Here is a 71,488-nt window from a genome sequence, read left to right on the forward strand (position 1 = left end):
GTCCATTCATAGTCAGCTAAAGGGTTTGTAGGGGAGCCAAAACATATTTCACCAACATGCCAAAGCAAGAAATATATTTGTGGATTCCTCAGAAACAAACAGAAAGACAACCATGCCACAGACACAAAGAAATATTAACCTTTGAATATGCTTGGCGTAGCTCTGTAACAGTATTCATACATCCTGTACAATGATCCATGTGTTATAGATGTCCAGTCACAGTACAGGAGGTTTAGTTTAATCCCCATGTGTATTAAAAACAACAATGTACGCGACAACAGTTTAATGCACCCAAGAACAATACCTTTATACATGTAATCTCTGCATATGGAAATCTAACGTCTCTACGTTTGAACCTGGAGTTTGGCTGAGCACAGCGCCTCCCCGTGCTCATTGCTGGCTCTACATGTGTACACGTTGGCGTCCTCTGGGCCGACTTTGGCGAAGACCAGAGTACAGCGGCCATCTTCCTCGTACTCTATCTGCACCGTGGGGGACTCCATCACGGGCTCGTCACCACGCAGCCACACAACCTCTGGGTCAGGGTAGCCTGCCAAGAGAGATGGAGGGGCGAGGGCAAGTTTAATAAAGCAGAGACGAACACGTCCTGACCAGTACAATGACACGATTGGAAAACATGTACATGGCAATATTTCTAATAATGGAAAATATGCAAGGAGTGTTCATTTTTTAAGTCAAGTCTCAAGTCACTGCGCCACAACATCACAAAGAGGAACTCGGGTCCTGCTCGAGCTCTTGAATGAAGTCGCGGGTACCTGTGAGGTGACACGAGAGACGGGCCCCGGATCCCCGACTCGCCGTCTGGTCCTCGAGGCTCCGGGTGAAGAGGGGAGGCCCCTGCATCTTGCGCTCCAGAGACAGCAGGGCATGCTCTGCCTCGGGGCTCAGGGGCGAGTCTGGGACAGAGTAAAGGGGGAGGAAGCAGGCTAGGAGATGAAAAGGATAGGGAAGGAAGCCTGTACGGCAAAGCAACAAAAAAAAGGTCCGGATAAGAAGATGAGAGAAGAAAGTGAGTGTCAGACCTTCTCCGGGGCTGGTCGGAGATCCAGGGGAAGAGTTGTCGCCTTTCGACAGCACAGCCATCCTCTTCAGAGCCAACAAGGCCTTTCCTGCTTTCTAGGAGACACAACAACAACGAAAAAGATGTCAAGCACAAAAGTCCTCAAATATAAAAGTCCCTGTGCTGAGGCGTTACCTTCCACTTCTGCCTGGCTAGAAACCTCTTCATCTTCTCCTTGGACAGACTCCTGGTGGTGGCCAGACCTCCAGACTCAAACGCCATCCAAGGGTGGTCCAGTGCCTCCTCGCTGGACATCCTCCGCCTGGGGAACACACGGAGGTGTTAAGAGTCGCGAGTGGACACAGCGTCTGGAGCCATGTTAGCGCCTATGACATCACCTGGTGTCTTTGCTGAGCAGGGAGCTGATGAAGTCTTTGGCCTCGTCCGTGATCTCATCGAAGCTCTCCTCGTCGAACTCCCACTGGGCGGCTGTGACCAGGGCGAGGGTCTCGGCGTCGGTGTTACCCTGGAATGGAGACTCGCCACTCAGTCTGAGGACCAGAGAGTGAGAGACGGAGGTGGGATTACATGAACCGCTTCAACCACGAAGTGGCATTAGCAATCTGAAACAGTCAACAGGCGGTGGATCCATCCTGAGTACTACCACCAGCACAGTCCGAGCAGACCATTATGTTCTATTAAAACAGGGACACTTGGACATCAAAATCCAGAAACCATGCCCCAAATTCTCAGGCCTCTTTGAGGGCAATTTCTTGAGGGAGCTCTTTTCTTTTTGAGTTTTTGGAATGTATTTATCGCCACAAGCAGAGTGCCATGTAGTCTTGTTACATTTGAGAGAAGGCAGACGTCTCTACGGGCAATACCTCCAAAATTAGGCAACTCACACCAAAATAAACCAGACTGATAAGCAAAGAAGGAAAAATATTTATTTTAGATTTTGTGGTTAACAGTCCTTATAAATCTCCTAAAATGGCTATCGGAGTTGATTGATTATTTATATATATACATACGCACACACACGATGTGTATATATATGAATGTAAATAACGCACACAAAAATAGATATTTAAATGAATAGTTTTAAATTTTGGGAGATACATTTAGTAGTTTTGTTGCCAAGACTTAGATGAGAACCAATCAGGCTAGTTTAGCTTTGCACAAAGAATCAGGGGCTAACAGCTAGTCTGTCCAATCCAGAAACATCTAAATCCACCTTGAGTCAGCACCGGAAGCACGTTTCCCAAAAATGTCAAACTAGAAGAGCGACGGTGTGACTCACAGTATGTAGCAGACGACTCCGATGCTCCACATGTCAGTGGTAAAAACCACAGGCTCATAGTTGATCACTTCAGGCGCCACGAACTCTGGAGTCCCGTGCATCACCTTGAGAGGCGTGTTGGCGTCTGTGAAAACAGAAAAATCACCGACATAACTCCCGGGAACACTCGCGAGAACGACAAGCAGGGATCAAAAGAGAGTTTCGCTGCGCGTACCGAGCCTGCTGGCTAGTCCAAAGTCAATGATCTTAATGGAGGTGCCGGTGGTGTCGACACACACGATGTTTTCCGGTTTGATGTCCAGGTGGACGATGTTCTGCTGATGCACGTAGGCGATCCCCTCCAGGATCTGATGCATGTAGCGCACGCTGGCCGACTCCGTGTGCTCGAAGCTGTCGTCCACGATGCGCTCGAACAGTTCCCCGCCGGCGATGCTGCAGGCGGACGAGGCCGCGGTCACATGTGTTGGCGTGCAAACCAGAAAAGAGAAGTTGCAGGACACACATGACGTCCACGACGATACTCACAACTCCATGACCATGACCATCTCGGGCCTGTGGTCGTACGCCGCGAGACACTGAACCAGCTTGGGGTGGTGGAGGAAGTTCATCAGCTCGATCTCCTTACGAGCGGCCTCCCTCTCCTTGGCCCGGCGACCTTTGTAGAACTTCCCCGCGTAGACGCGTCCCGTCTCTTTGTGGGTGAGCTTGAACACCAGGCCGAACTTTCCCCTAACGAAGAGACACGTTTGATTTTGTTCATAGCCTTCAGACTTTAAAGGGTACCTGTAGTGCAAAACAACAACGTGCTACATCCATTCGGCGCATCAAATAAATCATATTTACCCCGCCGCTATTGTCAACAAGTCACGCATAGCCCGAGGATTTACATTTCTTTGTTAACATTCCGAGTCCGTGAACGCTTCAGGGCGCAGCCATTTTGCTAGTTATTTACTCATGTCAAAGGTCACTATGACGTTGAGTCGTTGAAAGGAATTCAGCCAATCCGGAGCCACTTCTACACGCGTTGCTTCTTGGGATAGATCGGTGGCCTCAAGAATTACACAATCTATATCAGGGGTGCTCAATACGTCGATCGCGGCGTAGTATTGGTAGATCGCATGACATAAAAAAAATTTGGCCCGCCCCCCTGTCACTTTCTCTATAGCGCCACATTACAGCAGCAGCACGTCATTTCTGTCTCTACGTGTTGCGTTGACAGTCCTCTGCCCGCCGTCTCGTGCGCCGCGGAGCTCCCGACACCGGTTTGCGCGCATCGGGACGGACGGAGCAAAGAAAAGTCACTAGCACCCCGAACATGTCGGCCGAACATTGCATCAATGAAAGACATCTCCAGCGCTGGCTTATGCGCGATGTAGCTATCAAGCTCACGCTTTTGTGTGAAGCAGATGAGGTCTAATGACACTATATCATCGGACATAAGTTTGTGCTCTTTACAACAAATGCACTCTGTCTGTTTTTGTGGCACACATTTCCACAACTGCACGAAACGTCCGCCGACTTGCGTGCACGGTCCGCACGGTGAAGCATCTGGACCGGCGGTCCTTCGGCATCAACTTCATCAGAATCATCACTATCATCGCTGTCACAATTCACTAAATGGGGATAGTCTGCTTTTAAAGGTTCAAACAAGTATCCAGTTGCTGAATCAGACAATCTTTCATCATCCATATTATCAATCTCTCAGCATTTGTTTGCGGCGCCGACGTTGTTTATATTGGTATCTGAACACATCCGCTGTGGCTGGCTGTCGATCTATCAACGATCTGACGTCACACCACCCGCGACATATTCAAGCTCCAGTGCAATGTCGCATGTCGGAGTTGAGGACTTTGAACAGCCTAAACTACGTATTGTTATTGAATACTGGACCGTCAGTGCATGAATAACCTTTAGAAACACATTATCTTTTGATCTGGCTACATATTCGTTTTCACTACAGGTACCCTTTAAGAAAGAAATGAGAAACAATCTGCGTTTCTAATCCTCCGCCTGTCAAGAGGTTAAACTGAAGTGCATTTCTCTGCCGTTATTGTGAATTGTTGACGGAGCAGAACTGTGTCTCTACTTGTTTTCGCCCCCTCCGTCTGTCACACATGGCAGGATGCCGTTCCAACATGTACGGATCAAAAGGACCACTTATTTTCCAAGGAGAAACAGGTCGGTTCCGGATACTCACATGCCCAGCCTCTCCTGCAAACTGTAGTGATCCGAAACCTTTTCCGACGAGTTAATAGTGACACGGGAATACGCTGGTGGGGCCTCTTCTTCTTTGGGCTTCTCTACACCTACAAAAAAAAAAAGAGGCACAACAGCTTTAATGTAAGGCTCATTATATTTGTGGCATCACTAACCCATGTCGCCTCACCTTTCTCCTCCATCCTGACCACTAGGGACACGGGTCCTGCCTCGCTGGCTCCCACTGCGTTGTAGGCCCGGACTCTGAAACAGTATTCCCGATGAGGCTGCAGCCCGGAGCTCACTCTGAACGAGGTGCTCTCGCACCGGGCCGTGAGCTCGCTCCAATCCACGGACTCAGCGCCTCCTTGGCCCTTCACCTCGACCACATAGCCCAGGACCGCGCTGCCGCCGTCGTAGCAGGGGCCCGACCAGGACAGCACGAGGCTGTTGGCGGACACGAGGGAGACCACGGGGCCGGAGGCCGGGGGCTGAGGCCGGTCTGGGTGGTGGATGAAGAACTCAAGTCACTGCAAACTCACTTCAGGTTCCAGATGCTGCCAAGAGTGTGTGTCTGTGTGTGTGTGTGTGTGTGTTGTTGTGTTACCTATGACAGAGAGGTTGAGCGTGTGTTCTGCTGAGCTCCTGCGGTCCTTCACTACCACAGCGTAGCGGCCCGTGTGATGGGGTTTAGCCTCCGCTATGACCAGCGTGCTGCTCCTATCAGTGCTCTCTGACCACAGCTCCGGACCGTCCACTATCTGCAGAAGGAGAGCGAACAAAGTTAATATTGAGAGAATTAAAGATAAAAAATGCATTAAATGCATTCTTTCCAAATTAGGCTTTAAATGACACCTCTTCTTTGTTTCTGATCCAACACGACACGACAGGTGGGCTGCCGGTGAAGAAACACGTCACTCGCGCAGTTTGTCCCGCCTTCACCTCGAGGTGCTGGGGAGGGTTTTCGAAATATAATGATGCGACTGCAAAAAAATAAAATAAAGACAAAAGTATTGAGGCCCTGAAACCCGAGTGGAAGGAAACAATCCAGTGTGCGAGCGTGAGATAAAGACGCAACACCATCTGTGGTGAGTGCTGTGTGTCACTTATTGGTGGAGCATGCAGCAGAACAAGTGTCTCAACTGTAAACACACGCAAAACATGAACGACCTCCACGAGTACAGACAGTCCTTCAAGGGCCAAATAATGTCAATTTAGTTCTCCTGTTGCTTTCCAGTTAAAAAAAAAGAAACACACACATTTGAACACTGCATTCTTGTAATATAACGTGACCGTACAGATTAGTATGGGCATTTCCATATGAGAGCTGGAGTCAATATCAAGCTATCAGTATTCAAATAGTTTGGCCTCAGGCTGGGGAATTTTACGCGAGACAATCTGATAGAGTTAGCCATAAATGGCTTTCCAGTTTATCTTCTTAAAAACACATTAGAAATTAGCGTCTCTCGAGCTTTAGACATTATATTATATTCATAAAACCACAAAAAGCAGTATTACGTATCCCGCGTACCCATAGTGGACATTCAGACCGTATTATATAATCGGCTCACGCTTTTATCGTTGCGGGCTACACCCTAAGGTAAAGTTCCCGGTGCACTGCAGCACAATAGCTTAGAGTCAGACATTATATCATGTACAAAGGCCACGAATAAAATAAAAAAAAGGTGCAACTCCTCCGGGGCAAACCGCAGCAGCACCTGAAGCGGCTCGAACACACAAAAACAGACTCTAATGAATAAGTAACTTCACCGTGGACAAAGCAGAAGACAGACAATACAGCGAGCGGTGAATGGTGAGAGAGAAAGAAAGAAAGGCGAGTGCTCGATGGACGAACAGGTGCATTTCTCACCTGACCCCGAGTTGGCTCTCTTCTTTGGGATGACTTCTGCAGGTGAAGCACAGGTGGGTTTAAGTGCGATGGAGGCGTGGCTCTGCTCCTCTATGCTATCAGTAAACACACTGATACAGCTGCACTGTGCACCTGACTGCTCCACGTCACTGACAACCAATCAATTATTTATGTAAAGACACAACATGGACGTCCCGAACAAGTCAACACTGTCACCAATTCTCCTGCTGGTTGTTTTCATCCTGTTTGCCTGATTAACGAGAGACGATCAGGTGTGAATGGCAGGATCTGGAATGACATCGGATCGTCTCTCGTTCCCTTCACCTGGTCCTCACGCCCTTCTCACCTGCAGCCTATTCCCTCATTAGTCCCTCACGTGCGCTTGTCCTCGGCCAGCTTGTCTTGGGTGTTACTGCCAAACTCTCCAGCGTCTCCCTAGTTTCTCTGCCAGCCTTGACCCTTGACCCTGGATTCCTGCCTGCCCCCTTTTTCTACTCGTCTCCCTCGCTGACTGATCTCCCGGTTGTGAAAACCCAGTAAAAGAACAATCTTTACATCTCATGGTCGTGTATTTCGGGTTTGGTACTTAAAACAATGATTTAAAGATATTTTCCCGGTGCATCGACTCGTGTCCCGAGAAGAAAGGAAGCTGCGCTGGATGGAAAATGTCACGAATGATCAAATCCTTTGAACCTCTCTGTGATTCAATTCAATTCAATTCAGTTTATTTGTATAGCCCAATTTCACAAATTACAAATTTGTCTCAGAGTGCTTTACAATCTGTCTGTACATCATCATCCTGCCCCAAAACCTCACATCGGACCAGGAAAAACTCCCAAATAACCCTTCAGGGGGAAAAAAAGGGAAGAAACCTGGAGGAATTATCTGATTACCTCTTGGAGTCGAGACTGGGCTCAGCTTATCGGAGCCTGACGGCAAAGAACAAACGGGTCCTTTGAACTTCTGCAGCCCCTTTTTGTCAGACAGCGGCGGCCCTCCATTACCCACAATGCTCTTGGAAGCAGAAGTTGAGACACAACTCTGCACGCCGCAGATGGTTTCAAAGTCTGGATCGGTTGTCGGTAAGAGGAAGAGGAGGAGAGACAAATCGGAAGTGAAACTTCTTCTGGGTCACGAACAGAATGGATATTGAGTTCAACTTTAAAATTAGCAGCAGACATTGACATCTAACTTGTGACCAGTGTGTCCCAGTCGGGTCCCAGTGGGTCCCAGTGGGTCCCAGTGTGTCCCAGTCTGGTCCCAGTCGGGTCCCAGTGTATCCCAGTGTCTCCCAGTAGGTCCCAGTGGGTCCCAGTGTGTCCCAGTGTATCCCAGTGTCTCCCAGTGTCTCCCAGTGGGTCCCAGTGGGTCCCAGTCGGGTCCCAGTGGGTCCCAGTGGGCCCCGGTGGGTCCCAGTCGGGTCCCAGTGGGTCCCAGTGTATCCCAGTGTCTCCCAGTGGGTCCCAGTCGGGTCCCAGTGGGTCCCAGTGTATCCCAGTGTCTCCCAGTGGGTCCCAGTGTGTCCCAGTCGGGTCCCGGTGGGTCCCAGTGGGCCCCGGTGGGTCCCAGTCGGTTCCCAGTGTATCCCAGTGTGTCCCAGTCTGGTCCCAGTCGGGTCCCAGTGGATCCCAGTGTGTCCCAGTCTGGTCCCAGTGTATCCCAGTGTCTCCCAGTGGGTCCCAGTCGGGTCCCAGTGGGTCTCAGTGTATCCCAGTGTCTCCCAGTGGGTCCCAGTCTGGTCCCAGTCGGGTCCCAGTGTATCCCAGTGTCTCCCAGTGGGTCCCAGTGGGTCCCAGTGGGCCCCGGTGGGTCCCAGTCGGGTCCCAGTGGGTCCCAGTGTATCCCAGTGTCTCCCAGTGTGTCCCAGTCGGGTCCCGGTGGGTCCCAGTGGGCCCCGGTGGGTCCCAGTCGGTTCCCAGTGTATCCCAGTGTGTCCCAGTCTGGTCCCAGTCGGGTCCCAGTGGGTCCCAGTGTGTCCCAGTCTGGTCCCAGTCGGGTCCCAGTGTATCCCAGTGTCTCCCAGTGGGTCCCAGTGGGTCCCTCACCTCTGACAAACACAGCGGCGCAGCAGGACGTCTTCCCCGCGCTGTTCTCTGCCAAACAGGTGTAGGCGCCAGCGTCTTCCGGTAAGCATTCCCTCACCACGAAGCTCGTCTCCCTGCCGTTGAAGGAAGGAGTCCCAAAATGGGCCACTTCACCTGCCCATAGGAGCAAAGAAGCAAACTAGAAACTCTCTCTCCCGCCGGTGCAATGGGCAAGAGAGAGGAGCCGCGGACCCTCTTGAACCCGGGCATTGGTCAAACCCACGCTGATGTTTTTAACAATGCAAAATATCCCAACGTCAAATAGCCAGGTTGAGTTCAGGAGAAATGTGTGGACGATTAGGAACAAAGGCAACGAGGAAGGTGCCATGACATAAGAGCATAGAGTAATAATATAAGCGCCATTGGGTTGGCGCCAGCACAAACGCAACACAGTCATGTGAAACATCACACAGAGCTGGTTTCAGTTTGCGGTGGGACTCACCATTATGCAACCACGATGCTTTGATGGGCTGACTCCCGGTGAGAACCCCCCGCAGCGTGATGTCATTTCCTTCGTCCACGGAGCAGTCTTGCAGTGGCTCTATGAAGGCGGGGGCTTCCACACGCGTGAGAGCCGAGTTGTTATCAGACCCTGGATGGGGAAGAGGCGAGAAGTCAGACGCACAAAATAAGGGCCGCACATTTACATGAATGGTTTACAGACGTGTCGTCACTGCATCTAACTGCATTTTTACAAGAGTTATCACTTAAGCTTTCCCCCTCGTTTATTTCGGTCCTGCGTGTAATACCAAGTTTGACCACAAACTGGTGTTTCTACATTAATTCACACACTAAACGCAGTAAATATTCGGCCTTGTTTTAGATGAGAAATAACACCTGCTAGAAGTGTTAAATGAAACGCTACGTAAGCGTGTTGCATCCTCTCATCTCCCCGAACCGTTCAAACCACTTCCTCTTTCTTGTCCTGTTCTTTGAAATTACATGAAGTCAGGTCATCGTTGCCCAGAAAAAAACTCTTGAATGAATCAAACAAAACATGCTTTTTTTAAATCTTGTTTTTAAATGCACTAGTGATATCGAAGCTGGTTCCGGGCTTAAATCCTGGGGGTGGATATTCCCAAGGACTGCAAGCCCCCTGATCCAAAGCTTAAATTAAGTGAGAAACAAGGCCTGGGGGCTGAGGGGCTGAGGGGTAATGAGAGGCAACTGCATTCCAGCCAGAGGTGTGAGGGGAGAGACACACCTGGAGCCGGTCTCCTTATCAGGGAGGTTCACAAAGCGCAATCAGGCGAGCTGATCTTGTGTGAGTCTCTTCTCCCCGAGATCTCCAGAGTGATGGCTATAGTCCGGGAGCAGATGGTTCGTGATGGGGCTTTTGACCGAGCTCAATGTGTTGTTTGTGTTTGTGTTTGAATGCCACTGCCATCCTGAACCTCCCATGCGACCCGGCTCCACTGACCTTCAATCATATCACCGGGACTAGTAATCACAGTCAGGCCTTTACTCCACGCTCCGCTCGGCAACAGCCAATCGACTTGTGACTCCTGCACCTCGAGCTAATCACTCTACATCCAGACTGTTTACTGTCCTGGCTCCTCAGTGGTGGAACGAGCTCCCCACTGACATCAGGACAGCAGAAAGTCTCAACATCTTCCACCTGAGACTGAAAACATACCTTTTCCGACTATATCTGGATTAAAACACAGATTTGCACTTCAGTGGCACTTAAATAGCTCTTATTATGGTACTTTTGTAGTTCGACTATGATGAGGAAATGTTACTTCCTGTATTCTTGTTGTTCTTAGTTTGTACTCTAGGTTGAATGCACTTATTGTAAGTTGCTTTGGATAAAAGCGTCTGCTAAATGACATGTAATGTAATGTAATATAACGCCTTGGACACAGTACTAGTTATGGTTTAACAGAAAGGATGTGTTTACCACCAACCTTTAGCCAGCGTTTACAATCCTCAAGAATTCACCATGAAGCCAGATGTTTGCTACTCTGAGCTACACACTGAGAGGGGGTTTTCACTGATACATGCATACCTCAACTTTTATTAGCAAGTCAATGAACGCTTACAGCCTGCAGGTTGCTGTAAAAACCATGTGCTGAGGCTGACTATAAAACCCCATCGCACCATGGCCAAGTAGACCATGTGTGTCTGGCCCTGATGTTTTGACTTGCAAGAACTAACTGTGCAAGATGATCATCTGATGGACAGATGTGTGTGTGTGTGTGTGTGTGTGTGTGTGTGTGTGTGTGTGTGTGTGTGTGTGTGTGTGTGTGTGTGTGTGTGTGTGTGTGTGTGATGTCTGCCAGGTCACCATTTGCACTGAAACAATTTCTCTTCAGCAGACATTAAATGACAAGATTGATGAAACCTGCCTGTGCATTCCTTAAATACTAACTCTCTCAGTTTCACAGCCAAAGCCAACAAAGAGTTTTATATTCGTAAAAACTGAGCAGGGTGAGAAAGAATGCCCTTAAGCTTTTAGAGCCCGAATGATGATGTTCAGTGTGATGTGAAAATATACGGTTCTCTTTACAGTCAACAATCAGATCAAACGTAAATGATATCAACTTTAAAAGCAACACACTTGGAGTGTGTGTGGTCTTGGACTTGTTTTTAAACCAGGAGAAAATGAACGTTTGTTTGTCGTTGTTTTCTGTACGCAGTGAAGTTAAATGTCACCGTAAAGCATCACCATGTTCAGGCATGCTCAAACGATGACGATAACAACACGATAGTGCCGAGCTCCTTCCAACATCAACACCCACGTTTAAGATCCCACGCAGCCCTTACCTTACCTGTGTCACAACATCTGTCTCTGGTGTCAACGCCTCCCGGCCCATTCCCCAGGGCGGGCGGTGCGGGCGATGCTCGGGGGGGCTTGATATGCATCCTGAAGGTTGACACGTAATGCTGTTTGCTGCCATCGCCGTTCATTTCTATGTGAGGACACACAGAAATGGCCTCTAAACGTGTAAAATAAATAACAAAATAATATCACGCAGTCATTTCCCGAGCCGGTTATCACACTTCCTTGCCTTGTGTGTGTGAAAGCAGCACTCCCCACAGACTCTACTCTCTCACCCTCAACCCGCCTCTGATCTCCTCTAACTCCACCTACAGCACACAGCTTTCTCTTTTTACGTCGGCCTTCTCAGGGCAGGGCCGCCCTCTCCTTATCTCTCCAAAGGTCAGTCTGATGCCAGATTTCACACACACACCTAAACACCCCCCCCCCCCACACAGCTCAGACCCCTCGTCTCTGTTAATGTGGCTAATAGACACACATAAACAAGGGAAGACAGAAAGAGGGAGGAAGGGGGATGGTGGGGGGAGGACTTATCTATCCGACCCAGCCAAAGGTCGCATTGTGTGTTGTTTGTCGGATGCGCTGCCGTTTATCGATTCCCTTGTTTGCACCTCTCACTTATCAATGTTGCGATTGAACTTTGTGGCGCCGGTGACGCAAAGGTTAGTTTCACAGCCCCGAGGGTTTAAAAGAGCACTCATTGCAAAACGACCGGCATCGTAAATCCTTCGACGTCTGAGCGCCGGGGCCTCAGGTGCAGGAGATTCCAGCGCGAAGCGGTTGTTTCCAGGGGAACATCGTCCCTTCCAGTGGCGGTGCGTCCATAGAGGGCGCTAGGGCGCCGCCCCTCTTACAATTTTGAGATGAAAAAAAAAAAGAAGAAGAAAAAAATATCATATATCCTGTCAAAAAACATTATATACCAAATCATTAAAATAATAAAAACACTGTGTTGACGCGCTAAATGTGTGTGGGAGACCGTAAGCCCCTGTCAACAACCACTTAAGTTAAATGTGACATAAATAATATATCGCCACTCATCTTCACTTAGAGAAGCCCCGCCCCATTTTCGGGGCGCCGGCCCAACGTGTGTGTGCGGCAGCGAGCAAACATTTCACGGTCGTTTCGGCAAGGACGGCTTCTCATTGACGGATGAAACGTGAATCTTGGGGCGCAAAAATGTGCGCCCTGGCCAATGACATCGTTTCTTATTTCACGTGACTGGACTATTCGGCAAATCAGAGACCGGGATCGTTCCCTCAGCCCAGAGAGCTCCACGGAGCTACAGAGCAGGTCGCTAACCGGAGCTGTTAGCTGGAGGCTCAGTGAGTAATGCGCTGTTTAGTTTCCCCCTGTCTGTCGTTCCAAAGTCCTGGGACTGAAACTCTCTGGACTACAACGGGGTGAGGGATCTAAAGAGCTTCAGACAAGTGTAAAGCACGAATCTTGCCGCAGTTATCTAGCTAACAGCATGGAGCTAACTCGAGCTAACAGCATGAAGCTAACCCTGTTTGCAGAGCAGCAGAAGGAGACCGAACTGGCATCGAAAACACAACGAAGAAGTTCTGAAAAACAGACACATTCCCTCCAGAATAATGGAAACAGGCTGGTTACAGACATGATTGACTTTAACCAGAGAGTTATTGAGAAGTTTGCCAACTTTAAAGAGAGGAGGCTACTTGTCTTTACACGTAGTGGGTCTACTCTGTCAAACACCCAATGTAACATGTGATCTCTTTCTGACTCTATTCTGCTCTGAACCTCTTTCATGTGAGGGTGAAACTCTTTTATTTTGCAAACCTCTGAAACCCAACCCAATGTTTCTTAACCCTCCTGTTACCTTTACATTTACTAACATATTTTACCCTCGGGGTCAATTTGACCCCAGCAATTAAAACCTCCAGAAGATTATTAGAATTAATATTGTTTCCCAAGTTTAAGTGTGAGGTACTTTCTGTTTGTTTGTTGACTACCTAAATAGCCCTTTAAATATATAAAAAAGTTGATATTTCTTATATGTTTGACAGTGAAAAACAGCCTGGGGTCAAATTGACCCTAAAGGTAACAGGAGGGTTAAAGCTGCTCTGAACCTCTCATGCCCAAAGTTACAGTGTGTTGACAGTTGTTATTGGACAGTGTTGAGCACGGTGTTTTCTTGAAATAAAACTTTGTTTTTTACAATATTCTACTCAAAACCTCTTTTCTTCTCATTGTTGAGTGCTATTTAAACTGCGTCGCTCAACTGCGCCCCCCCCCAAAACAATTTCACCAGCCGCCACTGGTCCCTTCACCAGATCCTCCACCACCAGCTGCCATGGTAACCAGGGATGTCTCGGGAGGAGACGAACACATGTTGTTTAGACCCAACGGATCGCCGCAGCCTCCGCTCTAGATGATGGGATGCAGTCATGAGGGAGACATAAGCCCGCCCCAGTGAGCACAACAGAGGCCCAGTGAGGTGATCATAACATCTCCTCCCGCTCCCATGCACCACCCCTCGAATTCCACATCAGTGATCACACAGAAAAGCTCTGTGAGCGGCTTGTTTTTAGTTTCCGTGAGGGAAGAATTCCCAAATCAAACATTTACCAAAAGGCTGCACACACAGAGACACCATTGTAAGGGCCTTTTGATGATGTGGATTTGTATTCGTTCCGTATTATAGTGTGAAATCCTTTGCTGTTCCAAAATAGCAGAAATGTGTGCGAACATGTTTCCTGTGAAAGTGTCCCAGAACGTCTCTGTTCCCAGAGAAGGGATGAGACCACTGGACTCAAACTCCAACTTCACTGTTAAAATGGAAAAGCATCCTATTATTTACACGAAAGATTACCAAGCTCATTTCAAACTGCAGAAGAGTTTATACTCTTTACTTTTCTCAGTTGCAGGACACGGATGTCCTTGTTTTTTTAACCACCCAGCCTGCAGGCTCCAGGCTGAAACGATACATGAAACAGGTACTAGGCTGTCCCCCCCCCCCCAAGCACCAAAGGACGAGCACACCGAGCGATATGTGGTACTGTGCTTTATTTCACTGCAGACTCCACCCCTCCCTTCTCGTGCCTCCATCCCTATGCCACCTCATATAGGGTAGGGACACTAATCAGCTGATGCCCTGCAGCTGAGGCCAACCTGTCAATATAAGAAAGTATATATCTATCTATCTAATAGTAAAGTCAACATAAGCCAATCACATCGGTATTTACACACACTTGCACGTCATAAAAAAACACATTTTAAAATTAAGTCAGACTCAAAGCGTCTCGTAAAATGTGACAGTTTGTGACAGCAAAAGACAATAGAGAAATAAAACACACCCAGAGAAAGTTGGCAGGCACCGTGGAGAACCAGAGCTGCTCGGCGAGAGCAAACGCAGCGATACTGCTGCGTCTCTCATGAATGAGATGGAGGCCCCGCGGCCACTTACTACACACAATAGAGCAGGAGGCGGGACATGGCCGACCCTCCCATTCACCCACCTCTTCCCTCTGCGTGCTGCAGCTCTGACCAGTTGATGGCGATGCGTGCAGGTAGTGTGAGTGTCGTGTCAGGGGGGGGGTGATACAACTCAAACGCCCCCCGAGATTCCAGAACTATCCACCGTGACTCGTCAAGCCAAACACGAGGGGGCTCGATGTAGACTGGAGGAAGGATTAGGTCCGTGGAAAGGAATTCCTTTTACAACTTCAAAAGGGAAACTGATGCACTGTGAGTGCACATGAAATGATTATGTTGACAAAACAAACAAAAGGCAATGACGTCATCATAACACGGAAGCATTTAGGAAGCTAGAGATAATTGGGCGGCCAATTATTTTATGAAAAAGTAATCAAACTGACACAAAAGAACGCGTCAAATAACGAATGGAGCGGATAATTGGGGAACCGCAGCGGCCTCAGGTGGGAAATGTCTTTGTTTGCTTTTTTTGCAAAAGGTCTGCCACAGGTTGAGTTCCTGTGACTATCCGGTTGGGTCAGGTTGGCTCCTCCAAGAGGACAGAGTCCAATGTGGTGAACCATTTAGTAAATAGAGCAGTCAACCGGTTAATCAAGAAACACTAATGCCCAATTAACACTAATGACTACAGCTCTTCAGGCCCACACCCAATGTGAAGCCACTGGCTCCACCTGGAGGGCCAGACTGTGTACATGCAGGCAGTGCATCGCTTCCTACATCCTCAACTCCTTCCCTCTGCGTGGACTCCTAGTGGCCTCCTAACACCGAGTCGTGTCCACTCTGTCAGTGCGACAATGTTCTTCTTGTCGGGGCCGGCTCAAAACAATGGAAGGGATACATTTATGCATCTATTATCTCCATTGTTTCTATATTACAAATGTAGTGGAGTGTAGGGAGCTTGTGCTCTTACACAACTGGGAGGTTCCCAGTTCATCCCAGTATCCTGATTGATGACCCGCCTGTCCACAGCGACTGGCATCTGCAACACAACACGTTAAAGACATGCAGCCGGGGTCGTCACACTTCACGACTGTATTTATGAAACTAAAGTTGTCCAATATTCTCTCTTTGCTCTGTCAACGCTTCGGCTTGAAGGCCATGTGTTAAGTGCCCTAAACGCGGCAGTAAGGGGACACGTGTGCTTCACAGGAGACGGATATATCTTGAACCCACACCATCGGTCTTCTCAGCGGCATCCCCTGGACTAATTTAATAAAACACTCATTAGTCCCGTGGTGACCTTTAGAGGAGATCTCCTGCACCCGGGAGACAGAGGGGCTTTAATCTCTGGCATAAAAGAGAAACACTGGACACCACCAACCATGCAGGCCCTTCACACAGCAGACTCGCGTAGCAGGGTCAGCACAGGTGTAATTGATACATTTTAGTATGTCATATATCAGTGGCGATTTTAGCATGACATTTCTGGTGGGGCAATTTTGTATGACGTCATGTCACCGTCACAAAAATAGGGGTAGCTGATTATTATAACAGTAGGCCTATATAGACCAGTCAGATATACTATGGGCTGCATTTTGAGTGCAGCAGGGAGCAGAAATCCTATTTCAAATGCATTTCACATGCTTAAGCGCTCAGCCCGACACAAAGATTTTGCCTATAATAATAATAATAATAATAATAATATTGCATTATATTTTTAACGCACTCTTCATTCCAAAGAATCTCAGAGTGCCAACATAGTACGCACTATAATACAGCATTAAAGTAAAATGATTGCAACAAAGTAAAAAGATTAGACACACACATAGCTTAAATAACTTTATTAAACAACACTTTGTGAGACTCCGCCCACTCCTCCTCTCTACCGCCATCTGCCTGATGGATCGTGGAGGTCTCCATCGTGGAATATGCCTACTATGAACTATTCATACACTCTGTCATATTCATTGAATGTATTTTAACTCTAAATCTGTCCTTCTGTACACATTACATCTATTGCACCTGTCCATCCTGGAAGGGATCCTCCTCTGTTGCTCTCCTGAAGGTTTCTTCCTTTTTTTCCCCCCTGAAGGGTTATTTGGGTGTTTTTCCTGATCCGATGCGAGGTTCTGGGGCAGGGATGTCTATGTGTACAGATTGTAAAGCACTCCGAGACAAATTAGTAATTTGTGAAATTGGGCTATACAAATAAACTGAATTGAATTGAATTTGTAAAAAAGACGATGTCCTTGAGCTCTTTTTTCTCAGTCACGGGGTACAGGTCTCGCGGTTTTCTCATTATTCCAGTCTAGTTGTCAGGCAGATTTCGTGAGGCACATCTGAAAGTGCCCCACCGCTCAATGTTAACTTTGGCCTGTGTGGCTCACGCTCATTGGTGTTTCCATGGTAACGGTGGGGCAGCGTGGGCCGGAGCCCCACCGGAAATAGAGGGACAGCGGAGAGCATTATTTAACAGAGCAAGCACACAGACAGAAAAACACACAGATCAAATGACTCCAAAACAAGACTATAATGCTTGTGAGTCAAGTTTATTCAAATACATATTCACGCTACTTTGCATTAAAAATACATATATATTTTGCCGCAAAGTACGAATGTATTGAGCTTTCTGCACAACAGCGTCATCTGGATCTAGTGGGGTAGTGCCCCACCTGCCCCTAATGTAGAAACGCCACTGTCATATATATATATATATATATATATATATATATATATATATATATAAGTTCCAGTGCTTCTTCCACTTCTGCACCGCTGGTTCATCTTCTCCTCACGACTTCACAAGTTGCAGAGCTGCGGCTTGAAGAGCTTGCTGACATTCTGTGCTGACTTCACGAGGCAACACACATCCACATGCAAGTCTCGGGTGTGAATGTTATGAAGCGTCCGAGGAGGCGTGAAAAATGTAACACTTGAGCCGACCAGTGACCCCTAAACGTCTCACGCAGCGGGACAAGAAGGCGTATGTGGCCACAGGGCCGAGAGGCCTGCAGGCCGTGGCCACGCCCACTGGTCCCACTGAAGAGCACGTGTGTCTGCACACGGCCTGGTTTTGGGACGAAATCGTGTGTTCTGTGTGTATTGTAGCAGTAAATGAGCCGAAGCAGCAGGGGGCGTTGTTCACCAAAACAATATTAACATTATCTACAGCTGAAATCGGATCTTTGAATGAAATGTTTGATTTCAGAGCTCAGTCTTTACATCTTGAGACATGTACTTACTTCCTTAAATGGCATCCCCTCTGTTAGCTTCTTTATATAGATATAGTTTTTATAGCGAATGAGCTCTGAGGTGTCTATAAACACCTATGAGGTGTCTTTAACGCTGTTGTGCAAAATGAGCTGTTGTTCTCTGCTCTGCTGGTTTCACACATTGACCGGGACCCTCCGGCCGACAGCCAGACAGCGTGTGGAGGGAGCCAAAAAACACAGGATGCAAAGTAAAACCACCAAACTCCTGATTATCTCCTCAAGAAAATCACTGATAAACACGTCCTGATTCACCGAGGCATCGGAATATTCAGATTGCGTCTTGTTTGCATGCGAGACGTTTGTGGTTCGATATGCCGATGGAAAAAACAGGCTCGCGCCGTAGTTTTCCATTCTTTAAAATACAACTGCAAACCCTTAAAAGCATGACACAGAATTGAAGTAACACCCGGTGTTATATACAGTTTGTAATAACCTCACCGGAATAATCTCCTGGCCTTCTGTTACATTAGTGAACAGGGCCTGACGGTCCATTTTCCATGAGCGAGTGCATTTGTGAGTCAATGTGTTCACCCCCCCCACCCCACCTTTGCAATGAGGCCCCTCCGCCCGCTCTGCTGGCGGTGAGGGCCCACATGGAAGCGATTATGCCGTGCTGAGAGTGAAATTACAGAGAGAAACTACTCAACTGGAGCCCTCCTATAACCACTCGCTCATTCACTGGGGCTCTACACATGAACGCCAGCTCGGAGAGCGCACTGGAGCCCAGACGCAGACGGGCACACACACACACACACACACACGCACACACACACACACACACGCACAGGAGCTCTGCTGCCACCTTGCCCGAGGCTGTGGGTTTCCACCGCGTGGCTCTGTTGGGACAAGGCCGCAGTGTGCCTCCCTCCCTCTCCTGGACGGGAGTGGGGCTGTAAATTCCTCAGAAAGTGCTGTTAAGAGCGCCTCCATTAAAACAGGGTAGGGGGGGTGAGAGGTGGGGGCGGCGCTCGCCAGAGTGGAGCCGACTTCATAAGTCATCGTCGAAAAAAGAAAGAAAGCCCGAGGCCTCGCTGGGGCCCCTCCGACAGGGGGGAGAGCCACGAGAGCCGCAGACCAGATTATGAGCTGCACACGGCGCCCTGCTCCGCACGCCTCGCTCACCTGTACAGGTGTTGAGAGGGCCGCGGCGTCACATCAAAGAGTCCTCGTGATGTTTCTGCAGGGGTCTGATTGACTCCGGCGGTTTAAAAGCTCTGCGCTCACGTGCACAGCTGTAGTATTGGGAGGCTTTGCTCCCTCTAGGCCGATTTGTTTTTTTAGAGAAATAATCATCTCCCACTTCCACCCACTGATGGTGTGGATCAGAAAAAATGATGAATTATGTTTTAAAACAAATGCAAGAGTTTCAAAACTAAAAGTCAACAAAGGTGCCTTTGTATCTGCTGATACGGTCGATGCATCAAAGTCAAACCGTGACATAATATGTCGTACCGGGCCGTCGACGTCTCACTCTGGGTGCGTTACAAGACGTGACACATTGAACAGAACGCTCTGGGGCATCAAAGCATTCATACTCTGAAAGCTGATCCGTCTCTGTAGCTCCGTGCCTGAGAACCACAGACATTGTTATCCCAAGCTCTCGTGTCGGGTAACATACCATGGTCATATTATTTCTAACAGGTAAAAGCTTGTCTAGTTTCGATGCCTCCTCGCCTCTCAGGCTTTGCCAAAAGAAAAAAAGAAGAAAAGTTCTGAAACAATGGGCATGACACCCGGAGCTTTAGAACCCTTCAGACACCTCATCCCTGTCATTTGCTATATACTCGCGCCCCCCGAAAAAAAGGTTTACGAGAGTGTCCTGGCTGTGTACGCGCTGCGGCGGCGTCTGCATGCACACTCGCCGTTCCCTCCTCTCCGCGCACGCTCCTCCCAATCAGGCCCGTTATTATCCCAGGCGTGCTGCAGGCTCCCAAAATATCTGTCACGCAGCTGTCGGCGCCTCTCTCCGCTCAGCAGCTGGAGAGGCTCCGGGGTTACTCCCTTTCGCCGGCTGGTCCCTGATACTGTGCACCCTGAAGGACGTGGGGCGGGGGAGTTTGTTTACTTGTCAAAGCAACAAGTGAGCGGGCCCGGGCAATAAAATCACAGACACATGGCTCGTATGCGCGAGGCCTGAAAATGAGCCACCGAGGAGGACGTGGAGTATGGGAAGCTCGGTGGGCTGAACTCCTTTTTCCACAAGTCCTACTGGATTTGCTCTTAGCTCCAAGACACACACACACACACACACACACACACATGTTGGCCTGATCGTTTCTGCAATGAGGTACGAAAGGTTGTGTTTAGTGATTTTAAGAGCAGCTGGACATCTGTTAAAGGCCCAACACCGCTCTCAAAGAAACCAAGAGGACAAGAGGCCAGAACCAATGAAATCCTTTCGATTTTAGTGTTTTATCATGACTTTTTCTTTTTCTGTGGAAAAGATACGACTCTGACTTCAACGAGAGATTATTATTTAATGAAGAAAAGTGATTCTAGTGGAGGGAGAAGCAGGACACGTCGCCCGCGGTGGCTGTGAGGAACCAGCGCTTATGGCCGAAGACCCCGAAACAAAGTCAGAAACCGAAATGCACATTTTATTCTGCGGCCTCCTGCCAACCTGCTGCGCTCCATCCCACGCACAGTGAGCAATGATAGGCGGAGAGAGAACATATTGCACTTCCTGTTGAGATTTCGAGGGAGAGCGAGACAGATAGATATAGTCCGTGCTCTGGAAAGTCTCAGCTGCTCTCCTATGGTTAGGATAATGTACGACTGCAACTAATCCAGTGCTAGCCTTCAGAGCAGGAGTGCTTGAGCTTGTGCCAAGATTTGATTAGAAACAGACTTACTTCATGTCTGGAGAGTTTGTTTTCTTTTTTTCCTCTTTTTCTCATTCCTGATTTCCTTTGTCCGTTTTGCAAGCCCCTTCATAGGCCGGCTGTAATTATGATACAGTAACAAAAAACAAGTAAAGTTCATGATATATGCACACACACTTAATCAGAAGCTCCACCGGGGCACAACGTGATCCCTCTCTCTCTCTCTCCGACGTGCCGAGGCCTTCTCCCCGTCGGAGCGACATCGTAATATCAACTCCAGGAGCATTCTTCCTGTCTTGCCCCAAATCCTCGGCTTGTCCCTTCTTGCCTTCGAGCGAGCAGAAAACGTCTGCATGCGAGATTTAAGATCTAAGATCAACAAGGGGGGGGGGGGGGCACTGAAAAGCTGGGCACCGACAATAAAGAGGAAAAGGATTTGCCCTGGACGGGCACGGTTAACGGCAGCGTGTTATTCATCTCTGCGTGTGTATAGAAGAGGCCACCAGGTAAAGACTGGGAAAAACACGTCAAGCTTTTCTGATTACTCTGCGAGAAGTTGTTTTTTTGGGGGGGTTGTTTTACATCCCTGGCAAAGAGTTGAATGGAGAGCATCTGACTCCATTTAGTTGGGTCTGCGTGCAACTTTTCAACTGAAATATTCACTAAATCACACACACGTCTCCTCGTTTCCTTCCCTTTTCTTCCTTTTGTTGTTTTCCCCCTGGCGAAAGACAAAAGCAACCAAATAAAACCAAATTTTCCATCACGCTCTCCAACCCCCCCCCCCCACCCACACACCACACACAAAACAACCCCCTTAAAAACCATCTCCCCCCCCCCCCTCTCTCTCTCTCTACCACCGGCACCCCACCCCACGCCGCTCGTCTTCATCCCCTCGCTCTTCACTCGTCTCTCTCTCTCTGCTTCGCTGCAAAGCCAAACAAGCCAGCCATTAAGTTGAGTTAAGCGCAGGAAGTGGGCCTTCGGGCCAGGCGGCACTGTTTACAAGGAGCCGGTCGGGTTTCAGCGGCGCTTTGAAGTGAGCGGCTCACAGGAGACTGTCTGTCACTAGGCGAAGGCCCGGCACCGCTCCACTGACTCACTCACATTCCCCCCAATCATCTGAGCAGAGAGAGAGAGGGGCGGAGGGGGTTTAAAAGGGAAGATTTATGTCTCACCCGCCCTCGGAGTATCAGTTTCCGCCTCCTACCTGTCTGTTATTACATTTCTTCATCCAACCCGGAAGGAAGATACAACACAGACAATCATCGACTCGTCCGACAGATGAGCTCCATTGACAGTGTGACTGTAGCTCAGAGAGATGCAGCCTGCCTCTGGCCCCAAAGCCTTCGCTTTGAGGGATCAACTTTCCCCAAGCACACCCATCTAACTTCATGACATCATCCGGCAAGACGGTTCAATTTCAGCCAGGGGGGGGGGGGGGGGCATGGCACCGCTGCACTAAGTGGTAAGTAGCACTTCTTCTTCTTCTTCTTCTTCTTCTCACAATTATGCAACCGCCCAGACGACTCCTGTTGATTTAGGCGACCCCCCCCCCTCCAACAACTAATAAAGGCTTCTTGTTTTGTTTGGCACCCGAAGGCGACGTCGCTGTACACGTGCAAGAAAAGCATTCTTTCACGGTCGCCACCAGCTTCTCAGTCACATCAACAGTCGGATGTGAAGTATCTCAGAATATGTCGGGCTATCACAGGAGAGGAGAGTCCAATAGTCTCGCTATGAAGCTCCTCGTGTCCCGTGGAGGGTCTTATGTAAGAAGCCAATTCCACTGAATGACAATGCTTTTGTTTTCCTGCCTGTCGGAGGCAGCAGATGTTCAGGTGTGACACCCTGTGACACCTTCACCCCCGTCCCCCCTTGAGAAAATACCATGGTTGAAAGTAACATGGCATTATTTAATCATTAAGGAGAACTCGACACAAGGAAGGGATGAACTAAAGAAAAACACAGTTCTTCCTCTTTGAACCAAGGGAATTAAAATCAAGCATTTTATGTATAGTTGATTATATCTTCACATTCTGCAGAGTCTCAGCACATGTTTTCTTTGGGTTAAAAAAAAAAGGACTTACAGCCCATGAGAAAAAAAACAAAGAAACTTCTTGGAGGTCGTCCAACGGACTGAAACGGTCTTTTAATTCATACAAAAACAACGTCATTCAAAAACAGCAATTAATCATCTAGAGCTACAGTATGTGTCATTCTCACAGCGCAAAAGTACAGTTATTTACACTGGCCGACAAGGAAAAAAGGGTTTACTTTCTATAAATACAAATATATAATTTCATGTTTTTACAAATACTATTTACAATGTCATTTAATTCCATTTGAAAAGGTTTGCAGAGAGAACACACCGCCGCTCATCCTCTGTGCTCCTCCGGCTGCTGGATTGTCACTCAACGTGAGATTATGTTGGCTTTAATGGGGGGGGGGGGGCATGCTTGTTATTTGTGCAGACGGTCCGGCTCAGTCCTTGTTTATCCAGCTTGCCCCTTTTGTCAAAGCCTGACCCTCCTTTTGGCAGGTATGCGTGTGCCGTGAGACCCTCTGTGGCCACCTTACCTATCACAAGACTAACAGGTCCACATTAATACACCCCCCCCCCCCCCCAGTCAACATTTGATCACATTCCCCCGTCTTCTACACTGTGGTCTCGCCTTGTTTGCCGTTCGTCAGCCTCGTGTAAAACTTGTGCCAAGAGTGGAGCGTCTTCCCGGACCAGATCCAGAACCCGGAGGTGATGCCCACGATCAGCGTCATGAGGTACTTGATCATGTAGACGGTGAAGTCGGGGGTCATGCGGGGCCCGGTCTGCGGGGGGCAGGGGATGGCCAGGCTCCTGCAGTTGCGGCTGACCCAGCTGCGCTCCCAGTGGGGGCGGAAGGCCTGCTCGTAGAAGACGCAGGCGATGACGATGGTGGCGGGGACGGTGTAGAGCACGCTGAACACGCCGATGCGCACCATCAGCCGCTCCAGCTTCTCCGTCTTGGAGCCGTCGTGCTTCATGATGGTGCGGATTCGGAACAGCGACACGAAGCCCGCCAGCAGGAAGGAGGTGCCGATGAAGAGGTAGATGAAGAGCGGGGCCAGCACGAAGGCGCGCAGGGGCACCAGGCTGCTCAGGCTGACGAAGCACACGCCGCTGAGCACGTCGCCCTCGATCTGCCCGATGGCCAGGATGCTGATGGTCTTGACGGCCGGCACCGCCCAGGCCGCCAGGTGGAAGTACTGGGAGTGCGCCTCGATGGCCTCGTGGCCCCACTTCATGCCCGCCGCCAGGAACCAGGTGAGGGACAGGATGACCCACCAGATGGAGCTGGCCATGCTGAAGAAGTAGAGCATCATGAAGAGGATGGTGCAGCCTTCCTTCTTGGTGCCTTGGACGATGGTTTTGTAGCGCTCGGGGCTGAAGCTGTCGTTGCACACCACTTTGTCTCCCAGGAAGTATCCGGCGATGTAGGCCACGGACACCATGGTGTAGCAGCCGGACAGGAAGATGATGGGTCGCTCGGGGTATCTGAAGCGCTGCATGTCCACCAAATAGGTGGTCACCGTGAATAAGGTGGACGCGCAGCAGAGCGCAGACCACACCAGGATCCAGATGCGGGAGAAATGGATCTCTTTGTCACTGAAGAACATGTAGCCGCCGCTCCTCGACGGGTCACAGGGAGCTGCGCAGTCCTTCACCTCTAAAAACTTGTAGTTCAAGTACGGGGGCACTTTGAGGACCGGGGGGCAACGGAAAGCCCTCTCGTGCGTGGGGACGTCGGTGCCCGGGATGGGGATGATGGGCGGGACGGTGGCGGCGGAGGAGTCGTTTTGCCCCACGCAGATCTGCCCGTCTCCCAGCACCGGGAAGTTCTCGCAGCGCAGGCGGTCCGGCCACTGGAAGCCGAACTTGTTCATGAGGGCCTCGCAGCCCTGCTTGGCCCGCTCGCAGATGGACCTGCAGGGCGGGATGGCCTTCTCCAGGACCGTGCACACGGGCGCGTACATGGAGCACAGGAAGAATTTGAGCTCCGGAGAGCACTGTACCTTCACCAGCGGGTAGAACTGGTGCACCTCGAGCCCTGCGTCCTCCTGGTTGTAATGGCCCACGAGGTTCGGCATGATGGTTTGGTTGTAGGCTATGTCCGTGCACAGAGGGATGGAGATCGGCTGGCAAAAGCCATGCTCCGGGACGACGATTCCGTTGTCCCCGTGATACTGGGCTGATATCAGCAGAGGCAGCAGGAGAGCAGCGCACCAGGGCATGCAAGAAATCATCTTCCAAAGTTTAAGACGAGCAACTTCAGCCTGATATAACTTCGTCGTGAACGCGCTCTGTGTGTATCATCAGTTCTGCGAGCACTTCTGAAGAGAGAGAGAGAGTAACTTTCTAAAGTAAAAACCCGGAGGTGAAGACCTACGCTGCTCCCTGGTCTCGGCAGAGAACTGCTGGCTGACTTTTTTCTTTTCTACAACTCCGAGTCCCTCAATACTATCAAGGCAGCCACAATAAGAAACAACACTTCCGGTATGGACCTTCAAAATAAGATCCTACACGGTGAATTTGACGCGTTTGTAGAATTGGATGACAAGATACTAGCATAGCTAATATGTTATGTAAAATAATGATTAATATGTAGTTATAACTTAATCATGATACACTTGTGTATACTTCTGCTACTAGTAATAATAATAATACAACATATAATAATAGTAATACCATAATAATAATAATAAATAATATTCCTTATCCTCGTAATAAATAATATGTTCTATGAAATCATAATAATATTCATTAGTAGATGCCATCGGTATTATGTTTTAAAGGCATTCCTACGTATAATGCGTTAACACTTTGGGAGAAGCTTTTTATTTTATTTTGAAAGTAATGTCGCTCATATTGTCGGTAACGTGGTAAAACTTTGCTCCACAGCTGGATCGCGTGGCCCAATCACATACACGTCTACGGGTCCGACTCCACAACCCACATGTAGAAGGTAGACTTCCCCACCTAGTGTACTTCAATGTCCATGTCATGTAACGTTATATATTTAAAATGCGACAATCCATTAACCAATCAGTCACTCACATGTATGTAGTAATTTATCTTTATTTGTGAAAATGTGTTTAGTAAAAATACATTTCAATTGATCTTCAGTTAAGTGAAACAACTATCCAGAACTGAATTGAAAAGAGGAACATATATAGCATACTGCAAACCGAGCAACGTACATTGTAAGTAAAACACATTTTTTTTTAAAAAGCAACAAAAAAAGGCAACAAAAAGTGTCTAATAACAACTTTATAATGTGTGTGTGTGTGTGTTTCGCGTGTGTACACGTCCGTATCTATAGGCAGAGACCACCTGTGCCACTCGGCTCCTCCGCGCCGGCCTATGGGGGAGGGTGGTGACGACGCCCGTTGCTATGCGCCTGGATCTCCTACTTGACGTTAATTGGGCGACACGATAGAATCTTCCGGGCTCAGCCAATGTGGGCGAGGGTCGCGAGGCTCGAGCTGAGGGACGCGCGAGAGCGCCGGAGGATAATGTCCGGACTGTGAAGAAGACTCCCGAACCGGACGTTACTCGGCATACGCGGGTAGGTCGAGCCCGTATTTTACTCAGCTAGCTAACTCGGTTGATTAAGACTAAGTTAACCAAGTTTAACGAGAAGTTTTTAGGAAGTTTTAGTCCCGAGTCGAGCTCAACGGCCTGCTAGCTTAACCCACCGACGGTAGCTGTTGGGGTAGCTGTTCGTCAATGGCGATGGGGGTTTATTTCGAGGAGATAGCGGTTAGCTAATACGTTCTGCGTCGTCCCAAACTTTTGTTTGTGCGGTATTTTAACGGTGAGTTTATTGTGTGTTTTTTGTGTGCCCAAACCAGGAAAGTTAATGAAGTAAAGAATCAATCCAAGTTCAAGAGAGTTCAAGATGGCGTTTGACGGACATCAGAGCACATTTGCGAGTTCCCTCTTTCCCACATATCAACACCAGGTAAGGTCTTCCTTTTAGGGTCATCGCTGTGGTCATATATTATTTGAGTGTCATAGCTGTGGTAATATATAATAAATGTAACATTTTTTGTCATGGCATATTTGCCATAGCCATACACATGTGTTATAACCATGTGTTATAACCAATTAGTGGTTAACATGTTCATACATTATTATGTATCTTAGTTAATAGCTTAGTGCAACATTGTTTATGATTATTATTATTAGTGTCTGAATGAAGCTTGAACGAACATTCATCTTCATTGTGGATTATTTTCTTGATTAACCGTAGTGAACATTTTTCAACTCCCAGAGTTATATTTTGAAAGTTGTTTGTTGTTTTGTCTGACTAACAGTTGATGCCCAAACCAAATATATATTTAATTAACAATGATATAAATTGTGCAGCAAATACTCACAATTTAATTTAACACGTTCTTCATTTCAGTTTTAATTGTGTCATTTTTTGTTTGTTTATTGAGTCTCAGCAATATTATTAATGCTTTTAAAGATGTTGTACCACTGACAATTAGTAATTTATATTTCATCATTCTGCTTTGTGTGAGGAAGAGAAATACAGTAGTCACGTGTTAGTATTTATTTTTTCATGTGAGTTTTAGATTGATTCACCATTGCTTCACTGTCTTTCAGGCCAGTGCAAATATAGGTAGTGGAAACAATGGCAGCGTGCCATTGCCCTTCGTTGACATCCCCAGTGTCTCACAACAGGAGCAGAACACAGCATCCTACCTGCCCTGGTCTCACAATGCGTACGATGATCCCTATGGCCTTATCAATTGTGCCCAGAACAACAATAAAATCAGGTACCCTGTTTGAACTATGTTCAGTTTAACTGATTTTTCATCTCTGCACTATCCCTTCGTAGTGTTAAGCAATCATGCCGCTATTCCATTCTGTTATTCAGAGGTAGTTCAATGCACTGGGTTAAGTGTTATTATGGAAGAAAAACACATGCTGTTAAACGCTAGCCCTCTAAGAAAAAAGAAAAGAAAAGATGGAGTGCAATCCTCGGGACTTTTTTTGTGTTCTTTGCAGGAAACCCACTGATAGTACTGACTGTGAAGGGGAGACTGATCTCCAGGGTCTAGTGTCAAATATTTTGGATGAAACAGATTCACAAGACAGCTACTACAGTGAAGGGTAGGTCATGGCGGCAGATTTTCACATTATATTTCACACTTATACAGTATATAAGTATATTGTATGGTTTATGGCTAAATATCTTTAAAAAATATATATATATATTGATATATATATTTATATGCCGTTGTCTTTTTATAAACTGACATTAAAGGAAGTCCTTTTTACTTCTCTCAGGAGCCTACCTACATGTAATACCGTCTGGTCTCCAAAGACATTGAGAGAAGAACTGCTCCAGTATTTTCAATCAGAGGCTAAAACGCAACATCATCCAACCTTTCCTCCTAACTATGTATCCCGTGAGACTTTAAGTAAAGCACCAGGACAGTCAGTGGACAGTGACATCAAAGAGTTCTATCAACAGTCCAATGGCATTTCTACCAATCAACAATGGCTGCCTAACGGAGACCAGGACAGCTACGCCGTCCGTCCTCAGAAACTGCCACCAGGTTTATCAATTCCCAGCAGAGGAAACGCCTATTTGTCACAGGCACCACGCTGCAAATACGACAACATGCCACCTGAGAAAGACAGAAGGAATAGTCATCCCGGGAATAGTTTACCTGACCTCAGTAAAGTCTTTCGACCTCAAAGTGAAACGAACAGCCCGTGCTTTCATCCTTATTATGAAGACGAGTACATCCAGAACATCAGCAACGAGCCGTACGGGCCTCCAGACATGAACCAACTGGTCAGCAGCTTTCAGTCGTTCATGGCTGGTGAGCATGACGGCTTATATGGGGGAGATTTCCCAAGCATCCACAGGCAGACCGCGGGCGTGCAGCATGAAGACAGCTTAGTTGAACAATGGAAACTCACCAACCCGGCCATGTCAACACAGAGTGTTCCTGCAATGCAGACCCAGAAACAGATGGGGGGAGAATTTGGGACAGTGCAGGTGGAAAGAAACGGGGGAGTGGGGAGGCCAATATATCGGCGCGATGCCTTTCAAGATCCACCTGCTTTCAGCCCACAGAACACAGAGTACTACCAGCCACCCAAGCCATTCTCTGCATCTCTAAACTTCCCAAAGCAATACCAGAGCAACACGGCCACGCAGAGAGAGAACACTGCACCGCCCATGAACATGGGCGTGAACCAGTATTCAAAGCATCACATCCAGCAGGGCCTGATGCAGAGCAAGCTCAAGCCACAGGCGCAAAGGGAAAAGAGGAGGATGCATATGTCCGGCTTTCTCGGAGAAGGCTTCTCCACACGACCCCTGAGCCACGCGAACGTGAGAGGGGGCGATAGGAAGCAGGCCTTCTCTCAAAACCCAAACCCCGACCACCTGGGGAGCATGGCGTCTCACAGGTTTGATGGAGAAACGGCATGGTCGGTGCGGGGAACACACAGCAGCTCACGCCCTACATGTACGCTGTGAATGACCCCAGAAGGTACTCCAGCGGGCCCATCGCCCCCCCCCACTTCAGCTCCAGATCCACGCCGCCCTATGGAGGCATCGGCGTGGGCGAATCGATGTCGGCCAGCGAGTCTGCGGCTTTCAACTCCTATGTCAGTGACATGTTGAGCTGCAGAGGAGAAAGCACTTATCACGGCATGGCCTCGGCCGCGACCACTTCAATGGGGATGAGTCAAGGAGGACCGGGGATCCAGCTCTACTTCTACCTGGACGAGTGTTATGAGCAGCTGAGGGGCTTGGAGAAAGAGAGGAAGAGGGTATGCTTTGTGTTTGTTTTTCATGTCAACATTTCATTTCGCCGTTTATGTTCAGATGAGCTGCAAATTATTAACATATCAATGAAAACATATACATTAAACATATATTGACATTTTTGTTACCTTATTAGGTATTGGGCTTTTGATATGACAACATATAAAACATCTATTTCTAAAAGGGTTAAGTTATGTTATTCTCACTTGTTTTATTTGTATTTCAGACCGAGACATTTCTTGGTAAAAGGACTCCTCCAGTGACCAACACCAACCTGCCCAAAACTCCACCAAATCCCACAAGAGTTGACCACCTGATCGTCAATCAGATGAGAGAGCAAGCCAGAGTGAGACGTCAATACGTTGCCTTTACACTGCCATCTACAGGTGGACTCCTCACGATGCTCTAGAGCAGGGGTCAGGAACCTTTTTGACTGGGAGAACCATAAAAGCCAAATATATTTCATTGAGAGCCATATAGTATTTTTAACGTATAATAAATTAAATATGTCTTGCTTTTAATGCGACTTCTGGTGCTGCATGATGCTAACAGACGGCTGTTTAGTTTAATAAAAGAACAAAGATGTGCTCTTTAAGAAAAGGGACCTTAAATTACTTCTGGCGCGAAAGAGAAAATTACAGGGTGGCGGGCGGATATATATATTTTTTCAACTCAAAATTGTCTGGGAGCCATATGCCGTCACCGGAAGAGCCATAGGTTCCCGACCCCTGCTCTGGAGGTTTGGTTGTCTGCTGCTGCAGAAAACTACTTTCCTTTTGTAGCAGGCCTGAGGCCGCCACCCGTGGGTTTCCCCCACCAGCACCAAGGATCCGCCAGACAGCAAGAGGTTTTGTTCAAAGACATGTTTTATTCCGCACACACGACCCCGAGCAGACCTCAAAACACGCGCCTCTGCTCACCTCTCCCTCTCCATTCTCAAGTGGGAGCTTTTATAAGGGTGGCCTCGGCTGCTGAGTGATTGCCAATCACCAGCAGCCGAGGCCAAATCAGACACAGCTGCCACACCTTTAAATTATTTTAATGGTGGTTATCTATTATCAGTTATGTTTTATGTGATGGTTAATTAATGATTAATAAGCCACTGTGTCCTTGTACGTAAAACGCCGCACATTTCTCAGAGCAAGCAGGGGAATACAAGCGTTGAGGCTGTTGCTGTGTTGCAGGTGGCGGTCCTTCTGGATCGAATGGAGTGTGTCTGCAACACCACCTTCCACGTGAACATCCACACGGCGCTGAACAGGCACCAAATGGCGATCTGCATCGCCCAGGCCCGACGCAAGGAGGAGTTGACCAACGTGTCCAAACACCAGCGGCAGAGAGCGCCGTTCTCCGAGGACAGAGGTACGGGCGTGGCAACGGGCGCCGTGGCAACGGGCGCCGTGCGTTCCCCTCTCCAACGCTGCCGGTGCTGACTTGCTTCTGTTCCACAGACGCCCTGCTGCTGGCCGTCGCGCTGAAGGACCTCGCTGCGACCACGAGGAAGATGCGCACGGCCCTGTGGTGCGCTCTGCAGACGACGCTCCCCAAAGCTGCTCCGAGGCCGGAGCAGCATGTTGACAGGGAGGCCACACGCAAGGAGAGGGGCTCCTCTCCATTCGAGGGATACTCTTTTAAAGTTAGGATTTAAAGCAAGAGCTAAAGGGCCGGATTCAAATTAAAACTCCTCCAGAACGCCCCGATTATAAATTTCCCATCGGCAACAGGGTGACTTAAATACAACTAATGTTCCCTGCACGTCCAGAGTGACATTTTACCTGCAACACAGTGATCACTGCAGACTATGAGATGAGCAATTTGAAGCTCGATGATGGCTGCACTTCTAGGACCCCCAGGAGCCTCAGTTGGCTAACGTCCGTTGCGCGGGGATTGCATGACGTAATTTGACCTGCCGCATCTTAATTTAACTTCATCGAATTAGTGTCCGTTTCAAATAAACAAGAATGTGCTCCATCACCGTTGTATTTAAAGGCACTATTTATGAGGAAGATTTCAGCGAATTCTTCCGTTTTACTTATTTATTGGAATGTAATGGAACCTCAGTTCTGGGTATTCCCAAGCAATAATTGAATCATAAGGGCAGTAGTTTAAAACAAACATGCTAAATATTCAAATGTTTTCTAAAATGTTCCAATTATTTTTCGACAGCTTCAGTATTTCTCACGTTATTGTAACATGCTGTGATAATAATAAAAAAGTATTTAACTGCAATTTGGTGAAGTCTGAACTGTGGCAAAGATACTCAGACTTCAGGAAGTGTTCAGTGTTTTAAATGTAAAAGTATTAATCACATTTTCCATTAGAAATATATTAAATATTTCTATCAGTGAGATGTAACAGCTAAGTTAAAAAACAATTATCTGTATGCCGTTAAGACTTTGAAGATTAGCTATCTGTAGTTGAATATGAACATGCTAAATTATAAAATGTTTTTTGAAATGTTCTTATTCATTTTGAAAATTGTATTCACTTGTTTTATCTTCCATTTGGTAAAGGAAAGAAATAGTAACTGTAACAACATATACAGAAGTTTTTAAGTTCAGCGTTTTAAATTGATGTTTTAATCACACATTTTCCATAATTTCCAGATAGTCTTATTAAATATTCTCATCAGTGCGACAGTTTGTCAGCTCAGGACAAAAGCTTGTATTTATTAAAAAGCTGCGTCGAGCAACAATTCTCCAGTCTGAAGACTTCATTCCCCGACTATGTGAATATGAGTTGTTTCATGTCCTCATTTTAACATTCATGTTTTCTTGTCGCTTGTTCTGCCAAAGGAAACTTTTAAAATAAAGCAATCCAAATTGCTGAAAACGTTTCTTTATTCTTCATTTCAAAAGACGATCACCCTCTTTATAAACGTGGTACATGTGCACATTCGAGGTATAATTAGCTACCTCTCCTTTTGTGTTATTCTTGGGCAAAATGCATAGGTCAGAACTAAAACCCAAAGTTAATGAGTGCAGAACTGAGAAGGCGGCGCAGAGGAGACGAGCGTCTCCCGGCTCAAGAGCCCACTCGGGTCGTTTCAGGGGCCGCCGTGTCAAAGGAGAAGCAACACGTCATCCTCTAAAACACAGGAAGCTTTATTCCAGGACAGCATTTTCTCTGTTCCACATATCGGCATCCCCAGAAAACACAGATGTTGGACATGCGCAGCATGCAGCCCATTACATTGTTCTTTACACGTATGGAGAGAGGGATCAACATGGCGGGTGTGATGAAGACATGTTCACGTACTAAATGGGCCAATGAGGTTTCGCTGAAAAGAGGCAATTTCATCTTTGCGAGTAACAAAACTTCTCCAAGTGCAAAGTGTCCTTTCCCTTGGGTTTTATCTTTTGCGTTCACCTTTCTGCGTGCGCTTCTTCTCCTTGTCTTTGCGGTCTTGTTTGGTGAGTTTGTCCTTCTCCCGCTGCATCTTGTCCCCCTCCTTCTTCTTCTGGGCGTCGTCGCGAGCCTGGTCCCGCTTCTGCTTTTGCCTGCTCAGCACCTCTTCCACGTTTGTGTTCTTGAACAGGGCTGACGCGTTCAGTGAAGGAGGCGGAGCCAAAAGTACTCTGCTAATGTATCATTTCTACATCATTCCACTGTGCTATGGAGGTGTGAATGATGGGAGCAGTGCATCATGGGTAGTCAGGGTTAAACTACTGCATTCTTCATTCACATTGCTTTCAGCGACACTGAATTCCATGAGATTATATACAAACAGCTTTTTAAAAGGATACACTTTTCACCCACTGGGAAGTGGTGTCCACTGGTAGCCTCCTCTTCTTCGGCTTCAGTGCTTCTGTCAAGGTAATAACCGACACCTCGAGGGTGGAAGGACACATTCACTCGCTGAGACGACATGGAGCGTGGACAGAGATAACGAAACCCTCTGCACGGTCAAAGGAACGCGCGTGACCCGAGTGAAACACGAGGGGTAGTAAACCAAAAGGATATTGCTCGTCGTCCGTGATGTTGGCGTACTGAGCAAGGAGGGCTTCTTTCCCTTCTTTCATTGTCTTGGGCTCCTCGGACACCTTGTGTTTCACCACAATCCGAGCTTGTTTTTCTATCAAGTTAGCGATGGCCTGGACCTCGGCTACCGGACAGAAAAGGCAGAACACAGACGAATTGTAAATAAACCACCACAACAACATGTAGATTGACTTGCAAAACATTGTTTTTAAAGATACCGGCTCCTGACAGTCAATATGAAGAAGGCACAGGAACAGAAGGAGCCACGAGGGCGTGCGACTGCAGACCTTACGGCGATGTACACGGCAAACAATCTCATTCCAGTCATAACGATGACAAACAAAGTTACTTTTTTTGGGGGGGTACAAACACGTCATCAGGTCACAAAATAAAAAATAAACGCTCTGCAGTCCAAGAAAGTTTTTTTCCTTCTTTTGAGGAAACATTAATCTCTCTGCAAGATGAACATCTTTGTGCACTCTGCTCCAAACTCAAAGCAAATTATTTAAAACTCAGAGCTAATCTCCCCCCCCCCCCCTCTGTATATATAACTGCTATTGATGCAGGACTCGGTAGCCAGCCGTCTCTGCTCTGTTTAGTTAAGATTTAAATGACTTGACGAGCCTCCTGGCTTTATTTTGGACTTTATTTATATATTTGTATTTATATGAATTCTTATACATTACTTTATAGCCACCTGGGTAAGTTTGAACCCGCATTGTTGCCAGAATGTGTTGATATTATGTTCAGTTATCCATGGCTGTATTATTACAACTGCACTCCATGTGGGTGTTCTGCAAGGTGCGTCAAGGTACAAACAATGGGAATATGGATCAATAAAAAAGTGACATGAATACCATCTCCTGGGTCACGTGTGTCTGCCCGTCTGTTGCACCAATCGGTCCACTGCTTGATGATCTGTTTGCAGACGTCTACCACGCTCTCCTCATCCTGCGCACAAGAGACCAAGAACAGTTACGTGCTGACAGATCATGTTATTCACTCAGCAGCGAACTTCTCCAACGAGGTTATTAATAACGACCCAGCGCCGATTCGTTCACAACCAGCACGTGACTGGTGTGGCGGTACCGTGATCTGTGTTGTCTTCCAGAGGTTGAGCCAGAGGCGGCATTCAGCATGGCTGCCACGTTGCACAAGGGCATATGAAAAAAGACATACACTCTGATAACCAGTAGAACCACACAGTTGTGCAAATAGTTAACCAAAAATAGCTTCTTTTTTTTCCTGAGCCGAATGTGTCAAAACATCTTAAGGACGGGTGCGTTAGGTTTGGGTGCTGTCACGTGTTGCTCAATTAGCATTTCACATGGCCGGAGAGCACAGTTCAAGCCAGTGCCTGTGGCGTCTGGACCTCGGCTAAAGAACCTCGATAGTTCGCTCCATAAGCAGCAGCTGACATCGGCGCTTCGCTTCCGCCCCGACAGACGAGACGGACAGCGACACATGAGCGCGAGCGCGACATGCCGCTTTGAATATTCACCAGAAATGCGGATAGAATGTCTTGAAGCGCATCTTCTTTCTCCTCGTCACTCTCCTCTTCTTTCAGGACCCCTAAAATGTACGACCCGTACACCTCGCGGTCCACTTCTAGCGAGTCTAGCCGATCATTTAGCCAGCTTTCAAACTCCCCGGCGTCTGTCGCGGGCGCAGCCATCTTGGCCCTCTGGGGTCCTTCGACGCGGCGGCTGTCCTTTCGCATTGCCTGTCGAAAACTGCTGGTGTCGTTTCTTTTTTTTATTTCGTTTTTTAAACGACAAGGTAACCGAACGATGCCATTTTATAATATGATGAACTATTGTAGCAGTTTATGTCAGTTGGATATATTAATAAAGTACTGGTCACTGTCACGTGCCAAAACAAAAAGCACGAAGAAAAGCCAAACAACTGCCAAACATCTCTTTACGTCACTCATTAACTTAGCTAGCTACGTCATCTAATGTTTACTGTTGCTCTTCTTTATATTGAGAGCATTTCTGAAACATAATGTTCTTCAACCATGACATTAGTTTATATATGTATAGCCTACAACACACTTTGTTTTTTTCAAAAACAATTTTTTTTTATATTTCTGTATCAATTAAGTCACTATGACTTACATTTCTTTAATTTAACTGAAACTCTTTTCACAATCAACAATCACAACACGATGATGGATAGTAATGTTCGTCATCTGAATGCTTCTGTCTGACCACAGCATCCCATCTAACGCCACCTCACATTTAATACTTGAAATAGAAAAATGGACTTGATAATTCCATTCCCCAATGTTACTACTGGGATGTCTTGGGTCTTTACTTTGTATCGATTCCAATTGATCCTCTATGTGCTGTCCGAGAAAGCTGTCTCTTCACCAAATAAATACCCACGTCTTCCTATTGGCTCACAGTGATTCCTGTTCCCCATCGAGGACCTGCTTTGCCCGCTTGTATAATGTCTACGCTACACTACAGCTGGCCGTCTCCGGACCATATATCGATGAACACGGGTCTTGTCAGCTGTCCATTTGACAGCGATAGCGTTGTCCTGCTGCTATTCTGGCTTCCTGGCTCAGTATCAGTCGCCAACATTTCAAATCGGAGCTAAATGTTCAGCGTTGGCAGTCACAGAAAGTGCCCTGGGATGCTGCCACAGATCCCAAAGTTCTTGATTGAAAATGAATGTTCGATTGTCCCGCAGTTAACAGAAGGTACATGTGCACTCACTCGTAGGCGTTGAGCACTACAGGCATGCCAGTGCTATAGTCTAATTAAAATGCTGATGTCAAAATAATGAGCTATTCTTTTAAAATTCAGATAGGCAGCTGGCACTGAAACGGCCTTTGCCAGAACTAAAACATCACAATTTATCGAAATGCGAGATGACGTCTTTTGAAGGTTAATAATTCTGATTGGAAATCCCACAGAAGGTCGTTGCACTGCATCACCGGCACTCGCTGAGTGAAAGGAATAGTTGAGGTATGTTGAGTACCTTATGATTGCGATAATTGTTTTTAACCATTCATCAGAACTTCTTCATAACTGAGACCTCTGTGCTGCATGGAGGCAGCTCTGCTTTAAAAAAAAAGAAGAGCAAAATCAAGTGTGACATTCTGCTTTTGGGCACTTGGTGGAAGTAGAGGACGCCGATTTGTTTACTCCTTTCTCAAGGCAGGGTATGGACTCCTGGATTCAACTGCATGAAAGTAATTTGGAGCTCATTTAGTGTGTGATTCATTGCAAATTGCTCCATGCGTGTGCATCAGACGGCATTTATTAAAGCGTAGTTGTAAGCAGAGCCACAAAAATGCCCTGCCAGCTGTTTGGGCGTCTTCCTTCATTTGACACTGACAACACCTCCCAGCTGTTTGAATGCATGAAACAATGTTTCCATGTGAATGGCTTGATCCTGCTTCCAGAATGCACTTCAAACACACACCCTTAGTTAATACCCCCCGAACACACACACACACACATGCCCACACGCTCCCCTGCCCACTGCTCCTACACGTCGCTCTTCACACGTCGCTGGCCTTCCAGTAATGAAGTGTGAAGTTTCCGACGCCACGGGGAAGCTATACCGCGTGGAACTGTGCTCTATTCTCGTGCACCACCTTCGATTCCTTACAGCCCAGAACCACGCGCACGCGTGTAGCCCACTTTGTACTTTCTACAGGCAAAATTCAAACGAACTTTCCTCAAACGCCCTCGAACAATTGTGAAATCAGACCGTTGAGTTGGCGCCGTGCTCTTTGGCTTTTGGGCTGGAAGTGTTGTGCAGATGTTTCAAATTGGACAAGCAGACTTTGTAAACCAGCTGCATGTTATGTATTAATTCTCTCCATGGATTGAATACATTGGGGTGAAAAAAAATGGCAAGAAATGATTATTTATTCTTCCCCCCAGCGGTCTTTTGCACGATGTTCGAGGTGCTGATTGACATGAATGTCACACAATTAATTTGAAGGTGCAGTACAGGGATCTCGAGAAGTGCTCTGAAAACAGTGTGCGAAAAAAGCACCTAAACTCCCGTAAAAAAATTTTTTTTCAAGAAGTTAAGAAGTGGTTAACAAAAGTACAGTTTTACTGATATCCCGCGGCATCCTCTCACCTTGTATTGCTATACAAGTACATTAATATCACGTATATTAACCGCCAACATAGTTCCCCAGCTAACAGAGTGGTGGGAAACTGCCATTACAGCGTAGAGTCATATTTCAGGCTGGGGGGCCCAGGGTCGCTGCATTATGCCGCCGCCTCTCTTAGCGCTGCATAGCTTGAGGACGCCTGTCCTATTTATATTGAGGGGCTGTGGATTGATGCGAAATGACGAGGGCCGCGAGGGCTGCTGAGTGGGTGGGCATCCACATGCTCCGCTCCACAGGCAACCTTTTCCTTCCACACACACACACACACACACACACAACACTTGTCTTCGTGTCCCCATGCCACCAGCCTTAGAAAAGCCTTGCGGTCTCCATGTGCAATGTCCTCTCTCTGTCAACATATCCTCTATCCCAACGCTAATGTGACAGAATATAACCACCAGAGCCCGGAACAACCGGGCAGTGCAGCGCAGAGAAAAACAGTGAGTGCAACGGGAATGTCTCCTCATCTTCTCGAGCAGTTTGCTGCCTCATCGCATGGGGGCTCCGAGGGAAAAAAATACAAATACGTTGGCAGTTCTTTTGAACCGGGAGCCTGTTGAACGCTGTGGTCGGTCTGTGAGACCTGGATCAACGACATCTCAGTTAACTATTGAAATGTTACGCAGTGATACAGCATTGTATTATTTCACTGAGTGGTAGTGATGAGCATCCACGCAAACAATCTCATGGCATGGCGAGAGACAAGTGATGGTCACTCAGTGCGTTTACATGATGGTATAATTCGAATCTTGCTTTAGTCGGACTATGCTATCTTCTGGGTCATCTGCTATTATTCCAATATACAGTACATGGCAGTGAGTAATTCGAATCATTGGCCGAAAGCATGTCATATCCGATACGATAGGTGGCGCTGTTTTCATTACAACTCGTGGTGATACAGCCATTTCCGCTTGACCTCTTCACCACTACCAACAACAACCAACAACAACAACATCAACATTTCGAGAAAGAACCATGCACTTTAGTAGCCTATGTTCAACTCCTTCAATACATTAAGCATAAATTCTGTCTGCTCTTCGGTCCAGAGATGTGTGGCGGCTCTTGTGTTCTCCATAGCGTCGCCGCTCCCATAACGCGCACTACGCGCTGCGCGTAGGGCACCAAGTCCTGAGGGGGCTCCACAAAATAGGAAACTAAAAAAGTTCTCATAGTTATAATAATTATAATGCCGATATTATTTCAGTCTAGAAATATTAGGCGCCTTTTAGGCATGTATATCACAAAACAGGCAGAACAAGAGAGATGTTTAATCGCTCAGCACCCCCCCCCCCCCCGTTAACACTTCTCGGGTCGCATCGCTCTGCCGTGATGCGCGCCGACACATCCGCGAACACATCCTATCTCAGGGGGGCATCATGAGGAGTTATGCTTAGGGCACCAACATGCTTAGCAGCGGTACTGGTTGTTTGTTTGTTTTCTGTCGGCCAGGCTCCCGGCAGTGACAACTTATCGTCTCTTTCGACTTCCGGGTCACGACATGGGAGGGAGGGAGGAGGGCGGCGGGATCTCAAGCATGCGCAAAGACGCAAAGTCCAGTTCCTAATCCAATTCACCGTTACATGCCGCGATAGTCGAATTATCAACCGGATCGGATCGAGTTATCCAGGGGTGTTAATCGGATCGTAGTCGGACCGCACATAGTCGAACAAAGGTGTTTACATGAAACGGATAATTCGATTTCAGTCCGACTAAGCCAGTTATTCGAATGCATGTAAACGCACTGACTATGACAACCACACAAGTCTTTATAATAATATTAATGCATGATATCGCATTCTTTATTGTTCACTAGATGCACATTGTTCTTCTGTTCTTCTATTTATATCCCCCTTGAACAACTCACTCTCTCTCTCTCGCATATGCATGCACACACACACACACACACACACACACACACACACACACACACACACACACACACACATGCACACAACACACGCACTGGACACACTTTCTTACTCTGGCTTTCATACTTTCACTTTACTTTTGACCCACCTCCTCCTCCGACACACACACACACACACACACACACACACACACACACACACACACACACACACACACACAGACAGACAGACATACAAACTCCATATTTCTGTGTTTAGTGAGTAATAGGAGCGAGAAGCCAGTAAAGTCTGTGCTCTTACGTCACGTTTGACTCCTTCTGTCCATCCATCAGTGTCAGATTGCCATTATTAAACATGACTGATTGCTTATTGATTCTGCAACAAAACATTAAGGAAATCAAAACCTTGGTTGCGAAGATTGTCTCACCGCGTTTACCGTGTGAATGGCTCGCTGATTTCATGTAATCGTTGTCTATTGCTGTCCAGAGATATGGAAATTAAAGCACGATTGTAGGAGCATTCAGTGGCGGGTCCTTTATCAAAGTACAAAAACCACTGTGTAGAAGTACTATGTTTACAGTCCTGTTGATGTTCAGAATTAATATATGAATGCATTTAAAAGCTGAAGAGTATTTGTTTTCCAGAAAATAAGCCTGCGTCTGAGATATTTTTAGATATGTCTTTACACAATTTAAATCACACTTGACCAGCTGCCAGAAGTAGACAGTGCTTGTTGGGAAACACTTCATCATCAACAATACCGCCCATTGGACTTTATAATCTCTGAACTGTTCACCCCAAGATCTTACATGTAGTGCTTTAAAAAAAAAAATCTAGATTGTTTTTGTGCGAGATACCAGCCGTAGAGACGTCTGCCTTCTCAAAGCCCCCCATAAAAACATTGGATAAAACTCAACATCAACGTCTGTTTCCAGAACCCACGAGCAGGTTAGTGTGCGGTTTGTTGGGACCATTTACCTTCAACCACAAGCTGGGATGATGTCACGTCAATGCCATCAAGAAGTGAAATCACAAGTGAAGATATGAGTCAGTGTCTCGTCCTTGTTGTTTTTTTCTTCTGCGTAGTCTGAAGTTTCCGGGTTTGTGACTCCGGTGGAACACCTCCGACGGATAAAGAGGAGAAATTAAATTAAAGATGTTTCGTTTGACTTGCTCAATGATCTGTGTGGGGCTGCTTGAATTTTAACTTCAGTGCCTGCACAGCAGTGATGCATGCTGGTCCGTCAGTTTGCTGGAGCCCAAAAAAAAAGAAGAATAAAAGAAATCTACTGAACCGATAGCAGAGGGAATCATCTGGTTATAGATAATGAGGGCTCTTATTGGACGTTAATGCAGCTATGAGGTTAAGTGTGCTGGTGGTGGACTTCCTCCCCCCTCAGGAGGCCCGGTGCTTTCACTCCGCTCATCTCGCTCTTTTTTTAGTCTGAATCGTAAGGCAATTAAAAGCCAGCCATGTGAATGTGGAGGAAGGTAATGAATATGGAACACCAACGCGGGGACGTCCGCAGAGACCGCTCGCCGACTTCTAAAGGGTTCCTCTCTCTCCGAATCATCGCCGAGCACAAAGACCATTTGACAGCGTTTTTCTTCCCTCCCAGCCTCCTGTCTCTCGCTCGGAGGCCGTGCGACTCCCCAAATGGTGCCCCGGAGGTTTTTAAAAATTCAAAGCTCATTCTTTCCAGGTTGGTGAACTACCGTGACCTCTGGCAAGCACGGAGAGAAACTTTTAGTCGCGCGTTTGGCCTCCTGCCCGGTTGACCGTGCCAGCTCTCGCCGCTCCTGAGCAGGGCAGAGGAGTGATGGGGAAAAGGGGAGGGGGGTGGGGAGGGGTGGAAGGTCTAGACATCCAAGTGGAGGAGGGCAAATATTTAGCCATGCCACTTGGGCACTTGGGGAGGGGATCCAAGCCTCTCCCCCCCGCACCCCCTCTCCAGCCTAAGGCATGCCTCTTAGCCACAGAACCAGGCCATGCCTCTCCTCCCTGCTCCACACTCTGTATTCAGGGTCACGGATCTCATTTCTTGGATATTATTTCAAGCCGGCCACAGATGGGGAATTAAATTGAAGACCTGGCTTGGTGTGGGGCATAAATGGGTGGATTTTGTATCCCTCTCTGAGAGAACGGAAAGGGATTTGACTACTTGTTAAGGGCCTGTGTAAATGAATCTATGAAACGCTGACTGAGCTGTCTGCTCACTGACAGCGGAACGACCCCCACAGCCGCCTTATTATCCCCTGTGACACATCAGTCACCTCGTTTTAAAATGACTGGTATGTCGCTGTTGTTGGCTGAATGCTCCCCCGCCTCCAACACAACAGCGTCAGGGTGACATTTGACAGTTAAGGTGTTTTTACATGCACGCTCCAACCTATTCCAATGTTTCCCCCAAATGCGCTGAAGCAACATTCCCATGGATTATCTCGCCCCCCCCTAAGGCCACATCTGAATGAATCCGCCATCAGACGGGTCGCTGTCAGACGGGCGGCCTAACAAGGCCGCTCTAATCAGGGTAAATATTGACAGCGCACGACGGTTTTACGGTGACACCACGTTGCCACGATGACAACAATACACATCCTCCCATCAGTCTTCTGGCAGGATGGTGACACGAGAGGGGAGAGTAAAAGTTAGAGGGATGGGAGGGAAAGAGAGAGAGGTGGGGGGAGGAGAGGGGAGCAGTCCGGCGAGGGCGTCTGCTCAGCTGTTCACGCTGATTGTTAGCCGGCGCCGCAGACTGCCGCTGGTGTCCCGTCTGCCGATGGGCCGAGGCGAGCCGGCTCTACTGGTAGCCGTCACTCAGCCGCACATCAGACGGCGCGGCGCGGCGTCCAGCCACCTGTGTCTGTTTAATGATCCGTCTCTCTGGCCCTCTGCTCTTCCTCTGCTCCCACAGCCAGTAAGTAGGAAGAGCCTTCTTTTTTAAAATGTTGTTTCATCTCTTTGTTTTGCCTCACACACACTCATCATCACCACCAGGAGCCACGGAAGTTGATTCATCAATAGTTTCATCAGCGGGAAAATCATTTGTGTTATTATATTAACATTAAATGCATTTATCAAGTGAAAGTGGTTCCACTTGAATGGTGCGTTTACTGCCTGTGGGGTTTTTGGTGGTTTTCAGCGTGGATAACGTGGGACGGGCCTTTGTCGTGACTATTTTACGACAGACTTAATAATTCCTCCATGAATCAAACATATAATAGATCAACTAACCAATTATCAGACTCTGCAAAATTGTGGAATCTTTCAGAGTTTTCAGGTTTGTCAAATCCTCCCGATGCTCGTCACCGATTGGTTCACCCACGAAACAAAGCAGCTATTACCAACACCGCTTTTCCCCATTTGAACTGAATGAGTTCTGAACCGCCTTTCCAAGCTGAGCCAAATAAAATCAACTTATTTGAGTAGATGAGTAGATGCTCAGAGGATATTTTGCGTGCCAGATGTAGTGGGCTCATCAGGCAGAGCGCCCGCCAATTAAAATGTCAGCAGATAGTTTGAAACGTATACGCACCCCAAACAGAACGGGATGTCTTAAAATAGCAATTTGACTTTTGCTCTATTCTCCCCCAGAGGAAGATCTACCCGGTAACATCTAGTTCAGGGCAGAAAACAACATTTAACAACAATAACAACACACTAACATTAACCTTTCTGAATAAAATCCTACTAAACGCCCTGTGATAAGAAATTGGATCATATCCCGTCTTGCGGAGCACCTTCCTGCACGAGCGGGGGAACTTATCAATCTGTCACGCGGGCCTGCGCTCATAACCACTGCCTGCGAAGTGTGTGGACCGCTCCGCTCGGCGTTAATGAAAGCATTTGTGTCACTTTCCACGTGAAGCATTGTAGGGCTCGCCCATCTGTCTGCCTGTGCCGCTCCAGTGTGCATCATCACAGTCTACAGCCGCAAATTACAGCTTATTAGTACCGGTACCAGCGGTGACAACATTTATCAGGGAAAACATCTCCTGCTCTCCATAATTGTCCCCCTCAGGGCGCGAGCGGTTATGTGGACCGGTACCGACGGCCGGGCGCTCATTAGGACATCACACTCGCGCTGACGAGTGGAGGATTCAGGCGACGTGTCCACCCTGTTTGGGTGATTTGGTGTTTGGAGAGTGACACCCATGAGGTATTTAGAGTGCGGGTTGTCCAGACACCCGGCGTTAGTTTCCAACCCGATAAAGCGACGCCCACTGGGGGTCGCCGGGCGTATGAATAGCTGGCCGGGAACAATGTGCCGGAGGTGGAAAGGGCAGAGAAGTTGATGTGTCAAAGAACAAGAAGCGAGGAGCTGGCGATCGAGTGTATCTGTCAGCCTCCGTCTCGGCCGCCGAGAGTGAGTGACAGAGGGCGCCGAGCCGGCCCGCGTGAGCTTTTTCGTCTCTCCTCAACAATGGGGTCTTGTCTGATACAGATACGCTGCCTGTCTGTCACTTTCACTCCCTGATACTTTGTCACTTTTGTCTGAGCGGACCAGCACTGCACGAGGCAACGCCTGTGTGTGTGTGTGTGTGTGTGTGTGTTTTGGTTGTCAGATTGTGATCTCCAGTCAGGTAGAATTGTCCCCGCTGCTGCCCTTTCGTTCATGAGATACTTCCTTTCTGCCGCCTTCCACTTCACGCCGCGAACGTCCTCGGGGAGGGACAGATAGAAATCCGAGTCTAAGCTCGACGTCTGCCGTCTTTGAAAAGAGCTTTGGCTCTAAACTCCGAGGCGCCTCCCGGCCCACACCTCCCCGCTCTCAGTGGTTCTCCTGCACCCTGACACTCCGGGCCTCGGGTCATCTCTTTTTCGACCTGGACCAGGAGCTTACGTCCCATCATCTTTTCACACCGTGCAACTAAATCATTTTTCTATCAAGCCAAAATGTCAATTAGAAGGCTTTGATGTCTCTCTGTGCAATGGGGGAAGCAACAAACAAAAAAAGTGTCTGCTGCCTCTCGGCTACCAAAGGCCGGACGTGTGCACGGGATAATCTGCAGTTCTCACGCAAACAAGTTTTTTTTTTAAAAATTACAAACAATTGAGAGATGGGTCCCCCCCCCCCCCCCCCAACCTGCCTCTCAGGCCACCATGGGGAATTAATTTTGGCGGCGACACTAATGTGTTGTTTCCTCAACTGATTTCCTTAATCCTCCACTTGTTCCACGCTTTGTAAACATGGGGGGCTTGGTTTTGTGATCTGGGAGGTCCCACTGACGCACACACACACACACACACACACACACATGCACACACGCTGACTACTTGTCTCTCTAACCCTCCTCGTCGTCAGCCGCTGCCCTAATTAGTCAGAATCAAGACGAATGCCCGCACCTCCCGCGATCGATCGGTATCGAGCGGACCTTCGCTCGCCCCCGCCTGGGGGCGTCTCGCGGCCAGCAGATCATTTATATCAATCCCTTTTGTTTTCTTTCCTCCTCCCCATCTCCATTCTCCCATAGGCCTACGGCGAGATGGCGAGCGGCTGGCACGTTGACCGCTACAGCTGTATTGATGTCGCGGCGACGCAGGGACGCAGACGCCTGTCACAAGAAGTGGTGTGGCGTTAAATCCCTTTTCGTGGGCGAGTGTTTGAGCTTCTGGTGATTTTCCCGCCGCCTCCTTCCACGAACAAGCTCACCCTTCACAAGCCGGACTCTCTCTTCGCTGCCCTTTGGCTCTTCCCGTTCGGCCCGTCTCTCAAACATCTCCCTGTGGTCTCTCGGATGCTCAGTCTTTATGATTTGATGTTCCGGGTGAGGAGAGCCAACACGATGTGTGCGCCGATGATTTTTTTTCTCCAAAAAATTCAGCCCCATTTGGATCCAGAGAGTAATCGGTGTATCCATCTCTCACCTCCTTTTTTTAAATCTTCACCCACCCACATTCTCTCTTTGTCGCTGGACATGTGAAACTGTCTAGCGGAGAGGAAAGTAGGGACACTTGAGGTATTAGAAAGATAAAACGAGCCGCAAATAAAGGCATCGACCCTCATTGAGAAATAGAAGGAATCTCTACAGCCTCTACTTGTGGCTTTGTCTCGCAAAGTTCAACCTCTTTGTCATCCAGGTGTGGCTGGATAACAAAGCCATGTCTTATCTTTTGGGCGGGTTGCAGTGTGAAAATGTGGGCACGTACACACACGCACACACACACACACACACACACACACACACACACACACATGCTTTACATTTCTTGTTATTTTCCACTCACACAATCCCAGTGGCGTGTGTGCTATTCCCACATTATTCAGCGGTCTGCTGAGACACAGAGCAGTGCCTTCTGGGAATTTTCCTTTAAAGGACAAATTAAATAGAGACTAGGAAAGGGTACGGGAGCCCACTCTCTATTAGTTCCCTCTCTCCAAGGTTAATGGTACGGTAGTGAACTGCCACTTACGAGAGACAAATAGATCCTGTTTGTCCTCTGTGTGTGTGTGTGTGTGTGTGTCTCTACAGTGCACCGAGTGTGTACTTTAGTTGTCCAGACGCTTGTGGTTAGAGTGGAGCACGCTGGCTGCGTTCACCCTGGAGACGAGCTCAATCCTCTCAGGTCGGCCGCCGCGCCGCGTGCGTGCCGGATGTTTTCTCAGTGATGCTGCAGAGGCCGGCGAAGGCGCCGCCGCTCTCCTGCGTCTGTGGCCGAGCTCGGGTGGCCGCGGCGCTTTAGTCATCCGCGAGTTGGCAACTGGCGGCCCGGTTAGTGGTGTGCAGTGTAGCGGAGGGACTTAAGCTCATGAGCCTGCGGGCTGGCGGCTTTGAGCTCACGTCTCTATTCGGGCATCCCCCCCGTACTCTGTTGTTCTCTCGGTTTCGTTGCCACCTGCTATTTCGAGACGGCGGCTGACAGCCCTCGACTCTGCCTTCTCATTTCCTTCAGGTGCTGCTGGGGAGAATCACACTGCCTTGCCACTTTGACCCCGGGGGGGGGGGGGGGGGGGGGGGGTCATCGGGGACATGAAAGACAAGAAAGGAAGGAAGAGAAAAAAAAATGCAGCGAGGGAGGAGGGGGAGCAGCCCTGTAGCGTCTTCATGGATTAATGGGAGGCAAAGTGGAACAATTAATCCTCCTTTCTCTCTGCGTGCTTTGGAGTATATAAGATGTTCATGGAGACAAAGCGCTATGTAAATATTAACCAGTGGATCCTTTAACAATTTTGCTCATTCACCTTAATTTTCTGCTTATTTTCAGGTCTATAATGAGTCGCAGAGGAGAAACGCACTCTCAAGTGTGTGTGTGTGTGTGTGTGTGTGTGTAAGTGTGGTTGATTGGGTGGAATGGCTCGCAACCACTTCAGTATTTCTTTCTAATTTGCCATTGTGAATACTATTTAGTTAAGTGCCCAAAGTTTGTTTTGCTCCTCAGCTCCCTGCTGCGCTAGCATTACACCACTCGGGCTTTAAGCAATCAGAGAGAGAGAGAGAGAGAGAAACATACATGGATTTAAAAGCACTGGGACTGCAGTATCGTGCTGAACACCGAGTGGTGCTGATGAAGAGGGATGTGGTGAAGGGCGACGAATGCCCGGTCCCTGAGGCGTGGGTCTGAGAGACGGTGGCGGGTGGACTGTGGCGGGCCTGAACTCCGGCCAACTCCCGGGCCGGTCGAGTGGCTGCAGATGGCTCAGGCTGCAGCACTGGGAAGGTGAGAGGAAACCGATGCAGGGATATTCATCCTTGGCGTGTGCTCGGCTGTGGATAATAATAATAATAATAATTTATTTTTTATAGCGCTTCTCAAGTCACCCGAAGTCGCGTTACAGAGTCCAGAGTCCAGTAGTCATACACACACACAGTCATCCCGGTGGTGGTAAGCTACATCAGTAGCCACAGCTGCCCTGGGGCAGACTGACGGAAGCGTGGCAGCCAATCAGCGCCTCCGGCCCCTCCGACCACCACCAACATTCATTCACATCCATACGAACCAGGGTGAGGCTGCGGTGCATGTCTTTATGATGGTGGGGGAAACCGGAGTACCCGGAGAAAACCCACGCAGACACGAGGAGAACACGCTCTACACAGAAAGGACTTGGAACGACCGGGACGACCGGGATTCGAACCCAGGGCCTTCTTGCTGTGAGGCGACAGTGTTACCCACTGAGCCACCGTGCGCTCACCTTTCATCATCATCCTTGTTCGGCGGATAGATTTGTGAGAGGAAAAAAACCCCAGCTAAATAATGAGGAGTCGTTCATGTGACTCCAGGTTATTTTGTGTGTCCGTGTGTGTTGGATCCCAAACTGCCGTCTCTTTCATCTCCCCGTACCTGTTGCTTCTGGGTCTGCTGACTATGAGATGACACGGAGCGAATAATCCCAAAAGTATGTAGCCTAACGTGCCAACAAAAAAACAAAGTTGAAACTCACTGACTCAATACTCCACTGGACACATAATAAACACTTTCAAACTTTTTATTTTCTAAAATGACTTTTCTGGAGCTATTTATTTTGACATTTGTATTTAGTTTGATTGTAAAGTAATATTGATTATTCATTGCTTATTTATGTTATATTTTGATATGTGAGAAGAGTTTTTTTCTTATGATCTCACCTGTTATTGCTGTGAAACTGAGAGCCAGATGTGCGGCTTCAGCCCTCCTACCTGATGAATCCTCGGCACATCCAGTGAGAGAAAGAAGCAGCAGAAGGAGAAGAAGGAGAAGAAGAAGAAGAAGAAGAAGAAGAGTCGACAGCCTGTTCCCCCGGCTTCATGATGTATTCACAACCACAACATGTTGTTTTGAGATCCACACGCCAGTTCCTTGTTAGCCTAGATCCTGAATAATCAGTTGTTGTCGGGGCTCCCGGCTCTGGGGGCCCACGTTGACAAGCGCGGGGAGCCTTCGGGGCCCCCGGCTGTGGGGGGGCGGACGGTTGCTGTTTGAGTGTTGCGTCTGCCCATCAGGAGATTTGTGTGGAGGCTCGGGGCGCCGAGTGGAGACGGTGTCAGGGCGATACCCTTGACGGTGATGTGATTGAGTAGACAGCGGCGACCCGCTCCTTTCTTTACACCCATCAACCCCCCACATCCCCCCTCCTCCATCCTCCCCCCACATCTGCATCCGTACACAACAGCTCGGCAAGAGTGAGCAATCGCTTAAAACGGCGGCGGTTATTATACCTAAACACATCCTCGTAATTTATGCGTGATTCTCTAGCGATCGAGGGGGCAATTCATCATCCTCTTTCCTATCTTCCTCTTTTTAATCTGCTGGTGTCTTGTTCCGCTGGACTTTAATCTATAGGGCCATTAAGGATGCCCGGTGTAATAATGGCTCGGCTCAGGTGACCGCGTGACATTGCCGCCGTCATTGCCGTGCGGGTTTGAGGATCCCGGAGGACTACGGCAAGAGAAAGAGGCCAGATCTGGCTTTAATAGCCCCGGAGCTGGTGGTACTACACCTCCAGTGCTGTCAGGCAAATGGGAGGAGCTATGTTTAATTTTTTATGTGCATACATTCTGCCGTTTATTCCCGCTTGTGCGTTTGTTTGCAATGGGCATTGACCTGAACACTGTTGGAAATGATGACGCTGGTTGCCGTACATTTCGACTGGATGGCTTCAAAGTGATATTATAACTCAGAAATACTCCATTTACTGTTTGTTTTTCATTATTATTCTACTGAATGAATGAATGAGTTTATTTATTTCGATCAGCAAAATGTACAACCACCAGGAATTTTAAAAGAAGAAGAAAGATACATGTGGCTGACCGAAAGGGTTTAGGCTGAAGCTATCTAGCTTAAAAGTGCCCTAACCTATGATTGCTTTAAAAACTTTTTTCCGAAGAGCCTTATATATATATAAAAAAACCCAACAACAACAACAAACAAACCAGAAATTCAAGCATTTGTCCCCATAATCCGTTTCTTCTTCTGCTTCATCAATACCGTCAAGTCTATACTTCTGCAGAGTCATGTTTTCAACCTTTTTTATTTAATTGCACCAGATTTCTACTTTCTTTGCTGTCAGTTAAGTTATTCCACTGTATGATCACTTTATGTGATGACAAACAAGAGCGTCTCTTTGTTTGCCGCCCGTGTTTTGACAGAAGCTGGAGAAGTCGAGCTTCGGCGCCGTACGTTGCCGTGCTTTAACCGGCACACTGGGGATGCACACGCACCCCTGTATCATCGGTCGTGGATAAAAACGTGTTCACCGCTGTGTATGATTTGTGAAGTTTGCGTGTGTGTGTGTGTGTGTGTGTGTGAGGTGTTACCGGCAACAGCGGCAGGCCGACCCTTCTGTTGTGGAGTTTTCCATCCGTGACTTTGAGGCATGGCTATGGATGCCGACCTCGCTCCATGTTCTCCATCGGTTCCGTTCAGCATCTCTCAACCCGGGCGTGCGTCTTGATTTAGCCTCTCTTGGCGCCGCAGTGCACCGAGGCCCGTTGCAGGCCGCTGGGATCTCCCATCTCAGACCCAGAGGACCCAGTAAACGCCCCCAACACGGTTCCCTCCTCAGTCTGTCTCAGTGTCGTCTTCCTGCTCCAACAAACACGTCACCATCACTTGTTTGACTTTTTCATATTACTCTTTATTACTGTTTACTCTTTATTACTTTGACTATAAAAAAATATTAGTTCTTCCCAACCATAGCAAGGTCCGCAAATGAATGACTGTTCAAGGTCCTCATTTTCGGTCATGTGACCGGGAACGACCCCTTGACCGCGAGATGGATCTGACTAACTGTCAACAACAATTTACCTTTTTTCTTTGTTGGGGCTCCAAGAAATCAACTGAGACTGAAAAATGAGAGATGATGGATCAGTCATATCCATAAACCTAGAACTAAGCAGCCGGAGCAGGAACCAGGCAGCAGGTAGGGACCCAGGTAAAGCTCCTCATAACCTTTGCTTACATATTTTCTTCATAAAGGAAGTGGTAATATCTCGCATGGACTGACTGACACCAGTGACATCACTCCTCGGCTGCTGGGAGCTCTTTCCTGAAGAAATGACGTCACTCATTATTTTTGCAAATATTGCAAATAATTGTGATGTCTATAGCTTAGCACCATCTGCAAGGTTGATGGTCGTATATATTGAGGGAAATAATTAAGGAGTTGGGGATGATCATATTTTGTATATGCTGTTAAATGAAATGTTGCTTTCTGGTGGAGAGATGGAAGAGTCGATCAAAAACAATAGTCCAGCATGCAACCCCAATTAGAGTTTCTGCACTCTGTGCGGATTATACAAACAATATATATATATATATATATATATATATATACACTACCGTTCAAAAGTTTGGGATCACCCAGACAATTTCGTGTCTTCCATGAAAACTCACACTTTTATTTATCAAATGAATTGAACATTTCATAGAACATATAGTCAAGACATTGACAAGGTTAGAAATAATGATTAATATTTGAAGTATTAATTTTGTTCTTCAAACTTCAAGCTCAAAGGAAGGCCAGTTGTATAGCTTATATCACCAGCATAACTGTTTTCAGCTGTGCTAACATAATTGCACGGGTTTTCTAATCAGATATTAGTCTTCTAAGGCGATTAGCAAACACAATGTACCATTAGAACACTGGAGTGATAGTTGCTGTAAAAGGGCCTCTATACACCTCTGGAGATATTTCATTAGAAACCAGACACTTCACCTTGAATATTAATTTACCACATTAACAATGTATCGTGTGTATTTTTGATTAATTTAATGTTGTCTTTATTGAACAAACAGTGCTTTTCTTTGAAAAATAAAGACATTTCTAAGTGACCCCAAACTTTTGAACGGTAGTGTGTATATATATATATATATATATAGAAATATATGAATGTATCTATGAATATATATATAGTATATATATTTATGAGTGTGGAATTAATTAAAGTAAATAAATGTATATGACTAAATGTGAACTATTTATATTAAAGTGAAATAGCAACATGTGAATATCGTAAAATAAAATACTGCAAGGTCATGTGTGTTATCGCACAGTTCCTGATGTCCTCTCTTTTCCTCTTCTCTCTCTTTTCTTCATTCTTCTTTGATGTGTTTTCAGGATAACATTGATTGACCTCAATCATATTATTTGTAGTTGACATTCTTGTCAGCGACTTGTGTGCTGACACAGATGGTTGGGGTTTTGTGAAGAACACCCAGATGGTGTATATTCAGAAATATATAAGTCATATTTCAGTTGCTGTGTTGCAGTAGCGAGCTGCATCCTTCATGTGACAGCGAGGAAAGCCTCACAAAGTCAAGTAAAGCAGGTGACACTGTTTCCCTTAAACTTTTTTATTCTGTCTAGTTTTTGTCCCTGGATTAAAATTAGTTTCTTGTGTCTTTTCTCTTAGTACGGAAACACTTAGAGAAGGTTTCCGTCTCATGGGTGTGAAAACAATCCCTGGCAATTAAGTAATCTACTTTAAAGACACCCTGTTGATTTGTTTCTTTCTTAATTGTCCTGTTGTGTGTGTGTGTGCGTTGGTGTGAGGAAAGGTGTGCGTGCCTGTGTGTGTGTGTCCTCATTTGCTTCTGCTTGGCTGAGTCGGAAGCCACGTGGGTGCATTTGGTACATTTCACTGACTCACAGCAGCAGTCAGTGCATTGATTTCCCATTGGTCGGTGCCGGGTGAGTTTACAGAAGGAGGTGCAGAGGGAGAATATCTGATTTACCCCCCCCCACACCATTTGCAGCATCAGCCACAATTCTGTCCTCCCTTTTTTAAAGAGGAGAGCAAGAAAAGTAACTTTGTAAATCTTTACTATGGTGACTTTTGCCTGCAGCGCTTTAAATTACATTTAGTCTCGAACACTAACAATGTAGGATCATGGGTTATTGTGGTAAAAACATGCTACGATATTCTGGGAATAATTTACAGGATAACATAATTTCACACCAGAGCGAATCTAGCATTTATTGAAATGTATTGATACCAGAGGGTGGGTGTTTTTGCTTTCACGACAACAAAGTAAAAAAATACAAAGATATCAAATAACGTACTTAATTCATATGGGTCACACTTTTAGGAGACCGGTTATATGATTTCCAAAGCCCCGCCTCCCGCAAAGCATCCACCTGTGGGCTCTTTGAGTCTTGTTGTGTCACCCATAGGTCTCTAAATATACATTGTGAGGCCATAAAGTTGAGATGTTTCAGTCTGTGTGCTCTTTGTCTCTTATCTGGAGTTAGAAAATCCCAAAATGGGCCACAACGGAGAGATGGCAGCAGAGAAGAGGAGAAGGAAGAATCAATTGACAAATACACCCCGTACCTCTACACCTCCTGTATTATTGTTTTGATGGAATAAAAACTGAAAAAATACCAAGACAAAATCTTAGAGAGTGAAATGTATTGATTACGTCATCTAGAAGCATGTTGACATTGATTTCAGTTCAGACAGGAGACAATATTAAGCAGCCATAAGCAGAAAAGCATCTCCCGGCACGACTGATGCCGACCGGTCATGAAAGTCAGTCACAGGTTGTCTTTGGACTCTCAAATGACCCACGGGCCTCGGCACTATAACCGGTCTCGGCTTCCTGGCTGCTGTTGCCCTCAGAGCATGGCTCCTCCTCAGAGGCCATCGTTGTGTACTCCATCATCTCCTCACACGGAGCGCCAAGCCTGGCGGATATATGCGCGCCTTGTTAAGTAGTCCCATGACGGCTCGGTGTGACATCTTCCCTTTCTCCTCTTCCGTGGTCTTTCATCACACTTGCTCGTTTTCTCTCGCTCTCTCCCGGAGCTCATCACTTTAGGGCCTCGCGTCTTGATTCAAGAGTGAAGTCTTTTCAGGTTTGAGAGCGTGACTCACTGATTTCACATATTTTGCAAATGCTTTCCCTCAGAACCCCACCCTCGCTCTGTACCGCCCCGACTGGTACGTGATGGCTTCGGCCCTTCTGCTCACACTTGGGCTGCTTCTGTGTGCTCGTGAAACATCTGCTCTCGTGATGCGACTTGAAGGTCTCGTGAAGGTCGTTGCTTAAAAATAAATAATCCAAGAGCAGATGTTTTAGAACACGTGAAGAGAGGGGCTGAAGACGCAAGCAACAATATATCCGTGTGCAAGACTCTTGTGTTAGCGGAATAATGGCCGATTTTATTTTGTGTGATGGCCACATGTGTAGATATTGGTTAATTGGATTTTCAGGAATATTAATAATATACTTTCTGAATTATGCTCATTGTGCATAATTCATAAGATATGTAAAATATACATTTACGTAAATGATTGATGCTCCCTCTTCGTGATTTGATGACGTCATGAGAGAGTATACAAAAATGATGATAATAATATGAATACATTATACAAATTGTCATTATCTGTGTTTTGGAAATATGGAATTTATGCAGTAATATTTGTAATGTAGGATATCAGTGCAAAATATATGCTTTTCCTTCACGTCCTCTCGCAGTTTAGCCAATTACTGAATAATGATATAAAGGAGTGATATGCAATTTAGCCAATCAGCATCCTAAAATAAGTTTAGCTGCGCCTTCTCGTCAGACGCTTTTTTAACGACATGACAATGGCGAGCGCGAGCACTTCTCTTCCAAAAAGACCGACCGGGTAAAGTCTCCTCCAAGAACCGTTGCGAGAAGAACTGTGGCGGAGAAACTACAGATAGAGCAGCTGAGCCCAGATCCACCGGACTTAAGAAGACAACAGACTGGCTGAGAAAGCGGCACATGAAGCTTCTGGAGAGAATCCATCGGGCAAAGTGAACGTTGCTACAGCTGGATGATGGACACAGGAGGAGGTGAAGAAACACAATGAGGAAGAGGAGGACAGAAGCAGACCCACTCCCTACAAGGCTCATAGGGGAATCATAATATATAAACATGAATATATATCATTTATATATATATATATATGTGATTTATATTATATACAATATATTCATATTTAATTAGAATATATTCATGATATTTATATATTTTTTAATATATATATATATATATATTTGTATATCATATTATACTGAATATTATGATATGGTGTATATCAATATACTGAATAGTATGAACAAGAAGTCAGTGTCAGTATCAGTGTTGGAATAAATGTTAAATATTTAACTACAAAGTAGAAATGCATGTTTAATACTTTCTTCGTATTGAATCATACTAGTATGTTTGCTGAAATTGATTGGATGTCCTACTAAAAATAAATTCCACCATCCGCCACTGCATGGGAGCGAATAGTTATTCTACCGTCTGACAGAGTTTATTATTTGTGTATTTAGTTAAAGATTTGCTGCATAAAATAAAGACTAAAGTAAAAGAGTTAAACGATCTCCTTTCACTCGCGTACGAACACGAAGTCACTGCGTCCGCACTGTGGCTACAGGAAGCGTGACAAAAACTGTCATCAAAAAGTCATGCTCTTGAATAAAGATAGGAAAAAAGCGCTCGACTCGTCGTCTTGTTTTATTAACCTGTGTGAAAGAGAGGTTTGTGGCACGCTGAGAAATAACTTGTTGAGTTTTTATGTACACCTTTCTTCCCTTTTCATGTCACACGACAGCCACCGTGATCTTTGAGGTCGCCTGAGCAGTTTTGGCCTTGGAGGTCGTCGTCAGAGGCTCTGTGTCACAGCCGCCGGTCGTGACACAAAGCCTCTGACGACGACGGCCTTTCTGTACAATAATCTCTTCAGAGCCGGCAGAGGAGGCCCCGGCAGCCGGCCGTGGTTACGGCTGGGATAGAGGACGGATGGTTCAGAGGTGTGAGGAAGGAGCCGTGCTGTAATCACAGAGATGGAAGCATGATGTCCATCAAGGCGTCTGGTGGCCCGGCAGAGGAAGCATCGGGAGGAATACGGACAGAATTGAAGGATCTTGGGTGTCAGAGCAGGAGCCACCCTGCTTCTACTTCGTCTCTGAGAAGAATCAATCTCCCCCGGCTATAAAGGCACTCGGTCTTCTCGTGTCATCCAGCATCCAACGTTATTCTCCCACCCGTCATCGTTGACCCCTTCTCATCTTTATCATCAACAGAAGTTGGACCATTAAACGGTCGTGCCGTGAGTCAGACTTGTTCCGTTATTATTCACAAACTCCTTCACACATGAATTAAAGGTTAGACTTATTTTGGATTGGGCACATTGTGAATAAGTGAAGCCAATGGCAGCACCTTACACATATAGAGGTAAACTGACAATGAGTTTATGGTCTCACACTAGTTTTAAGTCTTCTTCAATACAACATGGCGTTTAAATAGTAAACTTCCGTCCAATTTAGAGGTACGCACTGCAGAGTGCTTCAGGGGGTGGCTACCTTGTGATTGACAAGTCGCTACAACGGCGTTGTCCGGTCTGGCTGTTGGCCATTGTGATAGCGGGGTGCGGTTAGGCTCAGCTGCAGAGTGGGTGAAGCAGGGGGGGTGGTTCAGGGAACGGTGTCTCAACAGCCACCAGCTGAGGCCAATTAGACACCGTTCCCTGAACCACACCCCCTGCTTCACCCACTCTGCAGCTGAGCCTAACCGCACCCCGCTGCCATATCCAGCTCTTTCACGGTGTGTTTTCAGGTTCATTACCTTCGCATTGAAAATGCGGAAGGTTATGTTTTGATCGCCGTGTATTTATTTATTTATTTATTTGTATGCGTGTTATTCGCAGAACTCAAAAAGTATTGAACCGAATCGCATGGAATTTGGTGGGATGATTGGTTATTATCCGGGGACCAGTTGATTAGATTTTGGGATCGATCGGGTCAAAGGTCAAGGTCAAAGGTCACGAACAGGTCAAAATCTTCTTGAATCACATGAAATTTGGTGGGATGATTGGTTATTATCCGGGGACCATTTGATTAGATTTTGGGATCAATCGGGTCAAAGGTCAAGGTCATGGAAAGGTCAACATCTTTTTTTACCATAGCACGATATATTTTTGTCCAATTGGCATGCAACTAATGCCAAAATGTTCATAATTCAATGCCCAATCTTGTGATATGCGAAGGTATGCGCTCTACCGAGTGCCCATTCTAGTTTTTTATATTTTGGTCACCATAAAAAATGACTGACTCAGCATTCAGTTGCACTTTGCTCCACCTTCTTGTTTCACTTCTTTTTGGACAAAATGCCAAACTCAAGGTTTGAAAACCGTAGTCCACAAACCAATGGGGTGGCGTCACGTTGTCCCGATCCCATTATATATAGCTGCAATTCTGTGAGCATTACCGTCCTGTTTTCTTTGCACACTTGAGCGCCTGTGAAGCCCTTTGAGAAGACAACAATGAGAGCGATGGAGGGGAAACACAGCTGGCCTCAAGCTACTGCTTTAGCTACCTGAGCCAGGAGCTGAAGCTGTGAGCGGACGGCAAAACCATTAGCAACATTTTCCCTCCATCCAACGCTTCGCAGATATTGTTAGACTGTCTTTTTTTTCTTTAAGTGTGTTGTTTTTAATTGTTTTACGGTGTAGGTGGTTGTGGCAGCGCCGGAATAGCAACGTAAAAAAAAAATCCGGCCTTTACCTCACTCCAGGCTCCATTTTCTGAAACCTGAAAGGTCAAGAGGAAGTGCAGACGTCTTCATCGGGTGGAAGTCAGGAAGTGAAGCTTTGTATTATATTACCGGCAGCAGCAAGAGTTGAACAGTACAAAAGTTAAGCTGCATTTATAAAAAAAACAGTACATCAGAGAACTAGACATTAATCAATAACAGTAATAAACACAAAAAGTGCACTTGAAGTAAAAACAACGAACCATGCTTCCAACCAATTGTCAACTTGGTTCATTGGACGTGCCGCTGTGCTGCATGTCAGCGACACAGTGAGTCCCTTGTCTTTGCTCCTCAGTCTCTGGGAGGCAGGCGAGTATAAAGGGATTTGATTCCAGACAGGTGTTTTACTCCAGAGCCTCTGAGGAGCCTCTCCCGACACGTCTTCTTCAAAACCCTCTGCAGACAGTGAGGTGGGGCTGTCGCCAGCAAGTCCCGACGGAGGCGTCAGAGAGCTTCAAACTTTGAAGGATTTATTTATTCATCCACATCTGTTTGTTTGCATATTGCATATTCTTCTTTTCCAACCTTAGTCACCTTCATAATCAGTGAGTTTGACTTGGATTCAGCCATTTCTTTAAAAACGGTGGTGTAATCATTTCCCCTATAACCTCATTGGGAATTCACATAATTATCATTTTGCTCAATCCCAACACCCGCCACCACAGCTGTTGGATGTTTAAGATGTCTGAAATTTATAGAACCACCATCTTTCAGCCACCGCAGGGACACTCAGGTTTTCTTCAGAAGATGTGGCCTTTCGTTTTTTTTTCTTCATGATTGCATTTTGATTTGTTGGTTTGATAGGCAGGACTGTGGTGCCAGCCAGGCTCATTTGCACTTGCTCCGACTGACTGTGTGTAGTAATTTATCATCAACACTGTACTTATGAAATTATTAACACCTTAATAATTGACACTTCATTCTTGCTTCGGAGACAGCATCTCATGCTGATTTCTCCGGTATGTCAGTGACTCATTTCACTGGCTGCGGGATATTGACTACCTTGATCATATTTCATCAGGGGCTCCATCGTTTTTTTTCTCTTAAAATTACATCAGTTGCTAACAATATTTCCAACTCGAATAGATCTTCATTTTCTTTACTCGTGTACATCCATTGTTTTGACTTCAGTCAACATATTAGTTTCCTGCTCTCAACCTTTCTCTCACTCCGTTCTCACGCATCAAAAGAGATTGAAGGTTTGACAGGACGGGCCCTGGAAACTTTCTACCTTCCCTGCAGACTCTCCGAAGTCTCTGCTCACTCATTGAACTGTTTTCTGCCCCATTTCTGGGCTTTTCCATGGCAACTAGGAGCCAGCGAGCGTGTTAGCGAGAAGACGGAGGTCTCCAGTGGAAGCAGCATCTTGTCTCAGACAAGCTGTCTGCTGGAGAAAAAACAAAGGAAAGAGGAAAAGCAACACATAAAAAAAAGTTTGGGGAAGTTGCTTCCTGCCCTTTAGCATGAAAAGCAACTTAAATGGATGCAATTGGCTGAAAATTATCTGCTTTATTATATATCCACTGCAGTTTTATGGCATTGCTGAGCACAACAATGGTGCCGTCTCCTTGATCGGTTCCTAAGCAACCGCTTCACTTGACGCACGCTGCACCTACTGACTGACAGTACTCAAAGTTTCATCCGCGGGACCCCCCCCCCCCCAGTGGAAGTAACCCACATTTCACTCTATTTTAAGTGCAGTGTCAGATGTAAGGCCTTATCAAAACATATGGGTCCCTCCATCAAATGGAGCCGGGCTCCCTGGCGTGAATACTTTCTCACGCGAGAGCCTCTCCTCACAATCCTTATAGCCTCTCCTCTCCGGGTTCTTGGATGTGTGGCGACAAGGCGACTTTTAAAGTCGGGTTATGCCTGCGTGTTACGTAGGATTACACCACAATCCCAAAGGTTTTAAACAGTCACACTCTGCCACTCAAACCCAGACATTTAGGTTCGCAGCGTTTATTTAAGGGGCTCGGGAGTCGGCGGTGACAAGTGAAGCGTTTTGTAGAAACGGAACGAGGGATCAGGAAGAACAGAATTTAAACTAGTTTTTTTATTATTATTTCTTTTTTAAAGGTTCAGTCTCAAGACTTGCGTATAGCCTTTGTGTTTAGAAACACTGTCACACATAGAGCCCTGCAGGGACGCAGAGGCAATCTGTGAGTGGTGGTAGCCGTGTGTATGAGAATGTTTTCTGTATTAAGACGACTATAAGGGACCTCTTCATCTTCACTGCTTTTAACAGGGTTGATTTTTTTTCTTCTTCTTTTCAACATCCAGCATAATTAGAAGGGAGGACGGGTCGTGGACGAGTAAAGAGAGGAGGCGAAGGAATTATCAAAAGGGGCAACGTCCGATTGGGATGAAGTCGTCCGTGCTTCTCTCAATGCAAAATATAAAACGGTTAACTTAAAGCAGAGATAACAAGATATTTGATGATGTATTTTATTTTAAATATATGATATCTTGAATATAAATTATACAAAATGTAAATTAGTCTTTTAGTAGATCCATGTCTGGCCAACCTCGTGTCCTTCAGTAAAAAAAAGTCAATTTACTTATTTCCTTTTTCTCTCAAATGGAAACAATCATTCAGCCGTGAGAAAAAAACAGTGACTCTGGTTAGTCCGCTTATTAATCACGACGATCTGAACCGACGTTAGCTGAGTTTGGACATAACTGAAAGGGTTTGTCCGGAATTTATGAAGTGGGGTTGTACGTTTACTCGTGAAAGGACTGTTTGTGGGAACGGCGGTGAAAAGAGCAATATGACGACTGCACCATGAGGCTGGTCTGCTGGCACGGCAAAGCAGCAGATTTTTTTTATTTCAGCCACTTAAAAAAAGTCTAGACATTATATTCAGAAGATCTTATTGGCTTTACTTTGCCATCCGAATGGGAACTGAAGCCCATATCTCAATGTTTTCAGAGCCACGAGACTCTTTTGACAAAACCAGGAATTTTGACCTCTCTAATGTGGGCGCATCCCGTGGTTAGTTAGTTATAAACCGGAAAAAAATACTTAAATGTATTTCACTGTGTGTGGAATCATCATTATCTTCGCATTGAAAATGCGGAAGGTTATGTTTTGATCGCTGTGTATTTATTTATTTATTTGTATGCGTGTTATTCTCAAAACTCAAAAAGTATTGAACCGAATCGCATGAAATTTGGTGGGATGATTGGTTATTATCCGGGGACCATTTGATTAGATTTTGGGATCAATCGGATCAAAGGTCAAGGTCAAGGTCAAGGTCATGGAAAGGTCAAACTTTTTTTACCATAGCACGATACATTTTTGTCCAATTGGCATGCAACTAATGCCAAAATGTTCATAATTCAATGCCCAATCTTGTGATATGTGAAGGTATGCGCTCTACCGAGTGCCCATTCTAGTTTAAGTCATGTTTTGATCATTTGTGCATATTTTCCGAATTTTTTTCCTCCATTCACTAATCTACACCACGATACGAGGCTACAATCCTGAGTAAAGCCAACAAACAAAGATGGAGGATGCAGAGGGACATGGTCCCCAACTGCCTCCTGGGTCTGCTTCACCGTGTTTATCTGTTCTTTCTGTCGCTCCCTGCTCATCGGAGGAATGGCTGCTGAGACTTTATGGATCCGGCTCATGACGATCCATCATTCATGACAAGTACACACGGTAATCTATTTTAAACAGCGGGGTTCGATCCGGACCGTGCGTGGCAGAAGAGGGTACACACATATGCACACTTGTGTGTATTGATCATCTGTTTTCTTCATTTTAACCACTGTTATAGGAATAATGAATCTTAGAGGCCGCGAGTGTTGCGGTCTTTGAACTCATCTGCATTGTGAGTTGTTTGTATTGACGCCTCCCACCGTTTAGAATATTGAATATTGAAAAAACGGGCCAAATTGAAACATGATGGCGTAATCATGTCGTCCAACTAAGTCCATTTAGTCGTCATCCATCTCACGCGTCAGAGCAGAATGGAGTGCACATTTACTGAAGTAAGTAATGAAAGCAAAGGCGGCCAAAGTCCTATTGTGTATCGATCTGTCAGTGACAGAGAGAGCTGCAGGAGAAGCAGAATAACGCCGCGGAACATCAATAAAACACACATCTATTGCAACATCTATATTGCAATATAGGAAACAGGAGGACAGGATTATCCGTGTGGCTCCAGAGTCATTTCACTCAGGTATCAATGTGACAACTAATTGTGCTGTATTGTCTTCTTCGCAGCCTTTCCTCGGCTTCCTCCTTGTTTTAGTTTCCAGTCCTGGATGTGGACCATGACATTTCTAAACTAGAAAATACATCTCCTGCTGAAAATGTGTTGGTATGCTGAAAGCTGAGATATACATATAGTACTGAAAATACATGCAGACGGGAGGTGTTGCATTGCCTCTGTCTAAATATCTCCAAGTCAAATGTGTCTCTGTATGCGCATGTCAGTGTGTGTGTTTGTGTGTGTGTGTGTCAACCTGCACTAATTAGCTCATATCAATCAACTGCGTGACTATAATTCAGCTTATTTATATTTTTTATTATTTTTGAACTGTCACCGTTTATGTTTTATGCTTTTTCAGACCTTTTCTGGCTGTATATATATATATATGTGTGTGTGTGTGTGTGACTCAGAGAGCTGGATGTCATCGCCAGAGTGGAGAGGAGCTTCAGAATCTTGGGAACAATTTAATTTTGTCACCAAATTCCCCATCATTTGAAGACAAAAATGTAGCGGATACAAACATCAAAAGGATGCATTGCGTGAATATAATACCCAATACCATATCCCCACTCCTCCAGCATTAATGTCATCATAATGTCCAGTATGCGCATGGTGGATACCTTCGGCTCTCATGACGTCACCTCCTTGATGTCCCGTATACTAAAATAAAATATGAGAAAAAAGGAAAAAAAAGTCTTGATATAATATATTTAACGGCATACCCAGTTGAGCATGAGGTTAACTCAGCATTGTTTTCGTTCTCCCAGACATGTTCTATCCCTATACAACCGCCGTGAACTGAGTTCTTCTTGTGACTATTCGTGACATTAGGCTGTAATAAACATGTTATATGATAAGAGTACACGTGGCTGGTGAATGCAATCACACAGACTCACCATATACTTCCAAATGACATGCCCATCATATTTCTCAAGAGCACGGCAGCCCTGTGAGGGCTGACAGCACTGTGGAAAAAGATTACAGTTGTTATATTGATACAATATGAACTAGAACGGGCACTTGGTAGAGCGCATACCCTCGCATATCACAAGATTGGGCATTGAATTATGAACATTTTGGCATTAGTTGCATGCCAATTGGATATAAATTGACCGCGCTATGGTAAAAAGAAGATGTTGACCTTTTCATGACCTTGACCATGACCTTTGACCCGATCGATCCCAAAATCTAATCAAATGGTCCCCGGATAATAACCAATCATCCCACCAAATGTCATGCGATTCGGTTTAATACTTTTTTACTTATGTGAATAACACACAGACAAATACATAAATAAACTAGAACGGGCACTCGGTAGAGCGCATACCTTCGCATATCACAAGATTGGGCATTGAATTATGAACATTTTGGCATTAGTTGCATGCCAATTGGACAAAAATGTATCGTGCTATGGTAAAAAAAAGATTTTGACCTTTCCATGACCTTGAACTTGACCTTTGACCCGATTGATCCCAAAATCTAATCAAATGGTCCCCGGATAATAACCAATCATCCCACCAAATTCCATGTGATTCAAGAAGATTTGACCTGTTCATGACCTTTGACCTTGACCTTTGACCCGATCGATCCCAAAATCTAATCAACTGGTCCCCGGATAATAAACAATCATCCCACCAAATTTCATGCGATTCGGTTCAATACTTTTTGAGTTTTGCGAATAACACGCATACAAATAAATAAATAAATAAATACACGGCGATCAAAACATAACCTTCTGGCATTTTCAATGCGAAGGTAATAAATAAATAAATAAATACACCCCGATCAAAACATTACCTTCCGCATTTTCAATGCGAAGGTAATTAACAGCATTCCAACAACTATAGATGTTTCTTGAGCAGTTTGTGTTGAATCAATATGTCTATAAATTACAAAGTGGTCTCCAATTCCTCGTCCTCTAAGCCGCCATCTATTTCTCCCTTTTCCTGCCCGCCTCTCCCAGCATCCCATCATCCCCCTCTCATCCCGGCGCTCTCAGCGGCAGTAAGCCCGTTCATTCCACACCATTCTTTGGAGATATCTGTGGGCTTTCTTCGTGCTCCCAGTCCCCGTTGCTACAATTTCAATTTGCCCGCCGGTTAGAAGGGGCTGCCAGGCACTTCTGGCTCAACCGCATGTCCTCTGACACGCTGTCTTGGGGAAGGGGGAGCAGGGGGAGGAAGGGAGGGAGGGGGATGTTAAAGATGAGGCTATCTGGAGCCACCTCTGAGAACTCCCCCCCAACGAAACTCAGTTGGCTGAAAAAACCCAACACACCAAATTCTCTCTTCGCGCGAGCCCTGAGCGGGATGCAGCTATCGGGATGGTGTCGGAGTTCTTCGGTGCGTCCCCGTGGGGTCGGGCAAAAAAACAGATCCTGTTCCGGGAGCCAGTTGGCCCGTCGCGGCGCAGTGACTGCATCGCCATCTTTCGCCTCCGAGTCCGTCAGTCAGTCACAGTCGGCTGGTCCGCAGCTCCAGCGGTCAGGCAGGAGTTCATGTCTTTGTCTGAATGTTTCTCCGACTGCCAGACACTTCCTCCAACTCTGAAACCGCAGCCTGTGCCTCTTCCTCTGTTGCCGATCCAGGGCTGAACCGGTCACACCGTCGGCCTCGAGGTAAGGCCTGTACGCCCGGTGATAGTTCTGCTTGCACACACACGCACACACACTCACACACACACACACACACACACACACACACACACACACACACACACACACACACACACACACACTCAGGCTTGAAATCGCTTGACAGCAGAGTAGCAGCTGAAACGACAGCTCCATGTCCCAATTTCATTTATATCTCAACACTCTCGGTGCAAGAAAGACTTGTTGTTTCGAGTTTCACAAAATGACCAAGAGACTGACATCCCTTATTGAGGCTCCGCCGTAGCCTTCCCCGTCGTCGCAGCAGCAGCGGGCCGCTCGCCCTCCCAGAGGTCCGAGCGGCCCCGGCGGCATCCTGAAGTTACCGCGGGGGCCTGCTGGAACGTATTGTGACAGACTTTAAATTTGAGGAAGAGGGGCTCCCGTCACCCATCACCTCCCCCAGAAAGCAGCCAGCCACCCTGCTGGACACAGCTCAGCTGTTATAAGAAGTGTTTGACAGGTACTTGACCTTCTCTCTGGCTTCTTCTCTCTCTTTTCTCACACTCTGTCGCTCCGCGTCGCCGCAGGCCGGCCTGCTCGCCGTTTGTTTGTTCCCCTCTTTAAAAAAAAAAAAACCGACGGAGGGACTCCTGCGGCGGCGCTGATTTTGCCGTCCGTGCACCATGATCCCCCCGGAGAATTTGCGAGTGACCCGAGGTCAAAGGTCGGTGGACTTGCTGCTCAGTGGAGGAGTAAAAGCAGAGGCAGGAGGTCTCAAATTGCGTAAACATCTTGTTAGAGATGTGGAGTTACATGAAGATTATGACACTACAACAACATCCGCGGGCTGAATCAAGGGGGACTTAAAGTGGCGAGGCTGCCGACTGTATTCTTAGCTGAGATATCTACATGTCTGTGTGAGTACAGACGCTTGAATTTCTAACAGCCTTGATGCACATTTCCATTTCTCGGGCAGACAGTGTCCCATGTATTCATCTCTCCTAACAATGGCCCAATGTCAGCATACTTTCAGGCTGCTCTAAATTAAACATTCATCCTCTCTGAGTATAGCGCTATAGAGCTGTCCCTGCCTGCCATCCCCTCCCACACTATTTTTTTTAGATTTTCACAATGAAGGCTTTGCCCAAATGAGGCACAGGACACTTTCTTTCACTTCGGACCAGATGGTAAGGAGTAGAGTATGTCTTTAAAAAAAAAAAAGAGGAAGAAATTGGTTTACAAATATGCCAAATGACTATTGTCTGGCTTACTTTCATGGTCATATCCCAAATGTGCCAGGCTCTGATATGTGCAATGGCCAAGAAAGTTAAAGACAAGACATAAGATGGGGAGGGGGATATTTTATTAATGGAAACTATTAATATTCCACCGCAATGGGATGATGCTGTGTTTCTTTTTGCAGTCGCATAATGAATAACTGAGCGCCTCGATGGTACCCAATTCCTCAGCATGAATATTCAGGCGCTGGTGGTGCATCATGGGAGTGATGAGAGCCTCTCCACCACCCTGTAGTGGAGCACTCACACACACACACACACACACACACACACACACACACACGTTTAGTCTCACCTCTCTATTTCCCTCCATACACACTCAGGCGTGCGACCGAGGCCAGCAGCATCTGGGGACCGACGCCGATAGATCTGATGCCTCGCTCTCAATATCGGCCCTCCACTGAGGCTTGATTGATTGATTACACCACTGTGGATTTATGTGGGTTTTTAATTGATTGATTAATTGTGGGCCTGGGCTGGGAAGTGATTGATTATGAGTAGTCAGCAGTGGGGCGGACTCTGGCTGTTGAAGCCAACAGGGTGAGAGGTGAGCTAAGTTATCAGTAGTTCACATTTGCCTTTTATTATTATTATTTTTACGATGTCTCTTTCTTTTTCGTTTTCTTTTTCTTTTTCCTGTTCTGGTTTTGTTGTTGTTGTTGTTGCTTGTAGGACATTTTATGTTTTGATCCATATGTGTGTGTACTGTTTGTGTGCCTGTAGTAGTTGGGAGGGGGGGGCTAAAGGGTTAGGGGAGGGGCCGTCCAACTCCTCATCTCAGAGGAGCCTACAGACCTCGGTCTTTGGACGGTCCTCCATTCGTACATGTTGTTGTTGTTAATGCCTGTCACTATGTACACGTTATGTATGTACCTATGGAAATAAATTACTTACTTACTTACTCCTGTGGCTTCTGTAATGTGCTGGTCCTTTTATCCAAGAATCCCACTTTCATCTCCTCTGCCCGGGTAAAGTCACACTCCGTCCTTTCCCCTCGGCCTTTTCTCACTCTACTTTCAGCGAGTACGAGTCCGTGTTCACGTCCGCTGTTGCCTGGACGTATGGCTGACAGAGCCCCGCGCCATGCAGGAAATATAGAAACATTAGGAGAAGAGCAGCAAAGGAGAGGCGAATAATAGAGAATGCATGTGACAGTGAGGAATGTGGAAGAAAAGAGTGATCTCCCCACTCACCTCCCCACTCCAGAAGCCCAATTCAGTTTTGACGGGGAGTAGGAAAGAAGGAAATGAGGGTAACATAGACCAGGGAGGGCAGGCTTTTCATACAGGGCCAAACATAGATTCAACAGTAGACATATCATTGTCAACCAAAAACACACTCTCCCGCCGGGATAATAAATAACACATTTCTTTGCTTTCTTTCCATTCTCGCCGGCTCAGCTTTGGACAGTTGGGTCCACGACGACCGGCACACGAAAACCTCGATCACATTCCTTGAAGTTTCATTGAACGGATAAACAGATGAATAAATTAGCGGTAAAACAAACAGGGAACAAATGAATTAACCGGAGAGCAAAAGAGCCAAGAAACACGGCAAGCAAATAATTTAATGAACAAATAAATACACGTTTATGAACAGACGGCAGACTCTTTGCATTGGGCGCAACCTGTTTGTCAGAATCCACATTTAGCACGCAGACGCCTCCTCTGGTTCTTGAAGGGCACGACGAGCATCTTGACAGTTAAAGGCTTCGTCTAATCGCTCGTCAAATTGGGGATAAAACAGGAACACGTCTCCCAGGGAAATGTCAGGAGCAGTTGGCAGGGCACAAGCGCTGCGTTTTGTTAATACATATCCTGAAGCTGCCGCAGGTTCCTTCAAGATTCAAGGATAAACTCAAACGCAAACACCGGATGCATGTGCATGCGTAACTGTCTCAAGCAAAGGTGAAAATCATCTCAAGCATCATTACGTATGCGTCGTTGGAATCCAACGATGCTGCAGGAGCCCTTCGGCTATCGCCTCGATGAGCGAGTCGACGAGACGTGCTTCGACGTTAGAGGAAGGAAGAAGGGTTTGCTTCCTGGTGTTATTCGCCAATTCATTCTGTCAGGTGTGTTATGCGTGGTGATTGCTGAAGGCCAATGAGAATGTCATGATCTGGAGTTTTCCTGTTTTATTTTGAAGTCTCTCGTCTCCTCTGTTTCCACTCACTCCCTGTCCCTGTGATTGTCTGTCTTGTTCTTGATTGTTTCCACCTGTGTGATTGCTAGCCCCGCCCTCATTGTTTCCACCTGTGTCTCGTTCCCCTTGTGTATTTAGTCTGTGTGTACTGCTTGTTCGTGTTGTCAGATTGTTTTGGTTCCTCCCGTTGCCAGACTGTGGTTCTGCTCGGCCCGATTAAAACACTCTTTTTTTACTTGAATCTGATTCCCTTGTGCTGCTTTTGGGTCTACGTTTTGCCCTCACCACGACAGAGAAGGCTTTTGGTTTATTGCTTGAATAATCTAAAAATGGTGAGGCAATTGTTGTCTTCCTTTTTATGTAAAAATGTACATGAAATGAAAATGTTTTCCCTTTTTTTCCCTTTAAATTGAACATTAAAAAAGCCAGAATGACCTAGTTGAATCTCGTGTTTTATATGGTTGCACTTCCCTTGCGTCCAGTATGCTGTTACGTCGAGTGGCCTCGGGCACAGATGGTTAAGGGGGCCGAGAATCACGGTGAAGAATCGTGAAGTGTTTCCTGTTTTCTTTCAATTTCCCAGGATCTCTGCAAAATGGTGCTGTCTGCTTCCCCCTTCCTGGAGGGCCCATAGAGAGAGGTGTTGAAGTGGGCTGCTGCATGTCACGGCCATCAGTCAACCACATAATCCCAAACGGGCTGGATGGAATAATAAAGGTGGCACCGTTATATATCAAAATACCCATATTCTGCTGCGGACACAAATAATAACAATACAAAAGAGTCAAAGACGACATGAGGTACGCTCTGATTCGTCTGTTTGGCCCATCCGCTAACATCGAGGGGCTATATGAGCTGGACTGCAGCCGGCCACCAGGGTGCAATCCAGATGTTCTGCCTTGACTTTTGCACCTCTGTCCTGTCAGCCATCTTTAAATATAGTATTACTCAAAAACATTAAAGCGTGTACAATTGTTATTTACCAGTTAGAAACTAGCTTTTGAACATAGTGGAGCGTTTACCTGGCAGAGACATCTCCTGAAGCTCTGCATTGCTCTCGATTGTATGTCCCGCCCACTTTTTGGTGGTCCAATCACACGCGAAGGAGTTTCACTGATATATTTATTTTAGGTTCATAGTTTTTACATTACCATTGTTGTATATTATAATTGTTTGTATTGCTATGCAATAGCATCACTGTTATAATGCATTATAATGTCATTATATATTACTCTGATCTTGAAGTAAAGACAATTTAAAAATAAAAAATGATAATGTTCAACAACGATGGAGTTATATGATCCTCGCAAAAAGAAAATACAGTGAGTGAACAGCAATTATGAAGAGTTATGATACTTGACCTTACATGTTATTAAAAAATGTAATATCTCATAACAAATGTGTTGTGATTATTATTATAGAGCATTATGAAATATTTTTAAGTGCTTATAACGACAGCTATATACGGAACTATAAGCACATTTATAACACTTTGTTCATCATAAAGCGTAACCAACATCTCTCATGTTGGTTCATAGGATCCAGTTATTAAAGAAAATCCATCTCAGGGCCTTTGAAGTAGACCGGCTGTCACAGCTGGCAGGTTCACCTGGGCGGTGGACGTGATGACAGCCCTGACCCACTCGTGCACCGCCTCTCTTGCCTGCAACTTCCACTCAGTCACGCAGTGCGCTGCCAGTTTCATGGGCAGCCGGGGTACGTCCTCGGACACTGCGGGACAAGAAAGGTCCCGTGATGGGCTACAATCCAAACCTCACACCATCAGCGCGTGGCCTCAGGTCTGAGATCTGATGGATGCGCGGCTTAAATGAAACCAGCGTATACGGCTCTGACGATGTCGCTCACCAATGACAGTTTGACGGTTTTAAGTTCTCGTCGTCGTGTCCCACGTCTGAACTTGAGGTCGAACTATGTCGTGATTTTTTTTTTTTACAAGCGCCGGCAGTTTCTTGCATTGGTAGTTTTTTTTGCTCAGATGTTTGTCGCTAAACTGCTTAAGCTGTAGAAAATGATAATGTTGTGATGCGTATCCTTCACCTTGTGTAGCTTTGCATTCGTCCCATTTGTGTGTGGGTTTTTCTTACATGTCTAACTTTGGTTATGAACATGAACAATTGGCATTCATCAGGTGACCCTGAGACACATTTGAGACGTGCAGCGTATTCAATGAATGCCTCATTAGTCTTCCACAGGCAGTGGTGGACCAAGGACAGTTTGAAATGACAGGTAATAGTTCTGCATTTTAAAACCTACTTTTAAGTAAATATCCGAAAGTAGTTTCAGCAAAATACACTTAAAGTACTAATTTTACAGTAAAATGGCCCCTGATTTATTGTTATATATGACTGATGCAACTATGTGTACACTGCATTGTGGCTGTAGCTGGTTGAGGGGAGCTAGTTAATCTACTGTGGTCCAGTTCGATAGTGTTGCCCATTGGTTACCAATGTAAGGGTCATAATATAATAATAATAATAATACATTTCATTTGGAGGCGCTTTTCAAGTCACCCAAGGTCAATACATCTTAAAGGACCACTGAGGTGACGAATGGAATAGAAAAGACACAAATAAATAATTCTTCAATCTTTCATCAGACTTTTCTATCATACTTTTGTGAAATATTTGATGTATTTCACTCTTTTGGCCTGAACATGTTATTTTAATAAAACCATCTGAAAAATGTTTGAGGAAAAATCTCTCTTTGGTGGAACGACTCATCAGCATCTGAAAGGTGACGAGGGGTCACGAGCCCACAGGGTGAGAGACCTGTGCTTCAATCCTTACAATGCTTTGTATTTTAAAAGCTTATGTGTGTGTGTGTGTGACATTTTAAATGTACAGTTTGGATGTCTTGAAGTGTGGTACTTACCTATCGTTACCAAACTATCCCTTTAAATCTGTAAAGTACAAAGTATGAACTATATTTGACATACGTTAAAAAGTCCAAAATGGACAAAGGTCCTGATGATGTCCATCAGAATCTTTGTCCAGAGCTTGTGTTCACATCAACTTACGTCGTTGTGCGAGCGGCCGGTGGTGTTCCCAGTGTGTGTGTGTGTGTGTGTTGGGGCACCAGGCTGAGGCTCCCTGGGGCCCGGCAGCAGCACCAGAGTGAAGGCTACCAACCCTTCTTACTTCAGAGACAGAAACTAGAGGATTACTGCCAGGGCAAGGCTAATGACTGTCATGGCCACAGGAAGCCGATTTACTGAGACTGTGGCAGGAAGGCGTGAAGCCAAAATCTCCCACTAAGACCCAGTGTGAGGATCTTTGATAAAGGAGACACTCCGCTCCGTCGTCTGCTTTCTACACGGGGAAAAGTTGAAACAAAATCACAAAGTGGAGCGTAACACTAGATGAATCTATCATGTTCTCCTCTTGCAGTCTTTGATCGAAGAGTAACAAACAACAAAAAGAACATGCAGATGGGCGTCGATTGGGAAATAACGACAAACCCAAAAAGCGACTCCCAGATCCACAAACCAGACATGCAACTTGTTTGCGGCTTAATCTCCTTCTGAGGATATTGAAACATGCTGTTTGAGGCACAAGCAGAAATAAATAGTCCAATCGTCAAAACTTACCCATCAGACATGAATCAGGAAATATGCTACGGAGTGAGCGGGAGGAAACAGACAACGTCACAATAACAATAACGTTGTTGTGTCTCTCTGTGACGACATGTTAACGCTGCGTGAGACTCCGTGCAGCGACCTCACGACCTTTATGTTTACACTGTATCGGTTCTGTAAATAAATACAAGTGTTTTCCTTAGAACTAAGACATCATTGGACACATGATGGGAATTGTGTGGTGTGACGAGGGGAGGGGGGGGGCGGGGATGGGGGGGGGGGGTTACACATGAACACCCATGTGTGAAACACAGCGCCGGATGCTGCGAGAGCCGAGACGCCTTCATATTCCACACGACACCATCGAGAGACGCTTGAGCTCGTGACATTTAAGAATATCTGATCTGAGGAATTTATTATCGTTCATGTTTTTCTCTCTCTCTCTCTCTCTCTCTCTCTCTCTCTCTCTCCTTCTCTCCCACCCTTGGAGTTTCCTCCCCTGCTCTCTACTGTCTAAATAACACATGTACACCCACACAAGCAAGCACGCACGCACACACACACACACACACACA

General features: G+C 46.5%; 4 protein-coding genes and 2 long non-coding RNA genes across 6 annotated transcripts; 3 read left to right on the forward strand and 3 right to left on the reverse strand.

The window, feature by feature from the left end:
- Positions 1-268: 268 nt before the first annotated feature.
- mylk5 (myosin, light chain kinase 5) lies at positions 269-11,664 on the reverse strand. Its single transcript, XM_056406478.1, has 17 exons — positions 11,243-11,664; positions 8,914-9,063; positions 8,433-8,585; positions 7,281-7,454; positions 6,388-6,423; positions 5,373-5,500; positions 5,125-5,278; positions 4,708-5,019; positions 4,519-4,627; positions 2,847-3,050; positions 2,536-2,753; positions 2,322-2,445; positions 1,420-1,572; positions 1,217-1,343; positions 1,044-1,137; positions 777-917; positions 269-550 (listed from the first exon to the last, which is right to left on the reverse strand). Exons 1-17 carry the CDS (start codon positions 11,379-11,381, stop codon positions 345-347), a joined length of 2,622 nt encoding a protein of 873 aa, XP_056262453.1. The 5' UTR covers positions 11,382-11,664; the 3' UTR covers positions 269-344.
- An 11,196-nt stretch (positions 11,665-22,860) lies between these two features.
- On the reverse strand, positions 22,861-25,240 carry fzd2 (frizzled class receptor 2). The gene has a single exon (XM_056406488.1). The coding sequence runs from the start codon at positions 25,025-25,027 to the stop codon at positions 23,402-23,404; it is 1,626 nt and encodes a 541-aa protein (XP_056262463.1). The 5' UTR covers positions 25,028-25,240; the 3' UTR covers positions 22,861-23,401.
- A 935-nt stretch (positions 25,241-26,175) lies between these two features.
- moto (minamoto) lies at positions 26,176-32,415 on the forward strand. Its single transcript, XM_056406487.1, is given in 9 exon segments — positions 26,176-26,349; positions 26,636-26,745; positions 27,396-27,568; positions 27,801-27,905; positions 28,083-29,236; positions 29,239-29,600; positions 29,807-29,926; positions 30,765-30,942; positions 31,032-32,415. Coding segments are annotated over 8 exon segments (2,352 nt in total). The 5' UTR covers positions 26,176-26,349; positions 26,636-26,682; the 3' UTR covers positions 31,229-32,415.
- On the reverse strand, positions 32,403-35,236 carry ccdc43 (coiled-coil domain containing 43). The gene is made up of 5 exons (XM_056406495.1): positions 35,063-35,236; positions 34,419-34,512; positions 33,547-33,685; positions 33,327-33,385; positions 32,403-33,120 (listed from the first exon to the last, which is right to left on the reverse strand). The coding sequence occupies exons 1-5, from the start codon at positions 35,234-35,236 to the stop codon at positions 32,933-32,935; spliced, it is 654 nt and encodes a 217-aa protein (XP_056262470.1). The 3' UTR covers positions 32,403-32,932.
- Positions 35,237-42,341: 7,105 nt separating this feature from the next.
- Positions 42,342-45,600, forward strand: LOC130189332 (uncharacterized). The gene is made up of 2 exons (XR_008830759.1): positions 42,342-42,491; positions 45,049-45,600. It is a non-coding gene; the product is annotated as an uncharacterized LOC130189332 (long non-coding RNA).
- Positions 45,601-46,606: 1,006 nt separating this feature from the next.
- On the forward strand, positions 46,607-48,000 carry LOC130189104 (uncharacterized). Its single transcript, XR_008830706.1, has 2 exons — positions 46,607-47,233; positions 47,320-48,000. It is a non-coding gene; the product is annotated as an uncharacterized LOC130189104 (long non-coding RNA).
- Positions 48,001-71,488: the final 23,488 nt, after the last annotated feature.

Source organism: Pseudoliparis swirei, chromosome 23 (genome assembly GCF_029220125.1).
Source record: "Pseudoliparis swirei isolate HS2019 ecotype Mariana Trench chromosome 23, NWPU_hadal_v1, whole genome shotgun sequence".
Taxonomy (NCBI): domain Eukaryota; kingdom Metazoa; phylum Chordata; class Actinopteri; order Perciformes; family Liparidae; genus Pseudoliparis; species Pseudoliparis swirei.

Excerpts from the sequence above, each read along its gene's own strand:
- mylk5 (XM_056406478.1), bottom strand. The coding sequence starts at position 11,381 with ATGAACGGCGATGGCAGCAAACAGCATTACGTGTCAACCTTCAGGATG. Across the intron at positions 5,020-5,124 it reads GCTCAACCTCTCTGTCATAG|ACCGGCCTCAGCCCCCGGCC; the intron begins GTAACACAACAA and ends TCCACCACCCAG. Across the intron at positions 2,754-2,846 it reads ATGGTCATGGTCATGGAGTT|CATCGCCGGCGGGGAACTGT; the intron begins GTGAGTATCGTC and ends GTCCGCCTGCAG.
- fzd2 (XM_056406488.1), bottom strand. The coding sequence starts at position 25,027 with ATGATTTCTTGCATGCCCTGGTGCGCTGCTCTCCTGCTGCCTCTGCTG.
- ccdc43 (XM_056406495.1), bottom strand. The coding sequence starts at position 35,236 with ATGGCTGCGCCCGCGACAGACGCCGGGGAGTTTGAAAGCTGGCTAAAT. Across the intron at positions 33,686-34,418 it reads CACACGTGACCCAGGAGATG|CCGAGGTCCAGGCCATCGCT; the intron begins GTATTCATGTCA and ends TCTGTCCGGTAG. Across the intron at positions 33,386-33,546 it reads GCCAACATCACGGACGACGA|CACTGAAGCCGAAGAAGAGG; the intron begins GCAATATCCTTT and ends CCTTGACAGAAG.